The 72089-nt window shown below is 34.2% G+C and overlaps 3 protein-coding genes and 1 long non-coding RNA gene across 4 annotated transcripts; 2 read left to right on the top strand and 2 right to left on the bottom strand.

Annotated features, from left to right (window-relative positions):
* The first annotated feature begins 26154 nt into the window (after positions 1 to 26154).
* LOC114751123 (UDP-glycosyltransferase 72B1-like) lies at positions 26155 to 28936 on the top strand. The gene is made up of 4 exons (XM_028939788.1): positions 26155 to 26233; positions 27498 to 27707; positions 28038 to 28174; positions 28244 to 28936. The coding sequence occupies exons 1-4, from the start codon at positions 26155 to 26157 to the stop codon at positions 28934 to 28936; spliced, it is 1119 nt and encodes a 372-aa protein (XP_028795621.1).
* Positions 28937 to 33199: 4263 nt separating this feature from the next.
* LOC114751131 (hydroquinone glucosyltransferase-like) lies at positions 33200 to 34731 on the top strand. Its single transcript, XM_028939793.1, has 2 exons — positions 33200 to 33738; positions 33819 to 34731. The coding sequence occupies exons 1-2, from the start codon at positions 33210 to 33212 to the stop codon at positions 34718 to 34720; spliced, it is 1431 nt and encodes a 476-aa protein (XP_028795626.1). The 5' UTR covers positions 33200 to 33209; the 3' UTR covers positions 34721 to 34731.
* A 5729-nt stretch (positions 34732 to 40460) lies between these two features.
* LOC114751132 (uncharacterized) lies at positions 40461 to 43116 on the bottom strand. The gene is made up of 4 exons (XR_003740714.1): positions 42998 to 43116; positions 42546 to 42658; positions 41178 to 41258; positions 40461 to 40838 (listed from the first exon to the last, which is right to left on the bottom strand). It is a non-coding gene; the product is annotated as an uncharacterized LOC114751132 (long non-coding RNA).
* Positions 43117 to 61635: 18519 nt separating this feature from the next.
* LOC114751122 (uncharacterized) lies at positions 61636 to 69894 on the bottom strand. The gene is made up of 3 exons (XM_028939787.1): positions 69814 to 69894; positions 69586 to 69725; positions 61636 to 61894 (listed from the first exon to the last, which is right to left on the bottom strand). The coding sequence occupies exons 1-3, from the start codon at positions 69892 to 69894 to the stop codon at positions 61636 to 61638; spliced, it is 480 nt and encodes a 159-aa protein (XP_028795620.1).
* Positions 69895 to 72089: the final 2195 nt, after the last annotated feature.

Genomic DNA, 72089 nt, shown 5'->3' with positions numbered 1-72089 from the left:
AATAATAACTAAATATCAGCATACAAACTATTTCTGTCATTGGTAGTTACTTATAATTTATCTGCCCTTAGCCGCCTCCTTATGGACTTACATAACAAAATATATATACATATACAAACACATTTATATCTTCAATCTAGAATAGCAAAATATAATAAGCACATTTAAACAAAATACGTAATAGATTTCCCAGCCTCCACCACCTGCAAGGTCCACCAATCATAATTCCCTTGCCTTTAGAAATACTTGCTTTTGCTCTATACCATGGAAGAAGAGGTGACATTCTAAAGAATCTCAGTAGTAAAAAATTCATTAATGTAATCATACAAGACTACAAACATGCTACCCAAGCCAAAGAAAACAACACCTTGCAACCAAATATAATCAATGATTCACGTACACCATACACTCACATAGCCCACTAACTATCGCACCCACATTCCAAGATAAATGGAAACCACCACATATTGTCATGACAAATAACATCATGCAAAGGCAATTTACATCTTCTCATGCATAATAAGCATAATGGCATATCTAAACAAGCCTCAATCAATGCACAATCACATAAAAGAAAAAGAGTTATTACCTTTTGCTCTTCTTTTTGTACTACCTTTCCCTTGCTTCCTTCTTGGCTTCTTTCTTAACAGACTTGGGCAAATCTCAAATCCTATAAATTATATAGGCAAGGGCAGATTAACACACACACACACACATATTCATTTATTGTACTAAGACAAGAAATTCATTTCCTTTGTTTCCAACTTTAATTCATTAAATTAATTAGCTCTTTGCTTTATGTTTGTTCCTAACTTTAATTTATTTTCAAGCCATTACCCTTCTAAGTTTATTAAACCATTAGCCAAATCAAAACATATATACTTTTAACCAAAATAGAGTTGTCCAAACAAGGAAGAAGATAGTATGTATAATCAAATTATAATATTTCTAACTCCATATCTTGCCTTGTAGACACTATAAATTCTTTATTTCCAGTCCTTTTTAAATTGAGCACATTATGGCCATGAAAACAGTAAATTTGCACAGACTTTGACTCCAAGGATTTTAAATAGCATCTCATACACTAGTTCATAATTCGAACCATACAATTTTTCTGACATTTAAGCATCTATATTGAGGTTTCAACATTATTCTTACATTCTAGAAAATTTTCCCAGACTTAAAACAATGATCAAGCCACTATTTCAATATGTTCACACTTGATTTACTCCTCATCTTAATGATCCCAGATGCAGTCCATTCATCTAGAACAATTACTAAGCATTTAGGACATCAAACAACAAACCTTGAATCCATTTTTAAGCTTCTAAAACACAGTCAAATTCAATTCTCCCTAATTAAATAATGTTGTATGAAACAGGGAAGAAAAGATCCTCAAACTCAAACTCTAACATCGTATCCTTCATATTAGATTTTAAACCATTGTTTTAATGTCCTTAACGAAATTCCACAATATAAAATAATTTCTTGACACCCAGGGACATTAAACAGCAAATTTGAATCAATTCCTAGCTCCCCACGTCAACCATTATGGCACACTCAAGCATAGTTATATGTGTATCTCATGTTCGTAGCATTTAATCACAATAACACCTCCCAAATTTCCAACACCCCCCCCCCCACGTTAGTTCTGAAAACTATTTTCTTACCATTACAGTAGAGCTTTTAGCCTAATCTAATAATTCAACATACCAATACTAATTGTGCAGCATTAACCGATAATAATTCTTCCATTTTCTAGTTTGAAATATTGCCACTAAAATTCCAGATTTGACAAGCAAGACTACCCACACACTCATAATTCTTCCGAATCATCACTTTCAATCAGCATAGTAAACACACATACATTTCACATATGTCAATTCAAACCCATGCTTCCATTTCAAATTGAACAACTACATATTTATACACACACAAACTTTTCCAAAAATATTCCTATATGTCTTCACTTTAGGCTTTACTTATCTCCTTTCCTCTACTGCATATCACGCCATTTAATGGCAAGTCTGGAAATTTTTCCCAGTCACCAAAATCTCGGAAAAGAAAGAGTAAACATCATACATCTCGTGTGTGTGTGTGTGTAGACACATCACAACATCTTCAACTTCATCAAAAAGCCAGCGCTCAAAGAAGCCAAAACAAAGAATTTAATTCCAAAATCACAGACCCAATTTTTGAAAGTTATAAAACAAAATAAATCAAACATATGCAGTCCAAAAATCCCCTCCAAAATCTTCACTCAACTCCAAATTCTTGCTTCAACTAAAGCTTTCCTATGGTTCTTCGACTTTCTCTCTCTAGAACCAAATTTCAGCTACTTCTCTCACTCCCCAATATTCCCCCAGTCGAAGAAACTAAGAGTAAAAGGAGGTTTAGAACACTCACCTAAATCAGTTTCTAAGACTGCATATGCCTGAACCTTCTCCGATCACCTCCCTCCCATCCTCGTCTCTCTCTTGAACTCTCCCGTCTGTCGAACTCCCTCGGGTTCAGGTCGGGCAAGAGGGGAAAATGAAGGTGTTTGGATGGAAACTAAACCATACTTTTAAAAGTACTTTTACAGTTTACGAAGTAAATATGTGAAGGAGTTTGTCTCGTTTTGCGGAAAAATACTTTTTAAAAGCACTTTTGAGGGTTGTTAAACACCCCCGAAAAGGCAGAAGATGCCTTTGGCAGAGTAAATGGGGGTTGGGGGTTTTGTTGTGGGACGTTGAATGACCATTATGACCTCAGGGTTTCTATTTACTTACAATTGTATCCTTCTTGGTTCCTAAACATAACTAGGCTTGCCCGGCATTACACCAAAAGTCACTAAGACATAAGTCGAGACAAAACTACTCTCATATATTTATTTTGTATTTTGTAAATCACGATTGAAAAGTTACTTATAAGTTATTCTAAATGAGTCATTAATTGATTCCAAAATACTCTCCCTCCAATAACTTCTTTGGCCCATAAAATAATGTCTTTAAAAATTTCGGGTCAAAAATTAACCCCTGACTATTTTTTCTTGAATTTTCCAAAAAAAATCCTAAATTCTCAAAGTTAGCTTCATAATTATTTAGATCATATTTTAATGGTTTTACTCTCAACAATTTCTCTAAAAATTTCTTTTCAATCATACTTTAATTAAATCCACAAAATTTGGGATATTACAATCGACTTATAGTAGTTCCAGCATTTTTGCTTGCAAGGCGTTTTGTTACGTTGGCTATTGTAACCATGACTTTGGCCTTTATGACTGCCACACGTTTACTTGTGAGCAATAACATTCGCTTGCAGGTTTAAAAAAATGTCAATTAATGCATTTTCACTCCGTTGAATCTTTCCTTTTTTGGTTGAGCCTAGGACATCCAACACCAGTAGTAGTGTAAATTTATCAAAAAAGCTTTAGTGCTGGCTACGAAACTTTCTTCATACATATTGTTAGGGATCAAACCCTTGACTAGATACTTAAGGAATCTAACTCAGTGCCAACTATGCTAGACCTCGTGGTTTCATCCTATTCCTTTGCATTGTCATGTTTCTGTGACTTCGTCTTCCTTTTTTTTCATGAAGTTGCAGAAATCATTATTGTGATTCTTATTATTATTTTTTCTTATGAAAGGAGGGATAAGAGGGTTTATGACGTTAGTGTGAAATCTATCAAAACAATCAAAATGGTATTACCAAAGACCATGGTCCCTTAAGTCTCTTTTTGTGATTGAAGAACTCCAGAAGATGAAGGCTCTCAATAAGGCACTGTTTTGTTCAATATTATTTCATCTATATGGGTTAATCTAGTGCAATTATTTGGACAATAAACTTTTTTTAATTATTAGTTTCTAATGACAATTGAAATCAATAAAAATTAATTGGTTGTTATTACTATTGTTAGTGTCTGAGTTTATGTTAAAATTGATAGACTATTACTTACTACCTATGGTCATCGTAAGAACAAGTTAGAAATTAAATTTGGTCCTAAATATAAGATCTTAATTCAATTTGTCTTCTAAATTCGTAATTCATTCTCTAGGGTATCCTTAATGATTACACATGTCAATTGGTTTCTATTTGTGATACTTTAGGAAAATCAACTTATATTTGTGACTTATACATATTTGTATATCTTTATGATGGGTTTTTGTCACTTTAATTGTTCCTTATTGCACTATTTGATTATCAATTGAATTAGTGTGCCTTTTTTTTTGAATTATTGTTTTATAGAGGCAAAGTTGTCATGTTCTAGTTTAATTGTGATTAATTGATTTTTAAGGACAAGTAATGCTACCTTATTTTCTTTATTTTTCCAGATTTGCAGATTACAATTCAGTCCCAATTTTAATGGCAACAAAGGACCAGAGAAATGTGAAAAAGGATCTGATTTAGATAAAATAAAGAAGAAGAAAAAATGAGAGAGCCCGAAATGGCAAAATGACGTCGTTTTGGAGGGAGTCCTAAATGTTCACATTCCATCTTCTCCTACGGTAATACGCCGGGAAGGAGAGAGGAGTTGACAGGAAACCACACGCACACTTCCATTTCTCATTCTCTAGCGAATCCTTCATCTTCCATCAATCCAAACCATTAATTCATCATCTTCTTTGCGTTTTCTTCCTAGTTACAGCAAGAAGTTCAACACAGCTTCTTCCTTCCACCTCCAGCCTTGATTCTCGGCCTATTTCATAACTACCAACCAAAACCTTCAATCATCATCCCATCACTATTTCTCGCTATCGCTTCGTGATCCGCCATCGTCTGTCGTCATCTTTAGCGTGTCTTCATCACTGCCACCATCTTTTTCTGCTTTGCTCTCTGTTTCCATTACCTTCTCGACGTCTTCTCCATGGCCGCTTGCAGTAGAATGCTGTTGGTGTCAATCTTGATGGCAATCCATGGCTAGTGTCCATAATCCTCTAATTTAGCGACAATGGCAGGAGCTTGGGTCTCTATAGGGGAGTAGTGTGGGGAGTTTCATACTACACTAATCTTCTACCCATTAGTTGTTTAACAATTACTAGGTCTTAGGATAGTTCTTCTAATAATTGAGAATTTTGTAATGTTTAATTTGATACTACCTGGAGATTATTGTGGTTGGATTATTATTTAACATTTGACATTCAATTGTCTATACCTTTAATTTCAATTACGATGTTGTGGTTACGACATTGGTATTGACTTTGAAATTAATGTATTGTAATTTTCTAAGGTGGTGAAATTTTATATCAGAAAGTATTTTGCTAGCTTTAATTATGTTGTCCTGAATTATTGAATTATAGTTAAGCATTGGTTTTTAACATCTTGAGTTCCAGTTTACTGTTCTGGTTGTAGTTAGTAAGTTGGGATTTTGAAAAATGTTTTATGACAATTCAAGGTGGCTCGGTTATTGGATTAAAATTAAAACTTAATTATAATTCTTAATTCTTTGTTTTTAACTCCTATATATGTTGAAGTGATGATTGTTTGTGTTGTTGAATTAAAGCATTGTTTGTTATCATTGTTTTCTCATGTGTCTCGTTTTATTCCACTCATTGTCATTCGATTTAAATCATTTTCATATAAAAATATAAAAAACAAGTCTTTTAAATTCAATTTAATTCATTACATTTAGTTAGTAGTTCATGAAATCAAAATTCTTGTTATAGTTTAAGTTACTTTGCATTTATTTACTAAGATTTAATTTGTTTTGGTTCCTTAAAGAGAAACAATCCGAGTATGCACTATATTGCATAATTTTGGTTTATTTTTGGAGTAACCCTAAGGCAAAAAATTAAAGGCTTTATTTTAATTTGCTACAAATAATTAACTTAACTAATTTTTTTAGTCTACTCAAATTAATTAAGTAGCTCTTATATTAGGAACAGGAGGTAGTATTTTATTATTTCAAATTTCAGATGCTTTGACATAGGGTGTTTTATCTACAATGTCATTAAGCTTCAAAGAAGAGGCGAATGAATATAAATAAATGTTATTTGGTTGCACGTTATATTTGTTCGATACATTAGTGATTATTGTTTGAGGATATTAAAACAATGTCATCAAGCTTTAAAGAGGCAAATGAAGATGTAAATGCAACTGGTGTAGAAAGTATAAGAGAAACTTAAACCTATATATGCCAATTTTTACCAACTAGTGTTGAACAAGTTTGACCAAATTAAAACAAGGAGAATAAACCTCTTCACTTTCCACCCTAATTGTTATTATAACAGGTGTAGAAAGCATATTCTATATATATATCGGTACCGATGTAAAAAAGTTAACAACATCCTTCTTATTTATGAAAATACTCTTCATATTTTCAACACTATCTCTTACGTAGAAAAGTGATAGGAATTTAGAGGGCAATTATGTGAAACATCTTGCATGGCATTCAACATCTAAGGAGCACATATGGAAGAAAACAAATAAAATATCTTGTACACACTACAGAAAAATTTACTTTCAGCGGTGACAAAAAGTTGCCGTTGAAAGTTTTTAAGTCACCATTGAAAAGTCGTTACCGTAACAACCGTGGCTAAAAACTTTTAACGGCGACTAAAAAGGTCGCTACTAAAAGACAATTTCAATGGTGACTTTTAGAAGTTTCAGCGGTGACATTTGTCACCACTGAAAGACACTTTCGGTGGTGACATTCTTGCCGCCGCTAAAAGAACTTTCAGCCGTGACAATTTGTTGCCAGCAAAAGGGAAGTCACCGCTAAAAGTAATGCCTAAGAAGAATTGGCTTTACCAACGCCACATCATCCCCGCCGGCTGCCACTCATCACTAGCCACCTCCACGTCATTGCCACATCACTCCTCCCCGCCATGTCATCATCTAAATATTTTCACCTTAAATGTATCTTCTTCAAGGTTCGAACTCGTGACCACCTCCTTTCGTGTCTAATCTTCTTGCTGCTAAGCCGGATTGAATTTGTATATTACTATTGTGAAAGTCGCCACTGAAAGTCAAACCTTTAACGGTGACACTAATACGTGTCGCAACTGAAAGTCCACTTTTAGCAGTGACCTTTTTTGTCACCGCCAAAAGTTGTCGCCTAAAGTTATTTTTTTTTTGTAGTGATAAGAGGGCTTCCAATTAATTCATTTTATTTTTATTTTTATGTGATTTTATCATTTAAAATAGTCATTTTTGTATTTAGTACATTATTAGGAAGGTTATTAGATATATCATTTTAGAAATATGAATTGCTAAATAGGAATCTCAAGATCTCAAGGATATTATATAATATATTATTATTATATCCTTGATTTAAATTTGAATAGATAGCAATCTTATGCTTAGAATATTTTTAGATTTTTAGATTAATTTTAATATTTAGAATTTCATTAGGGTTAGGAATTTTGTCTATGTAAAGAGTTAGAGTTGAGGTTGCAAGGGTCTAATAAATTCTTTTTGGAGCTTCTTTGTTTTTACTACTACAGAATGAGGGATACTTGACGCTAAATACTTGACAGTTATAATAACAAATTGTCAAATATAGTGTCTGAGGAGAAAACTTGACAGTTTTAATAGGAACCGTCAAGTTTCATTTGAAAATACTTGACGGATTTTTAAAAACCGTCAAATTTTTTGCAACGATACTTGACGATTATATTATAACTATCAAGTATTTTTGAGGTAAACTTGATAGTTTCTCCTTAAACCGTTAAGTTTTATAATACTTGACAGTTTTTCATTATAACCGTCAAATATTATTCTTAGATACTTGACAATTATGAAGAAAAACAGTCAAATATTATGTTGTAAAACCCCCTTCTCTATTCATTTTGCTCTGCTGGGTTCAAAATTTCTAGCGTCCCCTTTTGGTTCGAACCCTCTAAACTACCATACCCACCTTATTTTCAGCCCTTCCCTTTTGTTTTTATTGATCATCCTCCATCATCGTCCCTCTCTATGTCCTCCTTCATCGCTACGACATCCTCCTACATCGTCGTTGTCACTCATTGTTCTCTAAATTTGATAGCTTCAGGTTGGTCCTCCTTCGTCACTCGCTCCCCTTATTTCCTTTAGTGCTTCCTTCGAAATGACTGTAGTTGAAAGAGGATGATAGGATGATGTTAGGACCGTCACACTGCACAGGAAAAAAGATTAATAGAGTGGGGAAATGACTTATTTATTGATATCTGATTCACTATTACACACGAAAAATAGGTTTTTCTGTTTGGCCGAATGGGTTTTCTCGCATTTTGATCAGTTTTTGGGTTTAGGGTCTTTTCAATTTCTGTTTTAGCCATAAATTATCAAAATTGCTAATGTTTCAATTTTTGTTTCTGTAATTGAAATTGACTGAGGCTGTATGTTTTATGTTTTTGAATGTTAATTAATTTATATGTTGTTATATATTGAAATTTCCTGATTGCTAGTTTTTGACTTAATTAATACTTCATTTGAAGTTAAATAGAAGGCATAAAGCCTGGGGAATGCTAAGTTATAAGCCGTTATGCTGCCAAATTTTTTTTAAACGCATCAGTAGTAGTAGAATATTTTTCAAACTGAAGTGAAAGTGAATTTTTGTTGAATTACTAGTTACTAATGACTAGAATTAGTTGTTAACAAGTAGAATTAAAGAGGGATAAACGTGATCAATAGTATCTCATGTATTGACTTCCTATTTTTGTTTAATTCTCACAATATCTTTGAGTCACTGATCACATTTTCCTCTAAATGATTCATCTTAGTTGGAGACCATGGACAAGGAATGGATGTCCACCAATCGTCTATCAAAAGAATATTGGGATGGGATAGAAGATTTTATTAAGTTTACTATTGAGCACGCCAATGATCACAACAGGATTATTTGTCCTTGTCTTAAGTGTTGCCTTTTGAAGTGGGTTTCACCATCCGATTGTGAGAGCCACTTAATTATCAATGGAATCGATCAAAGTTACAAGTGTTGGATAAAGCACGGAGAGACAAGAGATGCGAGTAATAGTAGTCGAGGGCATAGTTAAAGCTATGGATCATCTAACCTTAACATGAGTACATGTGAAGCTGATTGTCTTGAGGAGATGACAAATGCAATTGAACGAGAACTTGACGATTTTCCTGAAATGTTTGATAGATTGAAGTATGATGCTGAGACACCTCTATATGAAGGTTGTACTAATTTCACAAAATTGTCTACAGTGTTGAAATTGTATAATTTGAAAGCAAGAAATGGGTGGAGTGACACAAGCTTCACAGAACTGTTGTTGCTTGTTAAACAAATGCTACCAAAAGAAAACGAGCTTCCAAGCAAAACGTATGACATAAAGCAAGTGTTGCACTCGGTCAGCCTCAACTATGAGAAGATACATGCTTGCCCCAACGATTGCATTTTGTTTAGGAAGGAGTATAAGTCACTAACTAAGTGTCTTAAGTGCAATGCATCGCGCTACCAAGAGAATGGGAAGAGCTTGAAGAAGGCATTATGGTATTTTGCCATTATGCCAAGATTCAGACATTTATATAGTAATGCAGAAGATACAAGAAATTTAAGGTGGTATGTGGATGAAAGGGTTAAAGATGGCATGCTTTGCCATCTTGTTGATTCTCCATAATAGAAGAAGTTTGATATTGAGCATTCTGAATTCGGGGAAGAAGATAGAAATCTGCACCTTGCATTAGCCACTGACGGGATGAACCCGTATAGGATGCAAAGCAGCACCCATAGCACATGGCCAGTGATTTTGTTTATATATAACCTTCCTCTATGGCTATGCATGAAATGCAAGTATTTAATGGTGTCTATGATAATCTCTAGGCCAAAGCAACCGGGAAATGACATAGATATATATCTAGCTCCATTAATTGAAGACTTGAAAGTATTATGGGAGAATGGAGTTGATGTATATGATGCATATAAGGAAGAAACATTCAAGTTGAGAGCTATGTTGTCTGGCATAATTAACGACTTTCCTGCGTATGGTAATCTCTCAGGGTATAGCATTAAAGGGCAACTTGGTTGTCCCATTTGTGAAGAGAGCACAGATTCTATAAGGTTGAAGCATGGAATGAAAAATTCGTATATGGGACATCGTAGATGGTTGCATCATGATCATCCTTATCGGCAATTCAAAAAATATTTCAATGGGAATTTAGAAGAAGGTAAGGCACCTACACCATTGATTGGGGAGGATGTATTTCAAAAGGAGAAAGATATAGATTGTGAGTTTGGAAAACCTTTCACAAAGCATGTTGGGACAAGTGGGTAGATGAAGAGATCTATTTTCTTTATACTATCGTATTGGATAACCTTGAATGTGAGACATTTTCTTGATGCTATGCATATTGAGAAAAACATATGTGAATGTATGTTTAGCACATTACTCCATATTCTCGGGAAGACTAAAGATGGCATAAATGCCAGGCTAGACATGGTTGAGATGGGGATAAGGGAGGAATTGGCACCAAAGGATAAGGGAACTTGTATATTTCTTTGTCCGACAACTCACACGCTTTCTAGGAAAGAGAAAAGTAGCTTTTGTGAGTTTCTTGCTTTAGTAAAAGCGCCGGAAGGTTTACTCTTCTAACATCAGTAACCTTGTTTCAATGAAGGATTTGAAGTTAAAAGTTTTAAAATCTCATAACTGCCATGTCTGAATGGAAAACTTTATTCCAGTGGCAATACGGGCTATTTTACCTGACAAGGCGCGAGTTACGATCATGAAGTTATGTTTCTTCTTTAAGTCTCTTTACAACTAAGTGATTAATCCCAATAAATTGCTAAGATTGCAAACCCGAATCATAGTTACATTATGCGAACTTGAAATGTATTTTCCTCTGCCTTTTTTGACATCATGGTCTATTTAACCCTCCACTTAGTTAGAGAGGTCCAACTATGTGGCCTAGTGTATTTAAGATGGATGTCCCCAGTTGAGCATTACATGAAAATATTGAAAGGGTATGTAAAAAATCAAAGTCGACTAGAGGGTAGTATCATAGAACGATATATTTGTGAAGAGGCCACTGAATTTTGTACCCATTACTTAAAAAATGCATGTGATATTGGGGTTCCAATGTCTCATCATAAGGGAAGGACAAATGGAGAAGGGATTCTGGGAAAGAAAGTTGGAACTATTTCAAACCAACAGTGGGAGTAGGCATATCTACATGTATTGCACAACTGCAAAGAGATTGAGGACTATGTGGATGAGCATATTGATGAGCTAAAGAGGGATAATCCTAATAAACTTGAAAGTTGGTATGCCAAAACACACAATAAACAATTTACAGCATGGCTAAGAGAGCAGGTGCATAGCAAGTATAATAGTGATCCTAATTCTGTTTCGAAGAAATTAAAGTTGTTGGTAGATGGACCAAGCAAACATGTGATTCCTTTCACAAGCTACCCTATCAATAGGTTCACTTTCCATACTAAAGAGCAAGATGATCAGAGTAAACAGCAAAATAGTGGTGTAACTCTTGTAGCTAATACCATGCATATATCAAGTGCCAAAGATAAAAATCTTATCTACGCACATATGTCATACTTTGGAGTGATTGAGGATGTTTGGGAGTTGGATTACATTGAATTCAGAGTTCCAGTATTTGGTTGCAAGTAGGTGGACAATAATAATACATTGAGAATTGATGACTTAGGGTTCATACAGTTAAATTTGAATAAGGAAGGATACAAGGAAGAGCCATTCATTTTGGCTTCTTAGGCTACACAAATGTTTTATGTCCCAGACCCGGCTACTAAAGAATGGTCTATTGTTTTGTTGACTAATAAAATGAATACTGAAGAGACGGGGTATGAACACAATGCAATTGAAGATGATCCATTTCAAGGGACATCACTTGAATCACATTTAAATGAAGATCAATCCATGTATGTTAGGCACGATCACAACGACAGAATGTGAATTTCAAAGAGGGGGAAAGTGTTTCATAAGAAGATCAAAACAATTCAAACCAAGAAGAATATGTAAAAGCCTAAGAGTAGAAAAAGGAAAGGATCTACTTAAACATGCATGTAAATTCTCTTATTATTTTCTTTAATTCTTTTATTTGTTTTAATTTTGTTTAAGTCAATTTCATCATTAAGGACTTTATTTTCATCTAATGGGTTCTGATTCATTTTGTTTAATTGAATTTCATTGTAGATGGCAGATAATAGCGGATCTAGCATCGATAATCCATCTCAACCAAGAGATGCATCTGACCAGGAAAGACAGTTGCAAGACAAGGTAGCACGCATATAGAGGAGCCTTTGTGTCATGCAAGAGGTCGTGAAAGTTCGAACGGAAGGAAAGAAATTTGCTATACAGTGGAATAAGTAAGGACAAGTTGTACGGTCAAATAAATTTATCAACTATATTAGGGCAATGGCACGAAGCACCGTGCCCATTACAGTGCAGCAATGGAGGAGGGTTGATCGTTCAGTGCGAGACGCTATTTGGACAGATGTATCGGTAATATATTATAACAACTCAAATTTCATTTTCTTACAAGCTGCCTGACACTAATGTGTTGTTTTATATGTTTTGTAGTCTGCATTTGATATAGATGAGAGCAAGAAGAAGTTTATGGAGGGGAAGGCTGGGAGGGCACTATGCTCTTTTTTATACTTTGTGACACACAAGTACTTGAAGGATCCTTCCATAGCTGACAAGTCCGAGGTTCCTAACTTGATGCGGGACTTGGTTAAACCAGAGGAGTGGGCTGCTTTTCTAATGTCACGTCATGATAGTCAATTTCGAGTAATAATCCTTGCTCTTTTTGATATTAAATAGTCCATTTTGTTTAATCTATATACTGTTTACTTGTGAATCTACTTTGTTTTTGCAGGAATTAAGTGCCCAAAATAAGGAAAGGGTAAAGAAGAATGAATATCCCTATCGAAAGGGCCGCTTAGGTTATGCGGACCTTGAGCAAGAGGTGACTCAAAAGGAGGGATCAGATGTCATTGTATCCCGTCAAATGCTGTGGGCATTGGCCAGGCAAAATAAAGATGGCCAAATTGATAATCCTCACGTTAAGGAGGTCGTGGACAAGATGGTGAGTATTATTCTAAATTAAATAATTCTCATGTTATTGTCAAAGATCTTTAAGTATGAATAACTATGTCAATGTTTGTTGCACAGGAGAGTTTGTCCCAGGAAGTTTCACAGGGGGCATATTTTACAGATGACCAGGATATATTGAGGAGGGCATTGGGGACTCTTGACCATCCTAGTCTTCTTAGAGGTGTTGGTTATGGAGTCACCAAGAGGGCTACTTTGGGTACTGACAAAAGCCCTCTTTATTGTGCACGCCTTTCTCCACTAAGTTCACGGAGCTGAAGGAAGAAACACGCTAGTTAAAGGAGCAAGTTAAACCGCAAACGCTCCTCTTCGAGCAGTTGATCAAGAACCAAGCACCACAGCTGACTACGAATCTCAGCTCAAGTGGCAAAGACAGCTGCACATTCCCCTTACTACCTGAGGTATAATACTTGTGTTTACAATTACATTCAATTATTTGTACATCCAGCTAACTTGTCTCCCATGTTAAATCAGGGTGAAACGGACATTCAGTATATGGTGGATAGCCTTAAACATCACACTGTTGCAACGGGTCGCATGTTCAATTTATCGGGGGAGAGCATGATTCATAATGTACCTCTCCCTACTGATCATGTGAGGGTGCAGTTGAACACTGCTATTAATGCTAATTATGCCCTCCCAATGCCCATCCCAAATGCAGAGACAGTAGCTCAAGTAGTGGGTAGCTTTGTCACTTGGCCTGACCGTCTTCTTATGCTAGGACATCCTTCAAAGGTATATATGTATAGGTCTACACATTCAGTTGATTTAAAATAAACTCTGTTTTAATTACTAACAGTCTGTTTGTCAGTCTAAGGGGAAGAAGAGCCTATTGGGCGATCACTCATTATCATCACCACAGAAGCAGCCCTTTGAGCCCATTCAAGCGGTATCATCAAGATCCCGAATATGTCTTGAGGAATATGCAGTTGGGGCCAGATTAGAACATGACGAGGATTTCATGATTCCCCTAGAGTTTGAGCCAGAGGTCTACAGTTGACCCTCATCAGAGTACGTCACAAATGAAGTATTGAAAGAAATTCTAATGCATGGAATGGCTGCACTAATGCTTGTAACTTTTATATCAGGTGTTTGTTAAAACCTTAACTAAATACTTATGTACTTGAGCATTTATCCTATTGATATCTTTGTTTGTTGATTTAGGCATCTTTTCAAGAACTTTATAGTCCCCAGTGGCCTTGATGACAAGTTCAAGATTATCAACCCCCACACTTTTCCTGGCTACAGACCTGATATGAAGAAGAAAGACTTATCCAAAGACTTGGTGGATATCTTCATTTCTAGAGTAGTAACGCCTGAGACTTTGTTTTTGGTGCCTTACTGTCAATGGTATGTAGTATACTGAACTTTCCTAAATTCTTTTATTTTCAAAATATTTTGTAATTGTTCTAATTGTCTTTCTTATACTTAGGGGACACTGGATGCTAATTGTGGTCAATCCCACAAAGCCGAGGATTTGGTATCTCGATTCTCTTCATGGGGATCCAACCAATCAACCATTTATGGTTTCATTGTTCAATAAGTAATATTTATATCTATTATTTAAATTTAATTTAATTTCTTACTTCAATCTAATTTTTGACAATCATTAATATTCAATTTTATTGTCTTCTCAGGGCTTTGCGGCTATACCGCATAGATCACGTCTTACCCTACCCCCTGGTAAAAAACGGCCAATTTGACAATACCTTCCCGTGAAAGAAAGTGAAGGTATTCATTATCATTATCTACTATTCTACTAAATATGGTTTATTTATATGATTGACTAATATTATTTCCTTTTCCATTCTTCACAGTGCCCACATCAGCCCAAAAAAAGTTCTAATTATGGATGTTGCGTGATGAAATTCATGAAGGAGATAATTATGCACAATGCTAACACAATCCCGACGCAGGTAATATGCATTTGTTAAAGTTTAATTTATATGTTTAAGAATTGTACTTACTGTAGCTTTACATTTATATCTAACTTATGTCATAATTTGTGGTTGCACATAGTACTTTGCCGACACATATTGCACAATGTATTCATCTGCTCAGACAGAAGAAATCATTGAAGAGTTGGTGATGGCCTTATTCCGTCAATGGGCATAAAATAGATGGGGAAGTACAAGACATTGCATGTATAGCTTTGTTTTCAATTTTGGTTTTAGTTCTTTTTTTTCTGCTGTTGGTTAGTTTTTGGCATTGAACAACTTTGGCAATTGGCTAATTTTAGAATTAGTTCACCTTTTGTACTTGTCCTGAATTTTTACTTGCCTTAAACACAAGTTTTTAAATATGATAGTTGGTTTTGGTTCATTAAGATTTATATAATAATGTAAATTTTTTGTTTTGGTTACATTCATGTGGCTGAATTGGTTTGAATGCTGGCCTGCATGGTTCTGTCAAATATGCTCCTTTATATGAGGTTTCAAAATTGCAAGGGGCTGCTGGCACAGCAGAACTGGTATTAAAAAAAATTCCCATAATACTTGATGGTTATTACTTAAAACCGTCAAGTATTATAAAAATACTTGACGGTTTTAGTAATAACCGTCAATTATTGTTCGCTACTGTTGCACCATACTTGACGGTTTTAATTAAAACCATCAATTTTTGTTTTCCAATAATTGACAGTTTTGATTTTAACCATCAAGTACTTAGAGAAATAGTTTATGGTTTTTCTGAAAAACCGTCAATTGCTTGAATAATAGTTGACGGTTCTTCATATAAAACTGTTAAATATTATTGGAATATTTGATGGTTAATAACCATCAAATATCTGAGGTTGAAATATATGACGCCAGTATACTTGACGGTTTTTAACTGTCAAATATGACCCAAAATAACCGTCAAGTATTTGTCATTCTATAGTAGTGTTTTATATCATTTAGAATATCTTTAAGCCACTTAGGACTTAAGACAAATCTCTATCGGGTCGAGAGCTTAAAGGTCAAAGCTCTCCCAATAAGTATACATCATGGGATTCAAACTTGTGTTCTCCTCTTTATGAGAATGAGACTGCTTACCGTCTCAATCGATAACTTGTTGGTTGTAGAGCCTTTTTAGAGCTATTACCTAATGATCTAGAGATAAGTTCCTCTAGGATTTTAGTGATCAACTTTTATTATTTTGAAGTCCCTTTTATTTTGTTTTTCTTAGGTGCTAGAGGGATCGGTATCAAAAAGCCACTGTAATTTTTTTTTGAATTGGTGTGAGTCAAAAAAATTGCAAGGGATAAGTTATCCTCAAATAATAGACTGTAGAAATTTTTTTTTTCTTGTGGCAAAGGGGTGGTTGGTAGTGCACCCCCTCTTGTTTTGTCAGGAGTTTGGATAGTACTACTTACTATAGATTTTGTTATGCTGCTTCTGATGGCTTTAAATCTCTTTTAAGAAAGAACCCACATTTATTCACAAAAAATAAAAAATTAAAACAACCCACATTTATTCGCCAAAAAGAAAATAAGAAAGAACCCACATTTCAACATTTTACTTATAGAAATATAAATATATGAACACATAATTGACTTTTAAAGTTGTCATCACCACTTAAAAATTACAAATATTTTAACAGATTATTGCCCCTAAGCCAACATTACGAGCCACCTCATTTGCACAAGTTTCCCCACAAGACCTAGGATTAGGATGCATAGTCCCACGAGTCCATATGTCGTGTAAGACAAAGTTAATAATTCATTAAGTGATATTTGAACCGTAGAATATTCAAATTTAAATAACAAAATTATTAGATATATTTTATTTCTGATTTAATTGATGAATTATAAAATGCATCTCAATTGTCGCAATATTATATATATATAGTATATAATTAAAATTTAAAATGATTGGATTCTTGAATCTTAACACATGCTAAAACAGATGGATTCAAATCCCAATCCGACTTCCCGTTGATAATTATTTAACGTGGTGTTAACCTCCCCTAACATAAAAGACAAATACCTACAACTACATATAATTTTTTAACGTGGAAACATTGTCACACAAATCGATAGAGGACTCCGTGTCAAATAACCATTTCAATTTCAGAATATTTTTAAATAGGCTCAATTATACAAAACTCCCCTAAATTTTTGATCACGTGCAAATGACCTCCTTAACCCTTGAAACTTAATAATAAGACTCCATGAGCTGTTAAGTCTATATAGATAACTAGTATGCACTTATCGTTAATACACCAAACGAGAACTAGTAAGCTACCCTAAAATGTATGGGCCAACCTAGGTCAATCTCTTAGGAGTCCTAAATTACTTGGATTTGGTTTAATTATGGCAACACTCTAGTTATCAGCGAAGATTGGTTTATCAAATCAAAACAAAAACAATATTAAGCTACTGTTTATGACGATTATTTTATTTTTCAATGAGTTAAGCAATGAAATCATTTTAAGTGAATTATGATAACCCTAAAAATGAATTTTCCAACCCCTCCTAGTTCAGTTGTGATTATCGAGTCAGTTAGCACTAAGTTTTGAATTAATGCTACTCAAAATACTATTTGAGTCTGGTGAGTAATCCAATTGACAATAGTAGGCGCCACGTAGTGAGTAATTCAAATTAAGATTTGTGTTAACCTCTTCATTAAGAAATTACCAACCGGTGCATTTTTATTATCATTAAGATAACAATTCAATCACATGCACCTCAAGGCAATACAGACTTCATGTGAATATTTACTCAAATCCATTCAAATATAACTAGAAGAAGAAGTCATCACAAATTAAAATCCAAATCTTCTTTGCGAAATCGTCTCAAGAAACATTCAACCGCACTATTCCAATTGAATTCCCTAAATCTAAAATCATAGATCCTGTTTGGTAGGAAGTATTGAAAATGAGAGATAAAGATTAAGATTGAAATTGAGAATAATTATTAAAAAAGTATTTAGTATAAGTAATTATTCTTTACATGACACTAGACAAACCCATGGAGGTGAGATTGGGAACTACCATCTCTCTCATAGTAGTATCTAATCCCACTAGGCTTGTTTAATCCCATGTAACATGCAATCTCTCATACTAAATACTCTTTTAATAAATTTTCTCAATCACAATGTCTATCCATATCCCTCATTTTGAATACTTAATATCAAGTCTGAAACAAGGAGGAATCAACAGAAGAGAGTTCCCCTTGAATAAGATGGGGTGGAAAGCTAAGGAACAAAACAGAGAAGAAAGATGGAAAGCAAGAAATCCAAACAGAGAAAAATGAAGGAAAGTAAAAGTAAATATTCCTAGAATAGAAATTGAAAATCAAATCACTCTTAATCTCCACTTGCCCAATTAGTAAAAGTTGTGCAATATGCATGTGTACAGAGAGGAAATTTTCGCACCTGACTACTTACCTGAACTTTCGCATAGTTTGGTTGATAATTTTTGTATCTTTGATCACCTTCCACCTCTAAAACTAGAGGCAGACATTGATGAGAGAAACTAGATGCTTTTGATTGGTGTGTGTAATTTGCCTTTGAGCTGTTAAATTAATGGATTTTAGTCTTTTTCATTAAAAAAACTTGTGCCACTTGCTCCTTTATCCCTATAAGATAAAATAAAATCAAGTGAAAGCAAATGTCCAACGGAATTAAATGATTAAAAATTAAAACCATTAAAAATATGCAACAAAGTGCAAAAATTCCAAAATTACCTCTCTTTATACCTGGGCACAAATAATTACAATTATTAATCCAATTAAACCACGATTGAGTGCTAAAAGCCTAGAATTAAGTGGGTGAAACCATGAAAATAATGAGATATATATATATATATTAATACCCCAACTATCTCCTATAATACACCATAAAGTTTATTTTTTATGTGACTTTGATTGATATGTCAATAATCTAAGTTGTTTGCAGATACGTAATGTAACATCCAGACTTTTGGACCTAAAAGCATCAAAAGTAGCCTGAATTAGATAGGCTACCAGACCCTTTTTGAGCAGAAGTCCCAAAGATGAGAAAGGAAGTCAAAGCAGTTTTAGGGACTAAACTGCAAAGTAAAAGTTTCTCAGGGGCTTTAGTATATTCAAGGTCAGAGACTCCAGTAAAGTCTAGAAGGCCTAGAGAGAGAAAAGAGACTTGATATAGGGCAAAGGTTAAGTTAGAAGCCTCAAAGAGAGGATTATATGAAGTTAAGTCCAAGCAGGGACTAAACTGTAAATTCAAAAGGTTATGACCAGCAAGGGCAAAAATGGAAGAGTGTACAGAAAATTCCAAAAAAATCCCAAAAAATGGGAAATAATATTCTAAGACTCTTCTGTGAAGAGAAAAGATGAAAATACCCCTGAGGCAGCTTCAATGGAATTTATGAGGTTATTACCGGTAAAAAGTATACCATTTGAGGTAATTATTTAAAATAGCAAGAGACCTCAAAAATGTACGTAAAAATGAGGATTAATTGGTTGAAAGGTTATACTAATTTATAAAATTAGTCCCGCAACCAAAAGCCCAGTGGAGTGGCTTTAATAAATTAAAGAGTCGGTTTTGCCGATAAAAGGGTATTTTAGTAAATGAATTTTATGCAAGGCTTAAAGGAAGTGTTATGGCCTAAGAAAATTCATAGATACTCTCTAGAATTAAAGGGAATTTATGGATTTGATAGAAAATAATTACAGTGGCCAGAGCACTGTAATTATAGAAAAGAAGTTAAACCTAGAGTAAAAGTGCACCGATAAATTGTTAATCAGAGTCTTGCACTTTACTTGGCCCACAAGTCGTCACTTGTCAAGCCTTTAATGGATGGTAATTAAAGCTTTTCAAGTGTCAAGCTACCAATGGAGAGGATCTTGACTTTGGAATGTAATTATATTATGAATTAAGTTAATTAAGAGAGAGGTTTCAAGAAGGCTTAGGCATTTGACACTTGGACTTTCATTAAATGTGGTAGATGAGATATTTTGAGAGCACTAAGGAGCTTATCTCTCCCCTAAATCAGATGGGAATTTTGTCCAAGGCAAAGAGGAGAGGAAAAGAGAGGGTTTTGGAAGGAGAACCAAGGAAAGCTATCCACTTTGGTCATCAATCAAGTATTCAAGGTGAGATCTTGGTTCTAGATGTGTTCTTGTCTTGTTTTCCTTCTCTTTTAAGGTTGAAAAATCTTTCTTCTCTTCCTTTTGATGGCTGGTTGAAATGGTTGATGAGTGGGGAAGGGAGTTTGGTTGTTAAATCTTGCTAGAACACCTCAAAGTATGGTAGATCCAAGTGGATCTATGTGAAAATTAGAAGAATTACGTGCTGATTTGATGCCTATTTCAAATTAGTTACTGTTCATTTCTGATTCTAAAATTTGGCATGCTTAAAGTACACTCTATGATCTTTAAATCTATAGGTATAACACTTCATTTGGATATGTGTACGATTTATGGTGATTTTTCAAAGTTAGGATTCGAAATCTGGAAACAGTGTTGAACTTTTGGAAGAGTTTTGAGTTCCGTACAATTTCGGTACTGTTCGGCGTAGAATTGGTTCCTGAAACTATTTTTCCTTTAAATTTAACTTAAGGGGATTTCAGTGAGACTTGGAAGCACTCAATTTGGAGTTTTCTAGATTTAATTATGAATTTTTAAAGTTGAGCAAAAATTCTGGAGTTTCTGCGTGAACAGTACCCGCGAACCAAAATTTCCAGATTTGGTATTCTTGAATCTAAGACCATCTAAAGTGGTCCTAATTGACAAGAAATGGATCTTAAGGATGGAAAATGATAAGATTTATATTAGAAAAGTTAGAAAGAAAACCTTAAGATTAAGAGAAAGGGCTGAGGTTCAAGAAAGCTAGTCTTGAACTTTATGTAATCTAATGGTCCTAATGGATTGTGTGATCATTATGGTTATGTTTAGGACCTTTGGAACATCCAAGAGGATGTTTGGTGATGTTGACCTAATGCCCACATGGTTGGAAAGTCAAAGGAGTCAAAGGAAAAGTAAGAGGAAAGCTTGAGGTGCAAGGTAGTGAACTTACCCTTTATGTGCTTGACATGGTATGCTCATGTGTTGGTTTGTATTTGTTGTTTGAATGATGTTGTGACATGATGATTGTTGCTAGAAATGCTGTTTTTAATATGTTCCCATGGCCATGCATTTTTATACCAAGCATAAAGCATGATGGCATGTCACTAGTTAACTTAAGTTTATGAAAAACTACATACCATACACTAGCATCCATCATGTGCATGTATGTGGTAATGTTTGCTACTGAGATTCTCCCGAATCTCACCCCTTCGTAACCAACCATTTAGGTCAATCAATGATGGGCACTAATGGCATGAGAAGCAAGTAGAAGAAGTGGAGAATTATTGATGCTAATGATTGATACTAATATTCAATGTATAATTCTCCTATATTATAATTATGTTGTGAATGCCATGTATTTAATTATAAAGCTTATGGCATGTATAGGAATGTATGAGCATGAATGGGAAAAGGTAAGCCCATGTTAGGTATGCCAAAGAAATAAAAAGAATTAAAGTAAAGAGATGTTAAGGGATAAAACGTAGGTCATGGAGCAGTTAGTTTCGAGCTTCAGTTTGACCTATCATATGAATGAGTTAAGCTACGAAATTTGGTATACTTATAGTGCACATCTCAAGATTTAAAATGAGTAGTAAATTACCTCATTTGGATGTGTATACGAAGAGATATGAATTTTCAAAGTTAAGGCGCAGAATCTGGAAAGTCCAGATTTTACCAAACAAATAGTAATCTTAATCCAATAAACTGTATGTTTTCAATGACGATGAGTTCAGTTGAATATTTTTACCTTAAAGAGTATTGAAAGAGCTTTCTATAGAATTTTGGAACACCTCCATACGATTTTTCTAGAATTAGTTATGATTTTTCAAAGTTGGACCTGTAATCTAAAAACTGGACAGTGAACAGTAATTTTTCGAAAATTAACGTCCAAATTGAAATTTTTAAGTGTAAGACCATCCAACATGGTCTGGAATGGTTCTAAATGAATGCTAAGGTACTATATAAGTAAGGTGTGACACGTAACGTATAAAATTAATTGTATAGGAGTTATCTAGATATATGTAAGAGTTTAGGAAGGTAAAGTTTCAAAGGGTATGTTATAGAAGTTAAGGGTGCATATGAACAGGGCTGGGTAGGGCAGAGCCCCTGCCCAATGCCCTGCCTGAAGTAAGAGCGGGCTACAAATTGCAACTAGATGCTCGGCCCTACCCGTAAAAGCCCTATCCATTTTGGGCAGGGCATGGGCAGGGCTGGGCAGGGCGGGCTTCGTTGCCCAAAGAGTGATGCCCTGCCCTCATATCATGGGAAAACAAATTTTATCCACACCTAAAAATTACATTTTATAATTCTACATTTTAACACATTAAAATCATCCAAAAATAATCCAAAACAAGTGAAATCATCCAAAAATCATCCAAAACATATCTTAACAATTATCTAATTAAATAACATCAATAATCCATTTTAAGCAAGACAATCTCAATATTATAACTGAAGTTTTGAAGTTCAAAAGGCATCACTCTCCACAATTTCTACAAAAAAAAATGGAACACCTAAAAAAATACAAATAACAGTAATTATAACTTTAACATATTAGAAATAAAACAATTTTAAAAAAATGTACTTCTAAATTCTAAAGAATGATTAGATGCCCCTTACCAACTTGGCCAATCACGCTTATAAAATGACCCTTCAATCACTAATAGCCATTCAATTCTCTCCTCCAAATGTAGCAGCACCTAGGAAAGAAAATCAAAGAATAATTGCATACCAAATTATGAAGTAATATATATAAACATATATATGAATTATTGAGGTTTGGGGGGGAAGATTACTAGCAAGTTGAAGGACATTTTCTGACTCATCAAAATTATTGAATTCACGAAGCTTGCCGACAAATTCAGACATTGATTGCCCAGGTTGTAGCCAGTTTTGGCTACTGGCTACAAATTAGTGCTTTTGTCATTTTGGGAGATAAAGAACTCCTATAATGATCAAGCACACATCCTCCAGTGCTAAAGGCAGACTCAAGAGCCACTGTAGAAACTGGCATAGCTAATACATCTCTTGCCATGTGAGAGAGAATTTTATATTTTTCTAAATTAGCTTTCCACCATAACAGTATGTCAAACTCAGCTGTAGAAGGGATCTTGTCTCTTGAGTCTGTTGCTAGATATCTATCTAACTCGGTTTGAGGATCTGTTGAGGTTCTTTGTTTCATAGATTCTAACCACTTATGACCTGGATCCTCTTCACCACCACCACCATCATCATCATCATCAAAAGAAGGCAATGAAGTTCCACTTACTGTACTTGTGGAGATAGTCCCTAATTCAATAGAAGTCCCAGCAGAGTACTTATTAAACAACCGATACAAACAATCTTTGACCCTCTCCTTCATAATTAAAGATACTTCAGGATTGACATAAAGACAATCAAACATATGATGCACATGTGCTAGTTTATATCGGGGATCCAAAATGACAACCACAAATAGCAATGGATTCATATTATCTGCTTGACCCCAATACTTGTCATACTTTACCTGCATGCTAGTGCTCATTTCTCTCAAGAAGTTATTAGTATTATTCAAGATATTCTTTTGTAGTATTTTCTGAACACGGGCAATCTGGTGGAAGCATTCATTTGATGATGCAGAAAGGGAGCTTGAAAATTTCAATGTTATGTCATAAAAGACCTTTAAGAACTTGATGAATATTCGAGTACTATTCCAATCATCAATAATAGGACCAGAAAAGTTATCATCATGCCGCTGTCTAGCAGAACTAGAACCATCACGCCTAGAGCTTGAAGTGCTTAAGCTGAAGTATGAAATATAGTCATAATCTTCATCAAGTATTCGCTCAAATACTTTTTGAAATTTTATTGCACCTTCTAACATTAAGTACGTTGAATTCCATTGAGTGGTTAAATCAAGGCAAACAAGGCTTTTGATGTCTATTTTTTCAGCTTCAGCCCAAGTTTTGAATCTTAGAAAGCGTGAAGGAGAAGAATGAACAAATCTAACAGCACTTCGAATGGCTTCAAAGCTCTCTTTCATTTCTTTAATACCCTCATTTACCACCAAATTTAGGACGTGTGCACAAGATCTTAGTTGTAGATAATCACCTTCACAAAGTAAGCGCTTCCAACTCCTCAAACGCCTTTTCAGATATCCTAAAGCTGAGTCATTAGATGAGGCATTATCCACAGTTATGGTGAACACTTTCTCAATGTCCCAATCCAACAAGCACTGCTCAATGATCCTCCCTATAGTATCACCTCTATGATTTTCAATCATGACAAAATTTAGAATCCTTTTATGAAGCTTCTATTCATCATCAATAAAATGTGCTGTCAAACATAGGTAGTTAAAATTCTAATTTGGTGTCTAGCAATTTGTGGTGAGACAAATACATTTTGCACTTTGCTTCAAAAATTTCTTCAATATTTTAACTTCTCCAATGTAACACATCTCTTCCAATTGTTGTTCTTGAATGAAAAACTCATTTAACGATTTCCTAAATAGAGGCTTCTCCACAATTTTGAATGGTTGCTCATCACCAATAATAAATTTAGCCAAAGCTCTTCTACATCGCTTCTCATCATATACATGTGAAACTAAATATTTTCCTTGCCTAGTTGTTCGACCCGACAAAAGAGTTATCATAGATTATTTTTTATCTATAGTGGCCTTATGTGGATTCTTTGAACACTTTGAGATATGCCTTAGTAAAGAATTTGTCCCATGGCAACTTGGATTAGCTTTATAAGTAGTATGACAATACTTGCAAGCTGCTAAGTGCACTCTATTAGTTTCTTCTATTGGCAATCTCACGAAGTATTCCCACATCTCTGATGTGTGCTTAGTTTCTCTTTCCTTTCTCTTTGTACCCCTTCCTTCAACATTTGTTTCTTGTCTCATAGAATCTCTTTGTGTGGGAGTGGGAGTAGAAGAAGTAAGTACAGGATTAGATGATTGAACAGGAAGAGTTGGGTTAGGGGTAGGAGCTTTACTGGGTCTATTAGATTTGGTGTTTCATTAGGTCCTGGAAGGGTTGGTGCTTGAAAAGGGGTTGAAGCACCTTGAGACATTCCACCACCTGGCTAAGATGGCTGGGATGATGATGTCATAGAAACTTCTTCATCCATTAAAGCTGCAAAATTATATAATACACAATTACTTTCACAATTGAATTCAAGAGAATATGGTGAACACTTTACTCTTCAATGAATCCAAAAGGTGTAGAGTTGTTTCAGTTTTGGTATGATTGTTAATTGATTTAAGAAATAAAAGCAACGTATATATACCTTTTAATTATTGAGGCTATATGAATTGAACAAAGATAATCCTGAACAAATTAATTAAAAGGTATACCTCCGCAAAGGTTGAACAAATTAATAAGCTACAATAATACTTTACTATAACAATATAGCAAAATAAGTTGTTCCTTGAAGCCAAGGGGTGATTATTATTGAATTCTCATACCATAATTAATCTCCCTAAAAATTGGTCATATCTTCTGTATTTGGGTCTAATAAAAAGGAATGGCCAAAATAGCAAGGCGTCCAATAGTATCAAAACAAAACACATCAAACTACTAGCTGCCTAAAGAATAATCATAATGGGTGATGGCACAAATTAATGTCTATTCATTTTTTGGTCTACCTTTACGAAACCGCTAGCTAAGAAGCAATGTCCTCATTATCAAAATTCCAAGCTTATTCATGTTCCCACCATTGCTTATCAGATTATTTAATCAGAGCAACAAACTAACTACGTAATTAATTAGTGCATCATACATTCATACTTAATTCATTTTCTTGGATCGATTAAGACGGCAGCCCAAAAGTATAAGTCAGATGTAGCCGTATAAAGTAGTTATTTTAGTAACTTCATGTGAATTAAATTATTGCAGATTTACTTAACTAATATATCAGATAGCCTCAATAACATGCACACCAAACATGAAACATGGATAGAAAATGGGTGGGAGAGACTAACTAACAGAGTTGGAGGCTGCCTTGCTGTGAGCTGCTTTGCTGGTCGATGGTGCTGCTTCGCTAGTCAGTGGTCGTTGCTTCGCTAGTCGGTGAAGGAAGATGAAGTGGAGCTAGTCGGAAGTCATTGCTTCTGGTAGATCACGACACAGCGACATGCAGAGGGAGACTGAGAGACAGAGGGAGATCGAGAGGGAGACTGAGAGGGAAGAGCTGAAGAGGGAGATTGGGAGAGGTAGACCGTGACACAGTGATAGGCAAGACTAAGAGAGTGAGACGAAGACTGAGAGGGGGACTTCGTTCACGAGGGGGTGGCTGCTGCTTGGCTAGGGCTGGTCGAGTGGTGAGTGGCGTGCCTGAGCTGAGTGAGTGAGTCTGAGTGTAAGTGGTCGCAGGCTGCTGCTATGATTGGGATTTGGGAAGACCAAAATTAATGTAAAAAAATTAAAAAATATATAAAAAGTAATATGTCTCAGGCAGGGCAAGGAATCCTACTCGAAGCCTGGCCCTGCCCGTGATCTGCCGTACCCAAAAGTTTTTTTTTTGGGCTTCAATTATTCAGGCCAGGCTGGGCCTTTTTTCCCTGGGCTCGGGCTAGTGCACCGGGTGAACAAGCATCGTGAACACCCCTAATAGAAGTTATCGATACAGGGTCTAAAGTTCAAGGTATATTATATACTACCTCCGGTCTTAAATATAAGAGGTAGTTAGAGATTTAATTTGGTTTTAAATATAAAATCTTAATCCATTTTGTCATGTTGATTCATTTTTTTTCCAAAACTAATCCACATGGTAATTACACATGCTAAAGAGTTTTTATTATCATGCACATCATTAACAAGATATTGTACAAAAGACAACACTCATTTATTACAAATAACTAACTTAACTAATTTTCTTAATATTTACAAATTAGCTATCTAATTCCTATATCAAAAACCAGAGGTAGTATAATTTAGAAATTAAAATAGTATTTGGATACCTTACTTGTCTCTCGCAGCTTTCTACTTCTTGATCCAATTCATATCATTGCTCTTCCTATAAATAGAAATCAATCTACCATCTAAGAAATCAAACTTCTCAACTTCTATAACTGAGTCGATGTTTAAGTCTCTAAAGCTACCAACCTATCAATGGAGAAAGGAAACTATTACATTGTCATGGTTCCATGTCCAGTCTTTAGCCATCTCATTCCACTCATTGAGTTAGCAAAACGGCTCGTCGTTCACTACCCTGACTTCTATGTTATTTTCCTTATTCCCACATTTGGCCCTCCCTCATCAACTACACTTTCCATCCTCCAGTCTCTCCCACCAAACATAGATTTCACCATTCTTCCACAAGTCAATGAAAATGACATGCCCCCCACTGTCGTTCATCCAGCAACACATATGCATCTCATTGTGTTATATTCTCTTTCTTCACTTCTTCAAGCTTTGATTTCATTGACGGATTCTCAAACTTATCACCTTGTTGCTATGATCACTATGTGTTCTCAGTGGATGCTTTAGAAGTTGCAAAGCAATTCAACCTCAAGACATACACTTATTGTGCTTCATCAGGTCCTTCATTAAGTTTCTTCCTCAATTTTCCCAAACTTGATAAGGATCTTGAGATTCTTTCCACTAACTTTCGTGAGCTGCAACAGCCTGTGAAACTTCCAAGTTTCAAGCTATTTTTTGTTTCTTTGGCCACCTTGGCTATCTCTTGTACTTTTATCCTATTTTTCACTTAAGAGCATGGGACACTCGGAAGTTTCTTTAGGTTCAAATTTCTCCCAAAAGTTTAAAATCAAAACAATGTTACCTCCTATCATTGAATGGTCAACATCACTATTTTAATAGTCAACCTTAATTTTCTAATGGTAGAGGGCAATATTGCTATAATTTTAAACTTTTGGGATAAAAGACCTAAAAAAATACTTTTGAATGCTTAGCACCTCTAAGTGAAAACTTCTAGACAAATTTGTACATTAACCCTTAGTAAATCAAGTTAAAAGCAATATGTATTACTATTGATGTGTTTTGCTGGTTGTGTAGCTCTTCAAGGCAAGGATCTCATTGACTCGATTCAAGACAGAACAAGTGAATCCTACAAAACAATTCTTCATATTAGAAAAGGATTGGATTTGGCAGATGGTATTATACTAAACAGCTTTATGGATTTGGAAAGAAAGGTAATAACAGCTCTGCAAGAAAATAACCATAAATACCCTCCTATATATCCGTTGGGCCCTATTTTATAGAGTAAGTCAGCTGGCATAAACGAGACAACTTCAAAGTGTTTAAAATGGTTAGACAATCAACCATCTAAATCTGTTCTGTATGTTTCTTTTGGGAGTGGAGGGACACTGTCACATGACCAGCTTAACAAGCTAGCCTTAGGGTTAGAGACCAATGGCCACAAGTTCCTGTGGGCTGTGAGGGCTCCAAACGGGTATGCTTATTCGGCTTATTTGAATGAACAAAAGGAGGACCCATTTGACTATCTGCCAAAAGGGTTTCTTGAGAGAATCAAAGATCAAGGCTTTGTGCTTCCATCATGGGCCCCGCAAATTGAAATGTTGAGGCACCAGTCAACTCGTGCGTTCTTGACTCACTGTGGCTGGAACTCTACACTTGAGTGTGTGTTCTATGGCAAGCCTATGATTGTGTGGCCATTGTTTGCAGAGCAAAGAATGAATGCTGCGATGCTAAGTGAGGAGTTGAAGATTGCTGTAAGGCCAAAAGAGAATGCAAATAATGATGGGATTATTGTGGAGAAGGAGGAAGTTTCTAGAATTGTAAAGAGTGTAATGGAAGGTGATGAAGGGAAAGAGATTAATAGAAGAATTCAAGTGTTTAAGGATGTTGCCGCTAAAGCGCTTGGAAAAGATGGTTCGTTTTCAAGAATACTCGCTAGTTTAACAAATCAATGGAAAAATTCGAATGGCAAATAGAGAGATGAGAGCTTAGTTTCAATGTATATTTTATCGTTATTTGGCTTAGTCGTGCATTTCTCTATCTTTAACAATAATTTGTTTTTATTTAAGTTTAACGTCATACGATGTTCTTATTTTAATTATTGTCAAAATTCGGGGGATTCATTCCATATGACATTATACTACCCCTGGCCTTTAATATAATAGCTATTTGACTAATTTGAATAGATTAAAAAAGTTTACTAAGTTAGTTATTTGTAATAATTAAGTATTATCTTTCTTAGAATATCCTTACTAATCATATGTATTAGCCAAGACCACTATTTAATAAAACTTTTAATATGTACAACTACAAGAACTACTTTGAAAAGAATAAATAAATATAAAAGACAAAGTGCCTATTTGGTTAAGCTGTGAGAGCTCAAAAAAGTTTGTTTAAATCTAAATAAGTGACTATGAAGCATGTTTATCCTGTATGAGTAATTTTTATAAAATCCCGATAAAACAATATTTCATTCTTTCACTGCACTTTTAAGATAAGCACAAAGGAGTAGCTTATGCATTTGAAAAATCCCGATCAATTTTTATCAAACAAAATTTTTCCAATTTACCCTCTCATACTCTTCCAAACATCTCTCCCCAAATGATTATATTTAATAATATTTATTAAATTCATGTCTTTTTGGTAATTATACATCTATAAGTTATTTTAATAAATGGAAACCAAACATAGTCACAATTCTTAAAATAACTTATAAAAGAAACATATCCAAATAAAAATCATAATTAACCAACATCACTTATAGCCAGTGTCATTTATAAAATCTACAATGATTTGAAATCACAATCATTCACTGCTAATCCAAATGAGTACAAAGTGGATTATGGTTTTATATTTAAAAACAAATTAAATGTCAAAACAGCTCTCATATTAAGAACTAGAGGTAGTAGATTGTTAATGGCCTTGAGGCTTGAGCTTCCACTTACGATCCCCTAACCCTGCCAATTTCCCTCCTCTAATCTGTCCCAACTAGGATGTTTCTAGCTTTAGAACCAACGGATTTAAAGATTAATTTTTCAAAATGCTTTTATTATTTTATTTCTGTGTCTTAATTTTATAGATTTGGTTGATTCTTGATTTGTTTGTGTTTATTTCAATATATATATATATATCATTACTAACCCCTAGACCTTTGTGAGAAATGAATTGCATACTATTCTTCATACATCTTTATTTAAGTTGTCTAAATCTTATTTATACATGTCATATCTATATTTTAATTTTTAATTAAAATATAGGATGAATCTAGAGAAATGATATAACAACAAGTTAAAAATTGCAATACTCTAATTCAGGCACTTAAAATGTCAAAATCCCAAGGAAGAAAGTGGTGCCTGATATGGTATTTTGCAAATGTAGTTGAATAACAAAAATGACCTTGTATAAGATTTTTTTGTAAAAAAAAAAAAAAAGCTATCAAACTTATAATTGCTAGTATATTTCTTGTTATTGGTTGTTTAACACTTCTTGCCATTGCCAATTCACAACTTCTTAACAAATAACTTGTTATTGCTAGTACATTTCTTATCATTTGCTGTTCAATACTTGTTATTACCAGTTTATAACTTATTAATAAACTTTTTGATATAAGGATATTTTTGTCATTTAACTATATTTGTAAAATACCAGATCAGGCATCACTTTTTTCCCTAGGATTTTGACCTCTTATATGCTTGAATTAGAATATTGCAATTTTCAACTTCCATTTTCCCATAATTTTTTCCCGAATTTTATAAGACAAAACGTCTATATTTCAAAAGATGAAGAATTATATGCATTTTATTTCTTGTTTTCTTCCAAATAAACAAATAAATAAAATTTATATTTATATTGTGAGAATCATATGCGCGTACATGTTCAAAAAGCATAAACATATCAGATAATGTGATCCAACTCCCCCCCCCCCAAAAAAAAAAAAATCTGATGGCATACGATAAAATATATAGCAAGCGTTGTTTTCCAGGTAAAAGTCTGTGATCTCATCTCGATGAAGAAAATATTTAAATCACAACAGGTTTTGTACGGACTTGGATCCTCTCCACTACCTTCCCATCCTCTTCCTCTCCACTACCCTTCTTTTCTCTTCACAACCATTGGATCAAAATTCCAATGGTCCATATTTAACATCTTATAAAAATAATGTTATTAAATAAATAAATAAATTTAAACTGTTAAAATCTGGTCTGAACAGTTTACAATTGTAATAAAAAAAATTAAAAAAATTTGCTTTATAATAACAGTCTGTAGTTATGAACTGTTCAGATTAGATTTTAACAGTTTAAATTTATTTATCTATTTTTTATCATAATATTTATTTTTATAAAATGTTATAACATATTAAATCTGGACCATTGGAGTTTTGATCCAATGGTTGTGAAGAAAAAAGGAGGGTAATGGAGGGGAAGAGGATGGGAAGAGTAGTGGAGAGAATCCAATTCCGTTTTGTACCGGCGGGTTTTCCACTAGCCATTCCTTTAATTTGAAACACGATATGATAAAGCTCAGAACAAGGTTACTAATCAATTTGCACAAAAAAAGATGGCCTAAACATAAAAGCAGCCAGAATTTTCACTATATTGAGAGGAGAAAAAAAAAACAAATTTGCAAAGATTTACATATAGGGTTGAGTTATTGGAAATGATTGAAAAGTAAAAACAAGATATAATAGCATGTAATACACTAAATTTAACGTGGAAAGACCCCTATATTATATGCCCCAAAAAAAAAACTAACAGTAACTATCTAAAGGTTTTACTATGAACAACAACCAATTAAATTACAATATAAATCCGTCATTTTCTAATAACAGAAAAATTTTATATATATATATATATATAATAGAAGAATATGCCTAGCAAAATATTGGCGTCTCAGCTCCTTTATAGGTTTTAAGTAATTTGATCTCGTTCATTGTCTCAAGCTTTTGGCTTGCCCTTATAATAAGAATGTATAAAGTATCCTACAATCTTATAAAATGTTTTCTTGTATTGCAAAGCAAGCAATTATTGATGATTTTTTTAACATTATTGTCGTCTATATAGCCACCAAATTCAATAATCAAAGCAAGACAGAATATATCAAGTCCAACCAAAAAAAAAAAACAAAGAAAATTCAAGGCATATATTCCGATAAGATATATTTGTTGGCTAGCAATTGGAAACGAATATCTATCATATGTTCATCTGTTGAGCATATAATATTCCTAATGGCAAAAAAAAGAAAGAAATATAATAGGGTTAATTAATCCACAAGTCCTTGTAATTTCAACTAATTTTGAATCAAGTCCTTATAGTTTTTTTTCTTTTTATCAGGTCCTTATACTTTCATTTGTTTTTAATTAAGTCCTCGCATTTATTTTTTTTTATTTAGTCCTTATAATTTCACTAAATTTTTAATCAGGTCCATCTAGTTTTAATTTTTATTTATTAATTAAATATAAACTTAATTAAATAAATTGATACTGAAATAAAATATTAATAATTAAATTAAATAATAATTATATAATAAAATATAAGTAATATACTTAATTAATTCAAGAAAAATTTTTAGAACAATTATTTTTTTTTGCAAAAAAATTATTATAATAATTTATTATTTTTAGAATATTATTGTTTATAAACTAATATTGAATAGTAAATACTATTTTATGTTTATAGAATAGTACTATTAGAATTTATAAAATAAAGAATAAAAAATTTAAGGACTTAATTAAAAATAAGGTGAACTTATAAGGACTTGATAAAAAGAAAAATAAATACAAGGACTTAATTAAAAACAAGTAAAAGTATAAGGACATGATAAAAAGAAAAAAATTATAGGGACCTGATTTAAAATTAGTTGAAACTATAAGGACTTTTAGATTAATTATCCCAATATAATATTGCCCATGTGAGGGAATTTTACACGTTTACGAGGTCAACCGACAAAAAATGCCACGTCCACATGGACTCATCATTATTAAGCTCAAAATATTTTTAATAGAACCTATCAATTTTTCAAACTACAAATTATGAATGTAGTGGGCCTCTCTTAGCATTAAAGACAAAAGATGCTAGCATAAAAAATGAGTGGCATCAAGTTGCAATTTATAAATCGAACTACTCTTAGTATAATTAAACAATTTTAGAACACTAATTGAGATAAAGAAAACTATATTTGCTTTAATTACTCCTATAAATAGAAGTACTTAAAAGGAAGTATGTGAAGCAACATCCAGAATATCAATCATCCATGGAGAAAAGAAATCCTTGCATTGCCATGGTTCCATGTCCAGGCTTTGGCCATCTCATCCCAGTTGTAGAGCTTGCAAAACGACTTGTCGTTCATCATCCTCACTTCCATGTCACTCTCTTCATCCCAACACTTGGCCCTCCCTCCACAACCACCTATTCAATCCTCCAATCTCTTCCCCCTCACATAGACTTCACTATTCTCCCACAAGTGAATCAAAACAACATCCCTCAAAGTGCCGTCCACCCGGCAACACAAATGCATCTTACTGTCATGCTCTCTCTTTCATCACTTCATGATGCTCTGAACTCATTAAAATCTCGAGATCATCACTTTGTTGCTATGATTGTGGATTTCTTCTCAGTGGATGCATTACAAATTGCGAAGCAATTCAACCTCAAATCATTCGTCTATTATGCTTCAGGAGCAACTTCACTGTGTTTCTGCCTCAATTTTCCCCAACTACACAACGATCATGACACTGTTTCTACAGGGTTTCGAGAACTATCACAACCCCTAAAACTCCCAGGTTTCATAGTTTTTTTTTCTTCTGGTTTAACGAAACTAATAATATCTATCAGAAATTAAACTAATGGAACTTCCTTTCAGGCTGCATAGCTTTTCTTGGCAAGGATCTTCCGGACACAGTTCAGGATAGATCGAGTGAATCCTACAAAACAATTCTGCACATCTGTAAACGGTTTGATTTTGCTGATGGTATCATAGTGAATAGCTTCCAAGAATTGGAACAAGAGGTAATAACGGCTCTACAAGGGAGTAACCATAAATACCCACCCGTTTATCCATTGGGGCCCATTTTAAAAACTGAATTAACTGGCCAAAACGAGTCAGATTTGAAGAGTTTAGTATGGCTGGACAATCAAGCACAAAACTCAGTTTTATATGTCTCTTTTGGGAGTGGTGGAACACTGTCACTTGAACAAGTTCATGAACTTGCTCTAGGGTTAGAGATGAGTGGCCACAAGTTCTTGTGGGTAGTGAGAACCCCAAGTGAGTCTACTTCTTCAGATTATTTGAGTGCAAAAAAGGAGGGCCCACTTGATTATTTGCCTAAAGGTTTCGTTGAAAGAACCAAAAACCAAGGCCTTGTGGTCCCATCATGGGCCCCACAAATCCAAGTCCTGAGACACGAGGCCACTGGTGGGTTCTTGACTCATTGTGGTTGGAACTCCACGCTTGAGAGTGTGTTCTATGGCAAGCCAATGATTGCGTGGCCACTATTTGCAGAGCAAAGAATGAACGCAGTGTTGATAACTGAGGAGTTGAAGATTGCTTTGTGGCCGAAGAAAGAGCACGATAATAACAATGGAATTGTGGGGAAGGAGGAAGTTTGTGGGATTGTGAAGAGAGTAATGGAAGGTGATGAAGGCAAAGAAATCAACAGAAGCATTCAGGTTTACAAGGATGCTGCTGCAAAAGCGCTTAGTGGAGATGGTTCCTCCACTAAGACCTTGTCTTGCTTATTATCTGATCTCCTGAATGGAAAATGATTTAATTCGAATGATCGAGTTGTGCCAATAACAAATGCTTGAGTTTGATTTGTATATGTATTATATACAAATACTGTATGTGTGGGTGAGTTCTCTCGGTAATGGCCAAGATTTTGGAATTATATATGTGGAACTAATTCTATTAGTTTTACTGCTAGCAAAATTACTGATTGGACTTCATTAAGATCCATTCCCTCTCCTTCCTTCTTTTCCAAATAATTCTGGTCATTGAACCAGACGCATCCTTGCAATTCAATGCTTTTGTATATGTGTTTAAGTTTACAGTAATAATTAAAAAAGAGTTTTGAAATGAAAAATACCTATAAAAATATATGAGAGAACTTTTTTTGCGTTCAAACCTGCCAATCTAAGTTTAAGAACAGCTCAATAATGCCGGCATCATTAAAATTAACCAACATCCGTTTTCTTCATTGTGGGACCCATGATTTTTTAAATAAAAGTGTCAAAATACTCCAATTAAAACCCAAAAAAAAAGTTAAGGTCAAAAATACTTGTGAACTTATACCAATAATTTACCAAACACCATATAATTTCATGGAAGTACCAAAAGATCTTATAAATCTTGAAAGGAAGCCGTTTAATTTAATAGTTATGCCAATAAATCTCTTAGTCTCCTAACGAACATGTAGGAATACTTTTTTTGGTTATATTTACAAAGTAAAGAGAGAACATTCCGTTTTCATTCCAAAAAAAAACAGAGAGAGAGAGAGAGAATATTCCCTTTGTTCAGTCCATAATATAAGTCATTTCTAAGAGAATGACTTGGTCTAAAATATAAGTCACTTAAAGAGTAATTAATACTTATTTGTGAATTTTGTCCATACAATTAATGCTTAAATATAACTTCTTGTATTTTTCTGTATCCTTAGTAATCTTATTTAATATGGGTATTGAAAAATATTTTCAATTCAAAACATATTTGATGAATTAATTACCATTTTTTGATATTAATAAATTAGTTAAAATGATTTATATTATAGATCAGAATGAGTATAAATTTGGATTTTATACATAGTATGCTGATGTAATTTTTCATGTAAATGTACGAATTTGTCTTTATTAAATTATTGACACTTATTAATTCATCCCTCAATTTTGTCTTCTTCCCGTCCCATGACATTACTTATTCTTGTCTCTTCCACTGTCTCTCTCTCCTCGTTGCCTTTTCCATGCCGCCTCTACAGTAAGCTCGTGATGAAGTTTTACTTTTGTAGTTGATTATTAGTGTTACTTTTATAATTAATTATTTAGATGATTGGTATGATCTTATTTTAAACTGCAAAGCCGCCTCTGGCAACAAAAAAAAACCTACAAAGCCGCCATTTTTTAATGATTTGTTTTAGTCTTCCCTCGTCTTATATTCGCCTTCATTTATAAAGTACTCTTTCAAAATTTTGCTTCGTTGAGAATAGATTCGTGCACAGCATTACTTTAAACATTGATTGATTGGTTCACTGTCTTTAATTATATAATGTAAAAAAGTATAATAACATTACTGTAAAAAAGATACCATAAAAGAAACACTTTATATACAATGGCTTTATAAATTACTTTATTGAGAAAAAATTTTTTGTTGAGATAACACTGTAATTTAAGAGTTAAAAATCACTATAAAATTTTTTTTAATTATTATTAAATGAATTGAATAATCTAATTATTATTATTAACAAATAATTTTTCGCTTTTGAAAATAAATACCTGTCCAATCCTAATTACTGTTCCGTCCACCCGTCCAGTCCCGAATTAAACGGGACCAAAATAGGATAAGTTGAACACTCTCTACTCTCCCACGCTTCATCTTTACCAGTCCCGTACCCTCGCCCCCACCCTACGCCCAGTGCCCCTATCCCCGCTTGGTTTTGCCGCCTTCTCCTTTAACCCCACTTAATTAATGCTTAATGGAAGTTTTCAGCTCATGTACTGTCGAGAGAAAAAACATAACAATAATAGACATATTACTCAATATGGTTCATAACTTTATTTTTTTGAGGGACACACTCAATATAAGCATGTATATTTTATAAATGAAATTCCAAGTTTGTGTTTAAATCTTTTTGAAAAATCTGATGAGTTAGAAGTTTAACTTCACACACACACACACACACACACTCTTTATATAAACTTGTCTTATAAAATTTGGATGAAATTCTTTTGATTTGATTTTTGAACACTCACAAAAAGCAAGTAAATCGACTTCCTAACAACTCCCCAAGATTTTTTATGGCAAAAGTCAAAATGATTTGATGATCAATTATTAGGCATCAGCCCATCGGGGTGACATAGCAGTTGAATCAGTTCCTTTCCAAGTTACAAAGAAGATGGGAAAACCATTTTGCAGTGCACGTATTTTTTTTCCCTTAATTCTTAATTTAGTGCATTTTCATGTTTTTAATTAAACTATTAGCACTGTTAATTACTACTAGTTTCAGTTCTAAATATAAAAACTAGTTAAAAATTCAATTTGGTCATATATATAAGATCTCAATTTACTTTGTTTTTCATATTTATTTATTTTTTTCGATTATGGTAATTACACATTTTGAATGGTTTTTATTCTAATATACATGATTAATAAAATTATTATTTTAGGAAAGACAACTCTCAATCATTAAAAATAATTAACTTAACCAAGTTTCTTAATATTCAAAAATTAGTTATCTGACTTTTATATTAAAAATAAAATATAATATAACTTCGTTTTGTTAGCTATTAAGCCCCGTAGAGGAGCCAACAGTCCCTTTCCAATATCCAACAGCGTTAAGAGATGAGAAACCTCAAGAAATATCATGTAAATTAGGTATAAATCAAGTCCAGATACTAAAATCTGGCCGTCCCTGCAAGCTGGCATGAAAGAGTTACAGAAAAGAAAGGAAGAGAATGAAATTTGAAACTTGTGAATGACGAAGGTTTAACAACATGGTAAATTTCCAAGGATGACAATTCAGTAGGTATGCTTTCCCGTATTTCCTCCTCTTTTGCCAACATGTGGTATGCCATCATAGACAAGATGGCTTTCAAGAGCAACTATGTCGCTGTTAAATTTAAATTGAAAAACAATTTCTTTCATAGTAATATCTTTAAATATAAGAAACAAATTATCCTTATCTAAAATTTTAAACTTGTTTTTTTTCCATTAATATAGGCCACTTATTATCTTTTTACAACAAATTTTTACTCATTATTTTTCATACACTCTTTTTATAAATAAGGATATAATTAAAAAAACTATTTACATCTTATATATTTACTGCTTTTAACTAAATTTAGCTAACTCTATGAACTGATTGATTTTAATAATTTTTTTTATAATAAAAGATGAAGAGAATATTTATCTATCTATCATTTTTTTTTTCAAAATGTTTTCATATAAAAGTAATGTAAAACAGTAAAGGGGAAAGGGAAGCGGGGAAGAATAGCAGACAAACAAAGAATAAGAGAGAAACTCGGAGAAAGAAATTCAATGTTTAATTCTTTTTTTTTTTTTCCTTGGAATGTAAACGGCAGGCCAGAGCTTGATCAAAAGAAAACCAAAATCCTAACCGCTAGTAGTAAACCTTCCCGTCGACTCCATTCGGGTCTCTTCCATAACAATACTTCTGCAGTTGACAGGTACTTGATGCAGTACGCGAACCTGATTATCTATTGAGTGATCTCCCCTGGCTAGGGTATCTGTGCACATGATCGCCTCCCTCTCTACACGAACTATTTGAACAGAACCAGTTTCATTACTCATCAATTTGATAAGTACTCTAAAACTTATCAAATCTAAATTGTTTATATTTAATTTGAACAGTCTAGATTTAAAATTTTTAATCAATAATTTTTAAATAAAAAACTATTTTTTAGAAAAAAGAGATTATCTTTATTTTAAATTCTATACATATTAAAATAATTATTTTAAATAAATAAAAATAAAAAAGCAATCAAATCCGGACGATCCAAATGAGATATAGACAGTCCAGATCTGATGAGTTTAACATGCTCATTAAAGTGATGAGCACCAAAACTGAACTTGTTGGCTTTTATACAGTAGTTGGCATGTCTCTTCAATTTCTCTCTGAAACGGATGATTAACTCCATTATCTCTCAACAAAGTGTTGATTGCTTCTATCGAATCTGAAAACAGGTGGATGGGTTGTCTCTGAAGAGTAATTGCACAGACTTGGATTCCCGTTTCAATCGCAGGGACCGTTGCTATGGTAACAGGGAATTTTCCCAGTGCATGTTGGAATCCCAACACCTATTCTCCCTCCGCGTTCCTCATAACCCCTCCGCATATTTTACCGGACTGATGCATATTAAACTCCACTCCTCGTTTCCCTTTAGCAAAAGATGTCTATACTTTCCTGTAGCTGTGTCCATCAGATGGAAAATACATTGTTGGCAGGTTGAGCCGGGTCCGAACAGTTCCTTCAAAGATCCTTGAGCACCGTGCTTTCCAAATGAGCCGGCAAACATGACCAAAGATTCTAGTCCATGGCCACCTTCTGAACCGAGCTTGAGTCGGGTTTTTCGACATGTTCCATTGAAGCCATTCCTGCAAGTCAAAAGAGAAGAAGGCAGTATAATGGTTAGCTTCTAAAAGTAGCTCCTACACTTCCTCGCTTCCTCACAATCTCTCAAAGTTTGTATGATGCTCTGCTCACACTGGTGACATAAAGCGCATTCCGCCGTCTCTGACATCCCTATTATGGCTCTTAATTTGTTGGTAATCAGTCTCTCACTTTTCCCAAGCCAGAAGAAAAATGTCATATTTTCAGGCACTTGCCAATGCCAAGTTTTCTCCAGTCGTGTCGAGCCCAATTCTGTTTCATATAAAGGCGTACAAAATGATATCGTTGAAAATTATTTATAGCCTCAACCCTAATTTTAGCAATTAAATGTAAAATATTCTGAAATTTCCAAAAATTAAATGCCAATATTCTGACATATTCTTGACTGAAAAATAATAATAATAAGTAAAACGATTACAAGAAATTAAAAAAAAAAACATTATAGATCTTCAAATCTTCAAAAATTCCTTTCCCCCCTTCTTTCTCGTATTTCCATAAAAAAAGAATCTAATTTAGTTTTTTTTTTATACATATAAGTTAGCCTATTAACATACTCTTGTTTGATTTGATTATCATGCATGTTGTAGCACTAATGATTTTAATACCTACAGGCGTCCCCTTCAATAAGAACATTTTAGGAATACGTCCCCGTAGAAAATAAAGAACTGAACATCAAGGACGCAGCCCATACACTCATAGTTGCAGCCATTCTGATAGCCAGTGACATTTGTAGCTGGCTTCGCAATACTAGGTGTGCTTTACTCTTCTGATTACAAAAACGTCCCTAATAAAGAAAGAGGCATGACAGTTTTGGCTGATCATCGAAGGCTTTCCAAATAGTTCTTGATTTTTAGCACAATCCCTATGTATTGTTCTACTTTGAGCACTTTTATTCTTCTTTGGATACATTTAGGTGATTGATGTCATACCCATGCACTAGTAAAGTTATTCTATTTGACTTTGAATCACTAAAAGTAAGGTTTCATCCTACAAAAAACGATTTTTTTTAACTTTTACCAAACACAGGGTTTGATGCTGTTTAAGAAATGAGGTTTTCTGAAAAATTCAAATTTTTCAAAAATCAAACACTTGATTTAACCCTCTTTACAAAATTGGTAAAATTAAAAAAAGACCCAAGTTCGCATTCAACCACCTGAACCCATTTATTTTCCATCCAACCATTAGGACCTGTATTAAGTCAATTATCGATCGTAGGGCCTAGCATTCCATACCCTGATCACTGGCCCATTAAAAGAGTACATATATTCATACACACAATCCTGGGCATAATAATAACAAATATCAGCACACAGACTATTTATATCATTGGCAGTTACTTGTAGTTTATCTGCCCTTATCCACCTCCTTATGGACTTACATAACAAAATATATATACATATACATACACATTTATATCTTCAATCTAGAATAGCAAAATATAATAAGCATATTTAAACAAAATACATAATAGATTCTCCAGCCTCCTCCACTTTCAAGCTCCACCAATCATACCTCCCTTGCCCTTAAAAGTACTTGCTTTTGCTCTATACCATGGAAGAAGAGATGAGATTCTAAAGAATCTCAGTACTGAAAAATTCATTCATGTAATCATACAATATTACAAACAAACATGCTACCCAGGCCAAAGAAAACAACACCTTGTAACCAAATATAATCAATGATGCATATACACTATACACTCACATAGTCAGTTGCTAACTATCGCGCCCACATTCCAAAATAAATGAAAACCAGCACATATTGTCATGACAAATGCTATCATGCAAAGGCAATTTACATGTTCTCATGCACAATAAGCATAATGGCACATCTAAACAAGCCTCAATCAATGCACAATCACATAAAAGAAAAGAAGTTATTACCTTTTGCTCTTTCTTCTATACTACCTTCCCCTTGCTTCCTTCTTGGCTCCTCTCTTAACGGACTTGGGCAAATATCAAATCCTATAAATTATATAGGCAAGGGCAGATTAACACACACACACATATTCATCTATTGTACTAAGACAACAAATTCACTTCCTTTGTTTCCAACTTTAATTCATTAAATTAATTAGCTCTTTGCTTTATATTTGATCGTAACTTTAATTTATTTTCAAGCCATTACCCTTCTAAGTTTATTAAACCATTAGCCAAATCAAAACATATCTATTTTTAACAAAAAATAGAGTTGTCCAAACAAGGAAGAAGATAGTATGTATTAATCAAATTATAATATTTCTAACTCTATATCTTGCCTTGTAGAGACCATAAATTCTTTATTTCCAGTTCTTTTTAAATTGAGCACAATATGGCCATAGACTTTCACTCCAAGAATTTTAAATAGCATCTCATACACTAGTTCATAATTTGAACCGTACAATTTTCTAACATTTAAGCATCTATATTGAGGTTTCAACATTATTCTTACATTCTAGAAAATTTTCCCAGACTTAAAACAATGATCAAGCCACCATTTCAATATGTTCAAACTTGATTTAATTCTCATCTTAATGGTCCCAAATGCAGTCCATTCATCTAGAACAATTACTAAGCATTTGGCACATCAAACAACAAACCTTGAATCCAGTTTTAAGCTTCCAAGACATAGTCAAATTCAATTCTCCCTAATTAAATAATGTTGTCTGAAACAGGGAAGAAAAAGATCCTCAAACTCAAACTCTAACATCCCATCCTTCATATTAGATTTTAAACCATTGTTTTAATGTCCTTAACCAAATTCCGCAATATAAAATAATTTCTTGACACCCAGGGACATTAAACAGCAAATTTGAATCAATTCCTAGCTCCCCACGTCAACCATTATGGCACACTCAAGCATAATTATATGTGTATCTCATGTTCGTAGCATTTAATCACAATAACACCTCCCAAATTTCCAACAGCCCCCCCCCCCCACGTTAGTTCTGAAAATTATCCAGCTTCAAAACTATTTTCTTACCATTACAGTAGAGCTTTTAGCCTAATCTAATAATTCAACATAACAATACTAATTGTGCAGCATTAACCAATAATAATTCTTCAATTTTCCAGTTTGAAATATTGCCACTAAAATTCCAGATTTGACAAGCAAGCCTACCCACACACTCATAATTCTTCCGAATCATCACTTTCAATCAGCATAGTCACCACACACATATATTTCATATATGTCAATTCAAACCCATGCTTCCATTTCAAATTGAACAACCACACACACGCACACGCGCGCGCGCGCGCGCACACACTTACCTCCAAAAATATTCCTATATATCTTCACTTTAGGCTTTACTTATCTCCTTTCCTCTGCTACATATCACGCCATTTAACAGCAAGTCTGGAAATTTTTCCCAGTCACCAAATCTCTGAAAAGAAAAAGTAAACATCCTACATCTCATATATATAAATATATATAGACACATCACAACATCTTCAACTTCATCAAAAACCCAGCGCTCAAAGAAGCCAAAACAAAGAGTTTAAATCCAAAATCACAGACCCAATGTTCGAAAGTTATAAAACAAAGTAAATCAAACATATGCAGTCCAAAAACCCCTTCACTCAACTCCAAATTCTTGCTTCAGCTAAAGCTTTCCTATTCTTCGACTTTCTCTCTCTAGAACCAAATTTCAGCCACTTCTCTCACTCCCAAATATTCCCCCAAGCGAAGAAACTAAGAGTAAAAGGAGATTTAGAAGACTCACCTAAATCAGTTTCTAAAACTGCATACGCCTAAAACTTCTCCGATCACCTCCTTCCCGTCCTCCTCTCCCCCCCCCGGGGGGGGGGGTCTCTCGAACCCTCTCGGGTTCAGGTCAGGCAAGAGGGGAAAATGGAAAGGGCGGAGGTGGTTTTGGCAAAGTAAATGGGGGTGGGGGTTTTGTTGGGGGACGTGGAATTGGGACGTGGAATGACCATTATGCCCTCAGGGTTTCCATTTACTTACAATTGGATCCTTCTTGGTTCTTAAGCATAACTAGGCCTGCCTGGCACGGCATCAAAAGTTACTTGTAACTATGTTTGACATAAAATGAGATAAAACTCTTCTAATATATTTATTTTATATTTTGTAGATCACGATTAAAAAGTTACTTATAAGTCATTTCAAATGAGTTCTTAATTGATTCCCAAATTCTCTCCCTTCAATAGTTTATTTGGCCCATAAAATAATGTTTTCAAAAATTTTGGGTCAAAAATTAATCCTTAACTATTTTTTCTTGAATTTTCAAAAAAAAAAATCCTAAATTCTCAAAATTAGCTTTATGATTATGTAGACCATATTTTAATGGTTTCATTCTCAGTAATTTCTCTGAAAATTTCTTCTCAATCATGCTTTAATTAAATCCACAAATTTTGAGATATTACAGTCGACTTCTAGTAGTTCGAGCATTTTTGCTAGCAAGGCGTTTTGTTGCATTGGCTATTATAACCATGACTTCGGCCTTTATGACTGCCACACGTTTACTTGTGAGCAATAACATTCACTTGCAGGTTTAAAAAAAATGTCAATTAATGGATTTTCACTTCGTTAAATCTTTTTTTTTTTTGGTTGAGCCTAGGATATCCATCACTAGTAGTAGTGTAAATTTCTCAAAAAAGCTTTAGTGCTGGCTATGAGACTCTCTCCATACATACTATTAGGGATTGAACTCCTGACTAAATATTTAAAGAATTTAACTAAGTGTCAACTATGCTAGGCCTCGTGGTTTCATCCTATTCCTTTGCTGTCGTGTTCTTGTGACTTTGTCTTCCTTTTTTTCATCAAGTTGCAGAAATCATTATTGTGATTGTTATTATTAGTTTTTCTTATGAAAGGAGGGATAAGAGGGTTTATGAGGTTAGTGTGAAATCTATCAAAACAATCAAAATGGTATTACCAAAGACCATGGTGCCTTAAATCTCTTTTTGTGATTGAAGAACTCCAGAAGAAAAAGGCTCTCAATAAGGCACTGTTTTGTTCAATATTATTTCATCTATATGGGTTAATCCATTGTAATTATTTGGACAATAAACTTTTTTTTTAATTATTAGTTTCTAATGACTTGAAATCAATAAAAATTAATTGGTTGTTGTTATTATTGTTATTGTCTTAGTTTATGTTAAAATTGATAGACTATTACTTTCTACCTATGGTCATCATAAAAGCAAGTTAGAAATTAACTTCCATCCTAAATATAAGATCTTAATTCAATTTATTTTCTAAATTTTTACTTCATGCTCTAAAGTATCCCTAATGATTACGCATATCAATGGGTTTCTATTCAAAAATAGTCATGATTAAAAATGATACTTTAGGAAAATCAACTTATATTTGTGACTTATACATATTTTTATATCTTTTTTATGGGTTTTTGTCACTTTAATTGGTCCTTATTGTACTATTTGATTATTAATTGAATTAGTGTGTTTTTTTTTTAATTATTGCTTTATAGAGGCAAAGTTGTCATGTTTTAGTATAATTGTGATTAATTGATTTTTAAGGACAAGTGATGCTACTGTATTTTTTTTTATTTTTCACAGATTTGCAAATTATAGTGCAGTCCTAATTTCAATGGCAACAAAGGACCAGAGAAATGCAGAAAAGGATCTGCTTTAGAGAAAATAAAGTAAGAGGAAAAGAGAAAGAGAGTGGCAAAACGACGTCGTTTTGGAGGGAGTCCTAAATGTTCACATTCCGCCTCCTCCTCCTACGGCAATGCGCTGGGAAGGAGAGAGGAGTCGACAGGAAACCACACGCACACTTCCATTTCTCATTCTCTAGCGAATCCTTCATGTTCCATCAATCCAAACCATTAATTCATCATCTTCTTTGCGTCTTCTTCCTAGTTGCAGCAAGGAATTCAACGCAACCTCTTCCTTCCACCTCCAACCTTGATTATCGGCCCATTTCATAACTACCAACCAAAACCTTCAATCCATCGTCCCATCACTATTTCTCGCTATCTCTTCGCGATCCGCCATCATCTGTCGTCATCTTTAGCGTTTCTTCATCACTGCCATCATCTTTTTCAGCTTTCCTGTCTGTTTCCATTACCTTCTCGACGTCTTCTCCATGGTCGCTTGCAGTAGAATGCTGTTGGTGTCAATCTTGATGGCAATACATGGCTTGTCTCCATAATCCTCTAATTTAGCAACAATGGCAGGAGCTTGGGTCTCTAGAGGAGAGTTTCATACTACGCTAATCTTCTTCTTCCTATTAGTTGCTTAACAATTACTAAGTCTTAGGATAGTTCTTCTGATTATTGAGAATTTTGTAATGTTTAATTTGATACTTCAGAAGATTATTGTGGTTAAATTATTATTTAGCATTTGATTTTGGGCTGTCTATAGCTTTAATTTTAATTACGATGTTGTAGTTATGACATTTGTATTGACTTGGAAGTTAATATATTGTGATTTTCCAAAGTGGTTTGGAATTTTGAATCAGAAAGTCCTTTGCTAGTTTTAATTCTGTTGTCCTAAATTATTGAATTATAATTAAATATTGGTTTTTAACATCTTGAGTTTCATTTTACTGTTCTGGTTATAATTAGTAAGTTAGAATTTTGGAAAATATTTTATAACAATTTGAGATGGCTTAGTTGTTGGATTAAAAGTTTAATTATAATTCTTAGTTCTTTGTTTTTAACTTTCATATATATTGAAGTGATGATTGTCTGTTGAATTAGATGATATTTTGTTATCATTGTTTTCTCGTGTGTCTCGTTTCATTCCACTCATTATCATTCCATTTAAATCATTTTCATATAAAAATATCAAAAACAAGTCTTTTAAATTCAATTTAATTCATTGCATTTAGTTAGTAGTTCATGAAATCAAAATTCTAGTTATAGTTTAAGTTAGTTTGCATTTATTTACTAAGATTTAATTCATTTTGGCTCCTCAAAGAGAAACAATCCGAGTATGCATTATATTGCACAATTTTGGTTTATTTTTGGAGTAACACTAGGGCACAAAATTAAGGGCTTTATTTCAATTTATTATAAATAACTAACTCAACTAATTTTCTTAATCTACTCAAATTAATTAAGTAGCTCTTATATTAAGAATAGGAGGTAGTATTTTATTATTTTAAATTTTAGATGCTTTGACATAAGGTGTTTTATCTACAATGTCATCAATGAGCTGCAAGCTTCCACTACAAAAAAAACAGTTGATTAGCGACAGAATTTGCGACGGAAAAAAATTATGTAGCTAATTTCTGACGGAATTTGTGACGGAAACAAATTCCGTTGCTAATTTTCGACGAAAATTCCATTACTAATTTTTTTGACAAATTAATGATGGAATTTTTCCGTCACCAATATTAACGATAGATTAGCAACCAAATTTCTCTCCGTCGCTAATTTGTCAGAAAATTTGTCAATAAATACTTAGCGATGGAATTTTTTCCGTCAGAAATTTCCGTCGCTAATTTCGCCGCTAAATTGTTTGTCATAGAAGTTTTTATCACTAATTTTAAATTTCATTATTTTAAATTATAATCTTACAAAAATGTATATAATAACAATTAAGAATATAATGATTTAAAAACATTTTTAATTATAAAATAAATTGATATATTTGTGGAATTGGTGTCAATGAAGATATCCTCATCATTCATATCATCATTAGGTATATACTGAAAATAGAAAGACAATTTCTTAGAAAACTTGTTTATATTTCATTAAAATAAATTCCTCTTGATTATTAATAATAATTAAAAAAATACAATAAGAATATTAATAACTTGTTTATGTAAACTGATATAAGAAAGAAATAATTTTATCATATATACAATATATGAAAATATATAATATATGATAGAAATTCAAAACCAAAAAATGAATTTATATGAACGCAAACTAATATTGAAGTGAATTTTGAATTTCAATCATTAAACAATAAAATTTGATCATGATATAATTAATACCCATGATATACATTGATTTTGGTATTTAATACAAAAACAAATGGTATATACAAAGAATTTTAAGAAAATAAATTACATAGGATATATATACAAGTAGGAGAATACTGTTTATCATAATCTATTCAAATTATTTATTTTTTTTATATAGAATAATTTATTGATTTTATTATAGTAGTTATTTTTTGAATAACACAATTTTTTGACTAATTGTAAATGATTTTCTTCAAATATATAAAACATATATAGATAATATAATATAATGTAATACAATACATATATAATTAAATTATATATCTTATCAATGTTAATTAAAAATAAATTTTAAAAATATTTATAAAAAAATTATTTATGATTTAAACTTCAAAATTAGTGTCATTAGAAATTAAAATTATATTAAAAATATTTTTTAAAAAATAAAAAATTATAAAACAACTAGTAAAACAAATATTTAAAAATTATTTTGTCATTAAAATTATTATGATTAAAATTATCATATAGTATATTTTTAGTTTTTAATAATATATGTATATATAATTGTTTGTATAAAATAATATTATACATATTTAATTTTATATAATAAGTCAACTGGTAAAGCTGCACACGCGCACAGATGAGGTCCTGGGTTTGAGCCATGGAGAAGTCACTTTGAGGAGGGAATTACGTGGTGGCGACATGTGGCAGGCAAAGGTGACATGTGACGTGGTAGCAGAGGTGAGATGGCAGCACACGTGGTAGGTAGAGGTGAGGTGGTAGCATACATGGTGGTAGAGCAGCACACGTGGCAAGCAGAGGTGAGGTAGCAGTGACACATGGAGGTGGTCATCGGTGATAACGTGGCGATTGGTAGAAGTGCCACATGGCATTTTAATTTTTTTTTCAAAAATTACGTTAGCGACGGGATTTTTCCGTCGCTAATTTGCGGCAAAAATTTCTATCAAGAATTAGTGACGGAAAATTTCTGTCGATAATTAGCGACAGAAAATTTCGTCACTAATCCATGGCTAATTAGCAACAGAATTTCAATTCAGTCACTAATTAATTAGCGACAAAGGAATTACCAACGGAACAAATTCCGTCGCAACGCTAATTCCGTCACTAAATAAAAAAATTCTGTCACTAAAAGCATGTTTTTTTTTGTCCTATTCAAAGAAGAGGCAAATGAATATCAATAAATTTGATTTGGTTGCACGTTATATTTGTTTGATACATAGTGATTATTGTTTGAGGACATTAAAACAATGGCATCAAGCTTTAAAGAGGCAAATGAAGAGGTAAGTGCAACTGGTGTAGATAGTATCAGAGAAACTTAAAGGGAAAATCACAAATAAAGACCCTTAAATTAGCAAAATTACTATATGGTCACCTGAATAAGCCAAATTACCATGAGGGACCCAGTCTCAAATTGCAAATAGCAAATATTGGTGAAAGGACGAAATTGCCCCTCAGTAAATCAGCTTCATTAATGAAGTCTGAGACAAACAATGTGATCGTGGAGAGCTTGAAGGAGAAGATTAGTGGTGCACACGGTTGAGAATCAAGTAAGTAATGTTTGCAATGTTTCTAAGTATACTCTTCTTCTTCTCTACCTTGTAAGATCGAGGAACGTGATGTTGTTCTTGAATGTGGTGACTGGCATTGTGGGTCATTGGGTGATAGGTATGGAGGGAGTAAGCGGTGGAGTTGATCATGGAATAATGTTGTTTGAGGAGGTTTTAGTTGAGTTGAGATTCAAAATATTTGTCTTTGTAGTCAGATTGTTGACCTGTGATTTTCATGACGGAAGTTGCCACTGATCTGTGTTAGGAATATCACGAATAGGAGAGTGGGGGAGGGGAAATGGAAGGAGGTAATAATTATTAGTTTGAGTGTGAAGTTTAAGGTGATGCAGTGGGGGGAGGGGAATGAAGATCTTGTCATTTAGAATTTTCAACTTGTAAAACCCTAATGTCAAGTGGGGAAAAGAAGATTTAGTTGGTCTTGATTTCTAAATGCAAATTTGATTGAATAAAAGTATACTGAAGCTGATATATTTTTTATATGTTTGTTATTCCAGGTTAGCATGACAAAATGAACTGTAACAATGGGTCAAGCTGTTGGAAAGAATTGTTTTGTTTTTTCCATGTTGGTGGGTATTTTGAAAGAAACAGTGAAGGTGAAGTTAAATATGATAGAGGGCGTGTGAGAGCAAGCAGCATAAAAGAAGGGATAACATTGGAGGAATTAAGGGGGACAATATCACAGCTGGTACACAATGATGCTAAAGGGTGTGAAATTAAGTATACGGTTAAGTTTGCTGAGCGCACACTAATTGATCTTTATCATGAAGGTGATATTTGCAATATGTTTAGATATAACGATAGCAGTGCTCATTCATATGTAGCAGTGAAAGGGAACTAGAAGGAAGGTGGAGCAATGAATGATGGAGAAATATAAGTGGTTAAAGTTTTACAGTTGATAGTTATTGTTCGGTAATGGGTTATTGTTAATACATAAAGAAATGTTGTTATTATGTGTATTGCGTAGCACTAGAAAGTTGTTATTTGGTAATGAATTGTTGTTAATTTGTATATAAATCTTGTTACTAAGGTAATGAAGTTGCGGTTGGAAGTTGTAATTTGGTAATGAGTTGTTGCTAATTTCCATTCAAATGTTGTTATATTGCTTAGTCTATTGCAGTAGTAAATTGTTATTTTATAATGAATTGTTGATATTTTCCATACAAATCTTATTATTATGCTAACTTTGTTACAGTAGAATGTTGTTATTTCCTAATGTGTTGTTGCTAATTTCTATTTGAATGTTATTATTATGGGTGTAGGGGTGAGAATTTGTTTGGGCTGTCAGAAGAAATAACTAAAGGTGTGGTGAACCTTGGTAATAACTATGAACCACTCAGTGTTGACTATGGTGCTGAATGCCTAATGTATGAACGAGGGGGTTTAAGTTAGACAAACTTCAGTGATGGTTTAGGGAACGAAGGGATATTGAGGGGTAATTTGGATTGCATGAAATGGGTTGGATTTTTTTACAGGAGTAGGGCAATATATTCCACATGCCCAAGCTTTTAGGGAGGCTGTGTACAGGTTTAGCATTGCACAGAAGTGGCTGTGTACAAGTTTAGTATTGCACATAAGTTTGCAACAACATATGTGAGAAATAATAGGGAGAAGATGAATGTGAGGTGTAAAGTGGAAAGGTGTCCATGGAAGATTTGTGCAAATACTGTTGGGAGGGATACTCTTTTATTATGCGTGACCACATTCGTTAATGAACACATTCATTCAGCACAAGATAATCTAGATGTCACTTATGCTAGCAATGCTGCGTTGACATCATCAATAATACTTGAGGAGATAAGAAACCATACCGAAAAGCATCCTACTGAAATAAGGAAGACACTGAAAAGGGAGTATGGTGTGAGGCTAACTATGCTCAAGCTTACAGAGCAAAGGAAAAGGCTATGGAACACATACATGGGAAACCGGAAGAATCCTATATGTTCATACCATGGATATGTCAAAGATTAAAGGAAACTAATGATAAAACAGTTGCTAAATGGGCTGTCGTTGGTAATACATTTGAGTGGGTTTTCATTGCATATGGTTCGTGTATTGAGGGTTTTTTGAGTTGTGCAAGGGCTATATTATATGTTGATGGAACTCATTTAAGTGGTCCTTATAAGGGGACACTACTCTCAGCGTCAGGATATGGTGCAGATAATGTAACACCCTATCTAGAAACTTGCCATATTTAATACAATATAGGAATGTCAACACTATTACCATGGTAATTAAAGAAAACAGGTTACAAACTTTATTTCAAAATTTTCTTACTTATTATGTCATAACCATGATATAAAAGAATGGGAGATACAGTTACCAATATAACATATCATGGTTATAAAAGGATTATACTTACTCATTATGCATAACCATGTTAGGAAAGGATTATACCCCTAACATGGTTATAAAAAGCCTTTCATATGCCTGATTGACACAGTTTGTCACAATTAATCTAATAAAATTAAGTTTAACTCATTTTGAAGACATCCTCATAAATGTATAATCATAAATGTTTCAACATTAATAATATAAAAAGAGATGCATAATGATATCCTAGGTGGCAAATAACTAATGACTAAACATAACCAGTGTTTGGGGTGTGATCACCAATGAAGGTGAACTCACACCTCCAATTCCTTCCCCGCCGTGGCTCCTTTGTTACGCTTACCTGAAAATTGTAGATGTAACGGAATGAGACTACCATCTCAGTAACGAAAACTCCTACCTACCTCACCTACCAGCACCCCTAAGAGGCGCCAAGTGGGACTAACAATTAAGAAAATCATTAAATATGTTACTATCATATAACAAATACCAGACATCATAAACATATAAGCTAAAAGAAAATATCAACATATGTGCTTGCTTTACTCATCATTTATTATCATTATTCATCATTCGATTCCTGCCTTATATCCTCCTTATACCCGCTGACTTGAACCCATGGGCTAAGTCTTACTCATGTGACTGATGACTCTGACGAGCTTCCCACACGTGTGATGCGAACCGGCCAAAGTCGACAGAGCACACGCGGGCCATGGGTTCCTCCAGAAAAAGGGGATTCTGCCCTAATGGGTTTACTACCCAGTATCCTGACGGGGATGCTGCCCTCAGGGGATACTGTCCCGGGATACTTTTGGAGTGTTGCAAATGAGGGGATACTGCCCTCTCCAATAGGCTAACCATAATGCGTGTTATGGAGGCAAACCACGTGGTAATATGTGTATATCAAGCTCCACCACCACACCTCTTCCCAGATATTAAACGAATTAATCACAGTCATGACAGTTCTAAATTCTCATCAGGTATCTCAAGAACATGTATCTTAAGAGATTCAAAACATACATTAACCATATAAGATACTTAATATCATACCATACAATAGCATTCTTAGATAATCAAGGGCATAAACATATCATTCCAAAAGCTCAGGCTAACATATAAAACACAATCAAATAAAATAGCAACTTGGATAAATCGCCTTGGTCAATAAATAACCTTGCGCCACGATAGACTACACAGTACATCCCAAGTCTACAATTTCATCCAAAAATCACTCATCAGGCTCCTATCTAGTCCTAAAGTTGTAGCAATTTATTCATTTTTCACAAATCACTCCCATCAAGCAACTTCTAAATGTCTATAAAGTTTTCTGATAGTTTCAAAACAGCTTTCCTATTCCATATTATTCAAGCCTATCCTAAAAGGGTTCAATTTAATTAAAAACCCCTCTTAGAGGAACCGATAGGAGAAAACAAGTAAGAATTCACGTTACCTGGTATCCAACAAATGCTTACAAGTTAAAGATTAAGACCATGAACTTGGGATCGTCAAACCAATTATCCTATCTACAAACAGAAAATATACGTTACTACAGTATCTTTTAGGTAAGCTACGTATCAAATTTTAACCCATAACTCCCTCTTTAAGGTTTCCAAATTGTTACTCAGAATTCTAGCTCGTACAATTTTTCTAAGATCTGGAGTAAGAACATGGATACTATGCCTTAGATTTAATTCTTAAGTTCCTTTAGCTTATATTACCTTTAAATTTCTAAATCATGTCATTATAATTTATTCATAACCCAAGTACAAAACCTTCAACTTATAGCCTATGTTCTATTTTCAAAAGCTTAGAAAAACATATTTAATACAAGTTAAATTATTCTTACTGCAGATGTTTAATTATTAATCTAACTGTTGAATTATATGTCTTGAGTCTGTTCTCCAAATTTTGGCTTGATCTAACGGTGAACAAATTTAAAAATGATACTTTACTACTCAGTGTCCTATCCATAAAATCTGAAAATAAAGAGTTTAATGCATATCTAGTAACGCATACCTCAGATGTTGAACCACTAATCCAACTGTTGAAATTGATGAAATAGATGTCTCGGACTGGAAGACCAAATTGTGGCTCGATCCAACGGTTTACGAACTTGTACATGGCACTTTACTGAGACAGTCTCAGTTTTGTGGGAAAATATTTAACTTATTCTTAATTCTTTCCTACTACCACCTATTTATAGGCTCATAAAGTCCCATCTTCATATCATTTAGTCAATGTGGGACTTCTTAACCTTTTTGTTTTATTTATCAGTTCATATATAAATAGTTATATATATACACACACATATAATCATAAATATTTTAATTGTTTATATATAATTAACCACTATTAAAGTGATATCAATAAATATTTACTTACAAATTTACTTAAGTCTTAGAGATTAAAATTAGGATGTTACAGATAATGACTTGTTGCCTTTTGCAATAGCAGTGGTGAAATCAAAGAATCTTGACGACTGGGCTTGGTTTCTGTTCAAAATTAAAGAAATTGTTGGTTCGGTGCAGGTAATGATTGTGTTAGACCGACACAATTCCATAATAGGAGCTATCCAAGCAACATTTGGGGTGAAATACATGTGTATTGTTATAGGCATGTAAAGAAAAACTTCAGTGCTAAACAAGTGAAAGTAAACAAATGTAAAAGGACAAGCCAATGGTCAAAAGAAGATGCATTAAGGTTCTTGATGGAGTAGCTTATGCAAGGGTTGACAGTAACTTTGATAATGCAATGGCAGAGCTGAGAACTATGTCTCTTGAGTTACATGATTGGGTTAATCAAGGTGATGTGAATAGGTGGGCAATGAGCAAGTTCCCATTTAAAAGATGGGACAATATAACAACCAATATAGCTAAGTCTTTCAATACTTGGATGGTGAAGGAGAAAAAGCATAATGTGGCCCAAATGATCCATGAGCATCGAGAGAAAGTAGCAAGGAAGATGCATGCATGATATATGTAACATCCTAAGTCTTATCAGGTTTTAATAGCCTCTTTTGGTTGATTTTTAGGATAGATTAGCAATTTAATCTTGATCTTGGTGTTTGGGTTGGATTTGAGGTGTGTTGGAGGAATAGGTGAATGTACCCCTCTCAGGGTATGTTCGCCGCGGCGCACCGGGAGTTCCAGGTAGGCTTTGGGTTTCGGGCATGTTTGGCCGCAGCGAAGTCATAGGGACGCCGCGGCGAAGTTGTTCAGGTGAGCGAGGTTTCCCTCTCGGGAAGGTCTCGCCACGGCGAATATTAGAGCTCGCCGCGGCGAAGTCGGGTTTTCAGGCGAGTAATCCCTCTCGAGATTAGTTTGCTGCGGCGAAGATATGGGTTCGCCGCAGCGAAAGGTCCCGAATCTATATAGTCGCGGGAGGGGTTCAGTGTGCGAAAATTAGAAAATCTGAAGGAGGAGAGAGGAGCTCTGCTAGGGTTTCGAATTTCTGGCTTGGAGGGGACATTTCTAAGGATCCATTACCTCAAGTAAGTGATTTTAATCTCTAATCTTCTTTCTTTCTTGGAATTTCTTGGATTTTTCTGAGGATTTTTGGTGGAACCCTAGGATTTTCTAGGTTGTGATGGAATTGAGGTTTTTGACCGATTGTTTTGAGTTTAATTGATTGCTTTGGATTAGTTTAAGTATTTAATCGGTGTAGTTTCCTTGGATCTAAAGAATCTTGAGTTTTTGGAGTTAGGGTTTATGGAAATAGGTGATTTGGGATTGAGGATGACAATGTAGAGGTTGATTCTGAGTTTTGTGAATTGGGTTATGTTAAGGAGGGTTAAATTGGATGTTTAATCGGTTTAGATTTGTTGTTGGAACCTTAATTTCTCAAATGGGATGTTTGGGTGTAGAATTCCTATAGTGGGTGCTTGAGGTTATGAATTTTAATTGATGTTTGGAAAGGAATTAAGGTTTTAATGGATTGGTATGACCATGGAGTGTTGCCTTGATAGTTATACCCTTTGAGTTGGGTAGAGTTTTGATGGGAGATAGGAATTTTGTGTCCCCAAGTGTTGTTTTGGCCACATTATTAGTTTGAAAGCTAATATATGATGGTTGTGTGTTTGTGTGCTTGTGTAGACCGGTTGTGAGTCTTGGTGGTGCACGGGGCCATATCGTTGGTTTGTTGTTCCTTGCTCAGGCGAGAGGTAACCACTTTCCAATCATTAGTACTTGCTTCTGTGGTATTGTGAGTAGATTTATGTTTTGTGCTCTAAGTAGTAATTATGTTCAAACTATATGTTATATAAAAAGGGGAAAACGTCTTGTGGGGTTTTGATTGATGATGAATGAAATCTTGAAACTGTGAAGGATATGCCACTGAATAAAGTTACTTATGAAATGTTCAATTATTATTTGACTATGGTTTAAGCATGGGGCATGAATTGGGAATTGGTGAGAGTTTTTGATAGTTACTACCACGTGGTAAGGCCTCCATTAATGCATGATGGTTGGCTCTTTACGTCTCCCATAGTGAGGGATAGGCCTTTTGGCTCCTTACGTCCCCCATAGTGAGGGATAGGCCGGGTTCGGCTCTTGAAAATCCCCCAAAGTGAGGGATATGGTTGATGAGAATTGCATCATTTCACTTGCATGAATTGTTGTGGCTATCTTGTTATCATATTACTTGTGAACTGCCCCACTTGACACCTCACGAGCACCTATTTAGTAGTACCTAGAATTGGAAAGGTTGGTTACTGGGACTTTGTCTCACCCCGTGGTTTACAATGTTTTCAGGTGAAGGTTCCGAGCGTGGGCCATCAGGAAGAGACGCAGAGGCTTGAGCTTGGTTAGCTTTAGGCCTCTAGCATTTGTATATATATGTCTAGTATATATATTGCCACATTTAGGACTACTTTTTGAAATATTTGATTACCCGGCCTTGTTATAAACTGGAGAGAATGTATCTCCTTATTTTGATTGGCCGGAAGCCATTGCTAGTGTTTTATGAACTCTAGATTATTTTGTTGGGAATCTTTTAGATGGGCTAATGTGATGTGTTTTGTTACCCGGGCCGGAGGCTCGGAGGCCCAGTAGATGTAAATGAATGATTTCAGTTGCATGCAACAGATTACGGGTTGACCCGAGTTTGAAAGTCAATTCCTAAAAATATGAAGTTTTCCTTCTACTATGGTAGCTCATTTTAACAGCTTTCTTTTTCTACCATAGTAGTGATTTCATGATGAGTTATAATGTTTTGAGGTTAAGGTTTTTACAATATATGTTTATGAGTAAGTGGAGGAATTGTGTTGGGCCAAAAACTGAGGCAAAGGTTTTGGAGAATGTGTATTTTAGTAGGTATATGAGCTGTGATAATTATGGAGGTGGAAGACTGTGTGTACATACATCTCGTGGAGATCAAAGAGTAGACCTTGGTCTACACCAATGTAGTTGTCTTGGTTGGCAAATGTCAGGAATTCCATGCTGCTATGCTTATGCAGCCATTAAGATTGTGGGGAGAAATGTATATGAATATGTTGAAGACTGCTACAAAATTTCAGCATAGGAGAAAATATATGGCAGGAGCATGGTTCTAGTGGTAACAATCGATATGCCTAACCCAAATGACTGTATGTTTGAGAATCTTGCTGAACAAACCTTGCTTTTACCACCAAATACAAGTAGGCCTCCTGGAAGACCAAGGACTAAACGGCAAGATTCACAATTCCATAACAAAAAAGTCTACCATTGCACCAGATGCCGCCAACTTGGACACACAAGGAGGACTTGTAAAAATCCTAACCCATTTTGAAGTTAATTTCCACAAGAGACAACTAATTTTTGGGTGCATATACGCTCCACCCTTCTTAATTTTTTTGGGAGAAGGGTGTTGCTAGATTTGCATAGCTACACAGCTATTTTTGCAAGTAATATGTTTGCTGACAAGGGAAAATGAAGTCTACGATATTGTTAATGTCCTTTTGTTATTGACTATTGTAAAATCTGGTTGCTGTAAACGGACCTCTGACTTTTTGTTAAATGACATTGTATTGCTGTAAATTCCCTTAGTTGTATTGTAAATGCAGACTGCTTACTTGTTATATCAGCAAATTGAGGTTGTTGTCAAATGACCTGTGCTTTGTGGTTATTTGACTTAGTATTGCTATAAATTCCCTTGGTTGTATTGTTAATGCAGACTGCTTACTTGTTATGTCAGAAAATTGAGGTTGCTGTCAAACCACCTCTGCTTTGTGGTTATTTGGCATACTGATGTTGTCAATTGGTTAACCAAACTTGTTATTTCACAAACTGAAGTTGTCACTAGGTAAATAAAAGTGGAAAGACTGTCATTTTAACAAGAAAAAATGAACTTCACCAATTCCACTTTCGTAGTTTTTATTTCAAATAGTGAAGTTGTCACTGGGTAAACAAAAGTAGAAATATTGTCATTTAAACAGGAAAAAAATGAACTTCACCAATTCCACTTCTGAAGTTGTTATTTCACAAACTGAAGTTGTCAAACAAAAGTGGAAATACTGTCATTTTAAATAAGAAAAAATGAACTGCACCAATTCCACTTCCGAAGTTGTTATTTCACAAATTAAAGTTGTCACTCATTAAACAATAGTGGAAATAGTATAACTTCATTAGAAAAAATTGGAGTTCATGTATCGCTTAACCGGAGTTGTTATTTAGCATACTGAAGTTGTCAGATGTTAAACAAAAGTGGAAATAGTGTCATTTTATTAAAAAGAAAAAAGGTACTTCATGTATTGCTTAACGGACTTGTTATTTAGCATACTGATGTTGTCATACATTAAAAAAAAGTGGAAATAGCATCACTTCAACACAATTTAAATTATGTCAATAAAAATGTCATTTCACCATTACATAATTGTCATAACTGGGTAGCAGTTAGGCCAGACAACAAGTTCACTACACATAATGATAATGCAGTAACATTATCTATAGTCAATGTCCTTTATGGCCCAAATTCTTTCTCTATAGGGACTTTCTCCTCCTTTTGGACGTTCGCCCCTTCTATGGATGTGGAATAAGATTCAGCACATCCTCACAGCATTCATTGTTATCATGGTTCACCAGCCACCATATCATATCACACTGAAAAGCTGCCACTTCTCCCTACAAAACAGATTCAACAGCAAGTTAATCTCATTTTGCCCCTTTACCAGTTACAACAATTAAGATAACCACATCACCTGGGTGTATTCTAGTGGAACATTGGGTTCCCATCTGCTGAGTCATATTAGGACATGAACCCCACAGTCCCTCCTGGGAACAACACCACCATCACAGTTTAACAATTTGAGAATAAATATAGGAAATCAGCAAATTACATGTGCAATGTATGTATACTCTCGAGTTACTCTATTGAGGTACATTAGGCCGCACAATTTCCAAATTTGGCATTTTCTCAGTCAAATCTGGCCTAACCATGCCGATAATGTCACGGAACCTTTCTCTTTACTCATATATCAGATATTCATCAACATCACTATAATTTCATATAGTAATAATACAATGTAATATGCCCAGGTGATTCTTACACATCCTACTATGGCCATTTTCTGAGGGTCATAGGTAACTACTTGCTTCTTCTTAGTTGTGGTCTTCTTAGGCTGAACAGTTTCTTGCATGGAATCCAGGACATAGAACTTCATAGTGTTAGGTTCAAAGGCAAAGCAAAACCAGTGCTTACCAACAAGTGCAGGACCCATAACCAAGTCACAGTCACCTATGTTGTACCCGACAAAGTGAGGAATTATTTGTCGTGCATGGTAGTTAGGGTCCCACTGAGCTGGGTCACAGATCATTAACTCTTGATAAAGAACACAAATTGATTTTGTCAGTTTGTAATTATTTTCTTTAAACAGTTATTTGCCTTAACAGTGTTGTTACTTCATATAATACACTTGTCATTTGCCTTTGAGGACTTGTAATTTTCATATCCAAACTTATCATTTCACAAACTAATGAAGAAACCTCACCATGAAGTCTGTATCAAAAATATGCCTCCTTATTCGTCCTTCCACAGCCTGTTGCTCATCCACCACAGCCTTACAAACTAATGACATGACCCTGTTACTAACTTTGTTATTTTCCCCAAGACAATGCAGTAAGCGTCGGGTGATGTCTTCATCATATATTTTAATCAAAGGATTGAAAATGGTTGAAGTGAGTTAGCATATGGGTTATGTTAACATGTGATAACAAAACCCCATCAGAAAAGTTGAGTATCACAATACTTACTAGTCTCCTTCATCACCTTTCACACTTCGGCTGATAATGGTGAAGAAAATATCTGTATCCTCCGTGGGCCTCTTCAACCTTGTTTGTACCTTCAACTCCAACCAAGGAGACTTAATTTTGCTGAAGCGAACCCTGTTAGATCTCCTTACTTGTTGTGCCTGCACACCTTCAGCTGTTGTCATAGGTGCCACCATGATAGGGGTTTGGCTCTCAACAGGGTCAACATATTTGACAATTGGTAGGGGGATATAGTTATGGCTGTGTCACCCTACGCATCATCACCTTCAACATTGGATGACAGGTTTATGGGGGTAGTAGGCGTGGGTATGTCACCCTTGATTTCATCATTGTCCTTCTGTGCACTCTATCCCTCATCCTTGTCCTGACTATCTTCATCATTCTCTCCATCATCCTTTTCCTTGTGTTCCTCCTTACTTGTCCCATCATCACTCCCCCCGTCACCCTTCTCCTTGTCCTCCTCCTCCTCCTCACTTGTCTCATCATCACTCCCTCTATCATCTTTCTCCTTCTCCTTCTCCTTCTCCTCACTACTCTCACTATCACTCCCTCTATCATTCTTCTACATAGCTTCACTAGTCTCACCAACATGCTGTCTCTCCTCATCATCATCATCATCTTCAAACCCACTAACAGTTGATGCAAGTGTCTCAGCAGGAGCCTTTCCTTTTCTCTTCCCATTTGTCTCTCTTGGAATGTACACCTTCAACAGCTCCTCGTCTACCATATTCATCAACCTCTGATGGCTTTCTTCTATCCTCTTCATTAATCATGCATGTAACTACTTCAGCTTCTGCATGACAATGGCGTTTATCAATTTACTAGCAACATAATTATACCACATCATGATCTCACTATTGTAGATGACAAGCTCACTTTACCCAGTGACAAGTTAGCTATTATAAATAACAACTTCAGTCTATGAAATTACAAGCTTACTACACTATAACAAATAACAACCTCTCACTATTACGAATAACAAGTTCATCAGTAGTATAAATAACAACTTTACTATATCAAATGACTAGTTCAGTTAGCCAATCACAACTGATAAATTATAATTAGCAACTTCGGTACATCAAATAACAACTACACTGTAACAAATGACAGGTTCACTTGACCCCATCACAACTCAGGTATAATCAATAACAACTTTATCAAATAACAACCCAAACCTAAACTTTACCGAATGACAAGTTCATATTATCCAATCACAACTTTGGTACCATTTTTAACAGGTTAAGTTTATCAAGTAACAATGTCAACTATAACAAATGACAACTTCACTTAACCTAATCACGATGTAAGTTTTGTATATACCAAGTTCAGTTTATCGAATGACAACATAACTATCACAAACAAAAAGTTCACTTTACCAAGAATATCGCTCTACCAAAGATATACATACCAGGTCCAGAGAGTCAACATTTATCCTCTTGTCTTTGCCAGACACAGCATCACTCCCTTTCTCACCATACAACAGCCCCCTGATGCTCTTTCTCTCAGTATTTGCCAATTCTTTGATCTTCTCATTTGTCCAGTATTGGATAGCACTGGTGGAGCCTCATTATGAACCTTGGATGAGGTTAAAATGCTCACCAAAAAAAAGCTACAACACCACATATCATCACCAATTACATTGTTCATATTGCCAATAAAGTATTACACAGTGAGAAACAAAATAGTCATACCAGAAGCAAGTATATGTAGCCACTAACAGTACTACTCCCCTACCCATCATTACCCTATCTATACAGCTTCACAAAGTTGGCCATTTCTTTCTATAAGTCCTCCATAATATGTGTTGTCCAATCATACTTTTCAAAGTCATCCATCATGGAACGTATGACTCTCACCAGCCTCTCACTCACTTCTAAGCTAGATGACAAACATAGAAAGGTACCCAACGTGTATAGGACAAACAATAATTCAAATATGTGATCTTCCTCCTCAGAAATAATGTCATCCAGTATTTTACTGAATGGCACTCTCCGATACTGATTTTTCAAGTTCTTGTACATTTCATCATCCTCTGAAACTTCAATTTTAATCTTCTCCCCACCATGGCGTATTCCTAGGAGATTCTCAACATGTTTTGCTCCTATTTCCTCAGTTTTTCCTCGGATTGTAAATTGATGCATTGGTAGGTCATATGATCTTTAGCATAGTCACAATGAGATCATGGGGGAGTCTCTTCAATCCTACCTTCAACAAGCTTCCAATCCTATCCTCTCCACCCTATCCCTTAACTCATCATTATTATTCACAAAGTACAGTAATTTCTTAAAACCTTTCAAGGACACTCAGGTTAAAAATGATGGTACATATTTCTTTGTTTTCTCCTCTTCAATCTTTTCTGGCCTTCTTTTCTTCACCTCCTCTGTGTACCTCTTCCTCTCCTCATCAGACAAAGCTCTCCATGCCCTTGACACAACATCTCTTTTTTGTTTGCCTCTAATATCACTGTTACCTAATGTCGCCAAATACTCCCTTCTGAATAGCAACCAGCCATTGTGTGCCGGCTTTGATCCGGAGGCTCCCTCAGATGCCATGTCCTTTTTCCTGCAAAATATTCAACATACAATAGTTCACTAACACAACTTATTAACTGACTACACTACCAGAAAAAAGGCTTTTAACGGTGATTAAAAATGGCTTTTAACGGCGGTTTTGAAGGCGAAGTTGTTAAAGGCGACGTTGAAAGGTAAGGAAAACACGGCCTTTTTTAACCGCCGTGAAAAGTGACTTTCCATGGAGGTTTATGAATAAAATGCCGTGGAAAAGGGTTTTAACGGCGGTTATATATATAACCGCCGTTAAAAATGCTTTTTTTTTTAAATTCTGCTTTATTTTCTACCACCCTGCAGTTTACAGTTCCAAACAAATGTAGGCAGTGCAGATCACGCAGAACAAGATCAATTTAGCTAGTTAATATACAGCAATGAAATTTTTTTTTACACAATTCGAAAATAGGGAAACCGGCCAATATAATAGAACTAAGTGGTTACCAAGGAACACGTATTGGCTAGGTCTAACAATTCTGAAATAGAAGTAACTACTTCTCTGTACAATGGAAATCATGAACAATATAAGAGGGAACCGAGAGAAAGCATCTAACAATGAATTTTTTGAGAAATAACCTATCTATTTAAAAGCTAAATTTCAATTTTTTCTACCAATGTTGTTAACAAAGTGTCCCTCATCAAGTTGATGTCATCCATGAGATATGGCGCAGTATTTTGAAATATCTGTTAATCAAAAATAACATAGTAAACTTAGTCAAAAATGTGAAATAAATTGAAGAACATCATGTAAGGTAACTCATCTTTACCTCGTCTAATTTCTCAGTCGTTCCTGTCTCAATTATGTCATTCATGTAGCGGATGACATAATATCCACACTCAACATGTCCTTGTTGACAACGGTACTAAAAAAATAAGATATAAAATTGAATATTAGACATTATTGATTATAAACATTAACTTTAATTCATCCAAAAATGTTTAAAAGTTAGTTCAAAACAACATATACCTGTGGAAGAATCCATGTTGGTGCTTGTCTATTTTGTTTAATCACCACGACATTAAAATCATTTCTTGTCTTCAAATTCATCAGTTTCAATACGGTTGTCAATCTTGTGTAATCATCTTTGCACCCCGGGTATAAAGGTGTCTCTGCATCACTACACAAAGTTTCAAAGGTGGAAGAAAACTGTGTAGAGGATTCAGACCTTATATCACGAAACATATCCGAAATTCTATTACCAAAGTCTTCATTCACAACCTTCTCATTTGCAGACAGTGTAGTCTTTCTAATTTCTCCATGCCATATCCAATTTGTATACCTCAAATTTATCCCATCACATATAAGATGCTCTTTTATCTCAAAAATACTCTGTCGACTATTGTTTAAACATTTGACACAAGGACAATAGTACAATCCATCTCTTTTACTAGGGGCATTTCTCTGAGCAAACTCAAGAAACTTTTCAACCCCATCCTCATATTCCTTGCTAATTCTCTTAGCTTTCATCCAACTACGATCCATTGTTCTACAGATTATTTAAACAATACTTTACTATCAATCAAAATTCATAACGAAGGAAAAAAAACACAAAATAACTAATAGATTATTTATCACTAAATTCTTATATTTATTACAAAAAAATTATCAAAAATTCGAAATAAATATCAAAAAATTATAAAAAAATTTAAAAACTTCACAACTAATCAACTCCAAACATTTAAACATATTTCTAATACAGTATATAAAAAGGAATTAAGGTTTTCTCACATCTAATGCCTACCAATTAACACCAATCAACCGTTCAACCACATAAAAAATGCAAAATGAACAATACAAGCCAACCACAATGTAAAACTAACAACCCCATTTCATATATAACAGATTTTCATGGCTAAAACATTCAACAAACCAAGAAAAATTGAAAAGAATGAAAGAAGAGGATACTCACAGAGCAGAGAAGCTTCAAACGCGAAGTGAGGCGGCGGCGGACGGCGGCAACGCACCGATTTTCGGTTAGATAGTGGGGGGTAGGACCGGTTTTCTGTGGTGGACCACGGCTGAGCAAGAACGGACAAAAATGGAGGCGGTTGACTGCAAGAACGGACCACAGCGGATTGCGGCACACGGCGGCAAGGCTCCAAGAGCTAAATGAAGGAGTTTAAATGGTGGGATAGTGGCGGGAATGGCAGTTTTACGATGGTGGGGCAGAGGGGGACCACGGCGGACTAAAGAAATGAGAAAGAAAGTGAAGAAGGTCGAGCGGCTGCGGGGGTTTGAAGACACACTTTCCACGACGGTTTTCTTAAAACCGCTGTGGAAAGTCATTCCCTCTTCAACTTATTTACAAAAATGCCACCGCATTTTTTTCCACTTCGTTTTTCTGTTGAACCGCCGTTAGTGTGTGACGTTAAATGTCTTTTTTCTAGTAGTGCTAACAACAATTCTGTCAACACTCGTTCTGTCAATCAAACGCGTATGATAAACTTGTTATTCTCTCTACAAAAGTTGTCAATTCTTTAAGCTCAATTTGTTATTCCCATATACTTATCATAATTGTTATTTCTGATCATACACTAGTCATTTAACTTGTCATTTGAAATGATAAACTTGTCAAATTGTCATACTCAGCTTTGTTATTTAAACAGGTCATTTCCTAGTATCAAATTCCTACTTCCGCATACAAATCTTGTTATTCACTATTATAACCTTGTTATTTCCTATTACCAACTTGTCAATTTCGCATTGACATCTTCTTATTCCCAATTAATCAACTTGTCATTTGCTATTCTTAAATTGTTATTTTCATTACTGAACTTGTCAAATCCCACTGTCCACCTTCTCATTTACAACAAAACACACTTAGTACCTTTTCAATTCAATTTACCCTTGACCACATCCTATGTCGTTATTTTCCCTACTATTATTGTCATCTACGAAACTGATGTTGTCATTCCCTCCCCCACACAAATACTATTGCCACAGGTTATTTAACAGAAAAAACCTATATTTTTCACAATAAAACATTCTTCATCACTCAATCAAAATTTGGGTACTTCTACTTTCCTACCCTAAACTCTTTTATTCTCACTAATGATTCGCACATTCTTGTAGCAACCAATCCAAACAAAATTAGCCAGCAAACTTACGACAATCAGTCACCTAACGTAGCTGCTAACTCTGATCACCTAGAGTGATTGCTGCCACACTGTTCAATGATGCCTTCGACTTCTCGGAACCTTTCCACAATGCCGATAAACCACATCTTTGTTCACCTCTGTCATAGCAAATATGCTCTTCATGGTTGCAACACTCCTCTCCACACTACTCTTACAGCAAAATGGGGGTAAGCAGGTGTGCAAAAATGGAGACAATGGGGAGAATGCAGAGAACAGTGGAAATTTGTTGATAGTGGGGGGACTATGTGCCACGGTTTCAGCTGGTTCAAATCACTGAAGGGCAATTTCGTCTTTTCACCAGCATTTGCTATTTGCAATTTGAGACCGGGTCTCTCATGGTAATTTTTGCTTATTCAGGTGATCATATAGTAATTTTGCTAATTCAATGGTTTTTATTTCTGATTTTCCCAAACTTAAACCTATGTATGCCAATTTTTACCAACTAGTGTTGAAAAAGTTTGACCAAATTAAAACAAGGAGAATAAACCTCTTCACTTTCCACACTAATTGTTGTTATAACAGGTGTAGAAAACATATTCTATATATACATCAGTTTCTTTCGCAACCGAGGTAAAAAAGTTAACAACATCCTTCTTATTTATGAAAATACTCTCATATTTTTAACACTATCTCTTAGAATCTTACGTAGAAAGGTGATAGGAATTTAGAGGGTAATTATGTGAAATATCTTGCATGGCATGCAACATCTAAGGAGCACATATGGAAGAAGACAAATAAAATATCTTGTATGAGAGGGCTTTCCAATTAATTCATTTTATTTTTATTTTTATGCAATTTTATTATTTAAAGTAGTCATTTTTGTATTTAGTAAATTATTAGGAAGGTTTGATATATTAGGTATATCATTTTAGAAATATGAGTTGCTAAATAGGAATCTCAAGGATATTATCTAATATCTTATTATTATATCCTTGATTTAAATTTGAATAGATGGCAATCTTATGCTTAGAATATTTTTAGATTTTTACATTCATTTTAATATTTAGAATCTCACTAGAGTTAGGAATTTTGTCTATTCAAAGAGTTAGAGTTGAGATTGCAAGGGTCTAATAAATTCTTTGTGGAGCTTCTTTTTTTTTTTCGTAATTCATAATATCTTCAAGTCACTTAGGACTTGAGATAAATCTCTATTGGGCCAGGGGCTCAAAGGTCAAAACTCTCCTAATAAGTGCACATCATGAGATTCAAACTTGTGTTCTCCTTTTTATGAGAATAAGACTGCTTATCATCTCAATCAACAGTTTGTTGGTTGTGGAGCCTTTTTATAGCTATTAGCTAATGATCTAGAGACAAGTTCCTCTAGGATTTTATTGATCAACTTTTTTATTTTGAAGTCCCTTTTATTTTGTATTTCTTAGGTGCTGGACGGACTTGTATCAAAAAGCCACTGTAATTTTCCCCCCCCCTAAATTGGTGTGAGTAAAAAAGTTTGCAAGGGATAAGTTATGCTCAAATAATAAACTGTAGGAAATAATTTTGTTTTCTTGTGGGGAAGGGGTGGTTGGGGTGCACTACACCCCTCTTGTTTTGTCAGGAGTTTGGATAGCACTACTTACTATAGATTTTGTTATGTTGCTTATGATGGCTTTAAATGTCTTTTAAAAAAGAACCCACATTTATTCACCAAAAAATAAAAAATAAAAAAGAACCCACATTTCAACATTTTACTTATAGAAATATAAATATTTGAACACATAATTGACTTTTAAAGTTGTCATCACCACTTAAAAATTACAAATATTTTAACAGATTATTGCCCCTAAGCCAACATTACGAGCCACCTCTTTTGCATAAGTTTCCCCACAAGACCTAGGACTAGGATGCATAGTCCGACGAGTCCACAGGTCGTGTAAGATGTAGTTAATAATATATTAAGTGATATTTGAACGGTAGAATACTCAAATTTAAATAAAAAATTATTAGATATATTTTATTTCTAATTTAATTGATGAATTATAAAATGCATCTCAATTGTCACAATATTATATATATAGTACATAATTAAAATTTAAAATGATCGGATTCTTAAATCTTAACACATGCTAAAACACATGGATTCAAATCCAAATCCAACTTCCCGTTGATAAATATTCAAATCCAAATCTGACTTCCCGTTTATAATTATTTAACGTGGTGTTAACCTCCCCTAACATAAAAGACAAATACCTAAAACTACATATAATTTTTTTAACATGAAAAATTGTCACACAAATCGATAGAGGATTCCGCGTCAAATAACCATTTCAACTTCAGAATATTTTAAAATAGGCTCAATTATACAAAACTCCCCTAAATTTTTGATCATGTGCAAATGGCCTCCTTAACCCTTGAAACTTAATAATAAATCTCCATGAGCTGTTAAGTCTAGATAGATAACTAGTATGCACTTATTGTTAATACACCAAATTAGAACTAGCAAGCTACCCTAATATGTATAGGGCTAAACTAGGTCAATCTCTTAGGAGTCCTAAATTACTTGGATTTGGTTTAATTATGGCAACGCTCTAGTTATCAGCGAAGAAGATTGGTTTATCAAATCAAAACTAAGACAATATTAAGCTACTGTTTATGAGGATTATTTTATTTTTTTTATTGAGTGAAGCAATGAAATAATATTACAATGAATTATGATAACCCCTAAAAATGAATTTTCCAACCCCTCCTAGTTCAATTATGACTATCGAGTCAGTTAGCAGTAAGTTCTTAATTAGTGCTACTCAAAATACTATTTGAGTCTAGTGAGTAATCCAATTGACAATAGTGGGCGCCACTCAGTGAGTAATTCAAATTAAGATTTATGTTAACCTCTTCATTAAGAAATTACCAACCCGTGCATTTTTGTTAAGATAACAATCCAATCACACATCAAGGCAATACAGACTTCATGTAAATATTTAATCAAATCCATTCAAATATAACTAGAAGAAGAAGTCATCACAAATTAAAATCCAAATCTTCATTACAAAATAGTCTCAAGAAACATTCAACCACACTACTAAAATTGAATTTCCTAAACCTAAAATCATAGGTCCCGTTTGGTAGGAAGTATTGAAAATGAGGGATAAGCATTGAGATTGAAATTGAGAAAAATTATTAAAAAAATATTTAGCATGAGTAATTACTTTTTACATGATATTAGACAAAGCTATGGAGGTGAGATTGGGGAATACCATCTTCCCTGTAGTATTCATTGATCCCACATATATGGGTTTATTCAATCCTATATAATAAGCAACCTCTCATACTAAATACTCTAATTTTAATAGATTTTCTCAATCGCAATCTCAATCCTTACCCCTTATTTTCAATTCATACCAAATAGGATCATATGGTTTGAAACAAGGAGGAATGAACAAAAGAGACTTCCCCTTAAATAAGATGGGTTGGAAAGCAAGGGAACCAAATACAGAAAAAGATTGAAAGCAAGAAATCCAAATAGAGAAAAATGAAGGAAAGGAAAAGTAAATATTCCTGGAAAAGAAATTGAAAATCAAATCACTCTTAATCTTCACTTGCCCAATTAATGAAAGCTGTGCGATATGCATGTGTATAGACAGGAGATTTTCATAGCTGACTACTTACCTAAACTTTCACATAGTTTAGTTGATAGTTTTTGTATCTTTAACCACCATCCACCTCTAAACCAGGATGCGGACATTGATGTGAGAAACTAGATGCTTTTGATTGGTGTGTGTAATTTACCTTTGAGCTATTAAATTAATGGATTTTAGTCTTTTTCATTAAAAAAAAAAAAGTTGTGCCACTTGCTCCTTTGTCCCCTATAAGATAAAATAAAACCAAGTGAAAGCAAATGTCCAAAGGAATTAAATGATTAAAAATTAAAACCATTAAAAATACGCAACAAAGCGAGAAAATTCCAAAATTACCTCTCTTGATACCTGGCCACAAATAATTACAATTATTAATCCAATTAAACCACGATTAGGTGCTAAGAGCCTAGAGTTAATGGGCTGAAACCATGAAAATAATGAGATATATATTAATACCCCAACTATCTATTATATACCACTTTAAACTTTATTTTTTATGTAACTTCGATCGATATGTGAATAATCTAAGTTGTTTGCAGATAAGTAACATACAAAATTAATTGTATAGGAATTATCTAGATAAATGTAAGAGTTTAGGTAGGTAAAGTTTCAAAGGGTATGTTATAGAAGTTATCTGTACAAGGTCTAAAGTTCAAGGTATATTATATACTACCTCCAATCTTAAATATAAAAAAATAGTTGGAGATTCAATTTGGTTCTAAATATAAAATCTCAATCCATTTTGTCTATCATATTTATTTATTTTTTTAAAAGTAATCTTCATAGTAATTGTACATGTTAAAAAGTTTTTATTATAATACACATGATTAACAAGATACTATAGGAAAGATAACACTCTTTGTTATAAATAACTAATTTAACTAATTTTTTTATCATTTACAAATTAGTTGTCTAGTTATTATATTAAAAATTGGAGGAAGTAGAATTTAGAAATTAAAATAGTCTTTGGATGCCTTACTTGTCCCTCGCAGCTTTCTGCTTCTTGATCCAATTCATATCATTCCTCTTCCTATAAATAGAAATCAATCTAGCATCTAAGAAATCAAACTTCTCAGCTTCTATAACTGAGTCGCTGTTTAAGTCTCTACAGCTACCAACCTATCAATGGAGAAAGGAAATTATTGCATCATCATGGTTCCACGTCCAGGCTTCAGCCATCTCATTCCACTCATTGAGTTAGCGAAACGGCTCGTCGTTCACCACCTGACTTCCATGTTATTTTCCTTATCCCCACATTTGGCCCTCCCTCATCAACCACACTTTCCATCCTCCAATCTCTCCCACCAAACATAGACTACACTATTCTTCCACAAGTCAATGAAAACAACATGCCCCCCGCTGCCATTCATCCAGCAACACACATGCATCTCACTCTGTTATATTCGATCTCTTTCTTCACTTCGTCAAGCTTTGATTTCATTGACGGATTCTCGAACCTATCACCTTGTTGCTATGATCGCTGATGTGTTCTCAGTTGATGCTTTAGAAGTTGCAAAGCAATTCAACCTCAAGACATACACTTATTGTGCTTCATCAGGTCCTTCATTAAGTTTCTTCCTCAATTTTCCCGAACTTGATAAGGATCTTGAGATTCTTTCCACTGACTTTTGTGAGCTGCAGCAGCCTGTGAAACTTCCAGGTTTCAAGCTATTTTTTGTTTCTTTGGCCACCTTGGCTATCTCTCGTACTTTTATCCTATTTTTCACTTAGGAGCACTGGGCACTTGAAAGTTTCTTTAGGTTCAAATTTATTCCAAAAGTCTAAAATCAACGTAATGTTACCTCCTATCATTGAACGGTCAACAACACTATTTTAATAGTCAACCTTAATTTAACGATAGAGGGCAATATTGCTATAATTTTAAACTTTTAGGATAAATGTAGGCCCAAAAAAATACTTTTGAATGCTTAGCACCCCTAAGTGAAAACTTCTAGATAAATTTGCACATCAACCCTTAGTAAATCAAGTTAAAAGCAATATGTATTACTATTGATATGTTTTTCAGGTTGTATGGCTCTTCAAGGCAAGGATCTCATTGACTCGGTTCAACAAAGAACAATTGAATCCTACAAAACAATTCTTCATATTAGTAAAGGATTGGATTTGGCAGATGGTATTATACTAAACAGCTTCATGGATTTGGAAAGAAAGATAATAACATCTCTGTAAGAAAATAAGAATAAATACCCTCCTATATATCCGTTGGGCCCTATTTTACAAAGTGAGTCAGCTGGCATAAACGAGACAGCTTCAAAGTGTTTAGAATGGTTAGACAATCAACCACCTAACTCTGTTCTGTATGTTTCTTTTGGGAGTGAAGGGACACTGTCACATGACCAGCTTAACGAGCTAGCCTTAGGGTTAGAGATGAGTGGCCACAAGTTCTTGTGGGCTGTGAGGGCTTCAAACGGGTTTGCTTATTCGGCTTATTTGAATGAACAAAAGGAGGACCCATTTGACTATTTGCCAAAAGGGTTTCTTGAGAGAATCAAAGATCAAGGCTTTGTGCTTCCATCATGGGCCCCACAAATTGAAGTGTTGAGGCACGGGTCAACTCGTGCGTTCTTGACTCACTGTGGCTGGAACTCTACACTTGAGTGTGTGTTCTATGGCAAGCCTATAATTGTGTGGCCATTGTTTGCAGAGCAAAGAATGAATGCAGTGATGCTAAGTGAGGAGTTGAAGATTGCTGTAAGGCCAAAAGAGAATGCAAATAATGATGGGATTATTGTGGAGAAGGAGGAGGTTTCTAGAATTGTAAAGAGTGTAATGGAAGGTGATGAAGGGAAAGAGATTAATAGAAGAATTCAAGTGTTTAAGGATGCTGCCGCTAAAGCGCTTGGAAAAGATGGTTCGTTTTCAAGAACACTCGCTAGTTTAGCAAATCAATGGAAAAATTCGAATGGCAAATAGAGAGATGAGAGCTTAGTTTCAATGTATATTTTATCATTATTTCGCTTAGTCGTGCATTTCTCTATCTTTAAAGTTTTTTTTATTTAAGTTTAACGTCATACGATGTTCTTATTTTTATTATTGTCAAAGTCAGGGGTCAGGGGATTCATTGCATATGACATTATACTACCCCTGGTCCTTAATATAACAGCTATTTGACTAATTTGAATAGATTAAAAAGTTTATTAAGTTAATTACTCTTCCAGTCCTAAATATAAGACCCTTATACTAGTGTGTAGAGTGTATAAGGGTCTTATATTTAAGACCGGAGGAGTATTTGTAATAATTAGGTGTTATCTTTCCTAGAATATTATTACTAATCATATGTATTAGCTAGGACTATTATTTGATGAAACTTTTAATACGTACAACTACTACAAGAACTATTTTTAAAAAAATAAATAAATATGAGAGACAAACTGCCTATTTGGTTGAGCAGTGAGAGCTTAAATAAACCTGTTTAAATCTAAATAAGTGATTATGAAGCAGGTTTATCCTGTTTAAGTAATT

The sequence above is a fragment of the Neltuma alba genome, unplaced genomic scaffold (assembly GCF_004799145.2).
Source record: "Neltuma alba isolate B1F8T4 unplaced genomic scaffold, ASM479914v2 tig00006763_pilon, whole genome shotgun sequence".
NCBI lineage: Eukaryota > Viridiplantae > Streptophyta > Magnoliopsida > Fabales > Fabaceae > Neltuma > Neltuma alba.
Note: the sequence above shows the minus strand (reverse complement) of the source record. Positions and strands in the feature narration are given on the sequence as shown.

Excerpts from the sequence above, each read along its gene's own strand:
- LOC114751123 (XM_028939788.1), top strand. The coding sequence starts at position 26,155 with ATGCAGAGGGAGACTGAGAGACAGAGGGAGATCGAGAGGGAGACTGAG. Across the intron at positions 26,234-27,497 it reads GAAGAGGGAGATTGGGAGAG|TGGATGCTTTAGAAGTTGCA; the intron begins GTAGACCGTGAC and ends ATGTGTTCTCAG. Across the intron at positions 28,175-28,243 it reads TTATGGATTTGGAAAGAAAG|AGTAAGTCAGCTGGCATAAA; the intron begins GTAATAACAGCT and ends CCTATTTTATAG.
- LOC114751131 (XM_028939793.1), top strand. The coding sequence starts at position 33,210 with ATGGAGAAAAGAAATCCTTGCATTGCCATGGTTCCATGTCCAGGCTTT. Across the intron at positions 33,739-33,818 it reads ACAACCCCTAAAACTCCCAG|GCTGCATAGCTTTTCTTGGC; the intron begins GTTTCATAGTTT and ends ACTTCCTTTCAG.
- LOC114751122 (XM_028939787.1), bottom strand. The coding sequence starts at position 69,894 with ATGGAAAGTGTGGTTGATGAGGGAGGGCCAAATGTGGGGATAAGGAAA. Across the intron at positions 69,726-69,813 it reads CAGGTGGTGAACGACGAGCC|GTTGGTAGCTGTAGAGACTT; the intron begins GTTTCGCTAACT and ends CTCCATTGATAG. Across the intron at positions 61,895-69,585 it reads CAGAAAGCTGCGAGGGACAA|GAAAAAGGACATGGCATCTG; the intron begins GTAAGGCATCCA and ends AATATTTTGCAG.